The sequence below is a fragment of the Biomphalaria glabrata genome, chromosome 16 (assembly GCF_947242115.1).
Source record: "Biomphalaria glabrata chromosome 16, xgBioGlab47.1, whole genome shotgun sequence".
Classification (NCBI taxonomy): domain Eukaryota; kingdom Metazoa; phylum Mollusca; class Gastropoda; family Planorbidae; genus Biomphalaria; species Biomphalaria glabrata.
In genome coordinates, this window is record NC_074726.1 from 14,240,879 (window position 1) to 14,312,967 (window position 72,089).

At 36.4% G+C, this 72,089-nt stretch overlaps 2 protein-coding genes across 2 annotated transcripts; both read left to right on the top strand.

The window, feature by feature from the left end:
* The first annotated feature begins 31,258 nt into the window (after window positions 1-31,258).
* On the top strand, window positions 31,259-41,566 carry LOC129923438 (keratin-associated protein 10-8-like). Its single transcript, XM_056014345.1, has 4 exons — window positions 31,259-31,310; window positions 38,877-38,939; window positions 39,117-39,205; window positions 41,519-41,566. Exons 1-4 carry the CDS (start codon window positions 31,259-31,261, stop codon window positions 41,564-41,566), a joined length of 252 nt encoding a protein of 83 aa, XP_055870320.1.
* A 165-nt stretch (window positions 41,567-41,731) lies between these two features.
* Window positions 41,732-42,469, top strand: LOC129923439 (keratin-associated protein 4-3-like). The gene has a single exon (XM_056014346.1). It carries the CDS (start codon window positions 41,732-41,734, stop codon window positions 42,467-42,469), a length of 738 nt encoding a protein of 245 aa, XP_055870321.1.
* The last annotated feature ends 29,620 nt before the right edge of the window (window positions 42,470-72,089 follow it).

Genomic DNA, 72,089 nt, shown 5'->3' on the forward strand with positions numbered 1-72,089 from the left:
CCACCCAGACAGACAGACGGACAGACGGAGTGAGTTCAGTTAACCTTTGTAAAAATAAGCTTAATTTAAATTAGTTGTGCCTCATATCGACCGCTTGACCTCTGGGCATGTTGACTTCTTGGTTTCTGGACAGTTGACTGCATAACCTCTGGACATATTGACATCTTGAAATCGGTACAAGTTGACCGCTTGACATCTAGGTGGTTAAGTCCGGATGTTTAAATCTTACGGCTTAAAAATATTCTTTGAATGTGTGTGTGTGTTCGTCCTGTATAGCTGCTAGGTGGCAATTCAATGGACATCATTCAACAATCGTAAATAAGCAACATTGAGCCACGTGTTTCCCTATCTCTTCTATATAAATTACGATCTAATTTTAATCAACAATGGTAATCACGTGACATTTTTTTTTCGTTGTTTTAGTAATATTATCACGTGACCATTTGTTTGTGGTGAATGAAGTTCATTCAGAGGTCCCTTGTATATGCCCTGGCCAGAACGATACAGTATTAGACATATATGATTTGAACATAAACTCTCTTTAAAAATACTGTACCAAAGACTGCAATTGTACAACACGCATGCAACATTCGTTGCACTTATCTTAACATTAGCGCTCTTCAGACTATGGCTGTACATATAAATCAGTGTTTCCCAAACTGTGTTCCGCGGAGCCTTAGTGTTCCGCTAGGCCAGAATAGGTGTTCCTCGAACTACTGAAATAATTAACTAGAAGGCCACAACGTGAATTAACCTCTCAAAAAAAAAAACAGTGTTCCGCTAAATACTCATAATGTGCAAAGTGTTCCGCTAAATACTCAGAATGTGGAAAGTGTTCCGATACCGAAAAAAAAAAGGGAAAATGCTATAAAGGAACAGGAACACAACACTAGCGTTGTTTCCGTTTTTCTTTGATATTGCACAATACTTGTAATTCTACTAACACCATAAGCAACTACATATGGTGCTGGACTCTCTAAACGTCTTGAGTCAGTGCTGGACCAAGCAGGGTGTAAAGTCTGGGATGTGCTTGCAGCCCTGAGACTTTCTGTCGTCTGATGTTTATGCTAAGTTATGGAAACCTCCCTGAAACCCGTGATATCCCTTCTGCTCATCATCTGTATTAAGAAAATATTACCATGAGAATGTCTTAATTAAATAAGGAGAAAAAATATGTCTACAATTGTTAAAGTTATACTATTTGACTAGAACAACAAGCCGTCAATCAACCTAGCAACAATTAACGTCATAGCTTTCAGGCGACATAAAAGATGTTCAACTTTGGCAGAGAAACTATAAATAGCTTTCAGGCGACATAAGAGATGTTCATCTAAGGAGAAACTATAAATAGCTTTAGTCTTCAATGTACAGACTAAAGAGAGTGTTCATAAGTCGTGTGTGTGTGCGTGTGTGTGTGTGTGCGCTCTTTTTCAACGCTGCTCAATGAAATGTTCAAGCTCTTTCATTTGTTTTTCAATATTTGTTCATTTAGTTTGCAAGTTTCATGGAGCATCCTTGACATTGTTGAGGTTATCGTTTAGTTGGAAATTATTTCCTTTACAAAATAACACCCTGGCGTCTGCCGGTCCCATGCCCGCATGAAAAAGGAGGAAGGAGGGGGGTGGTAGGTGTGGGGCTAGCGACTCCACCCTGTAAAACCACAATTGCTACACAAACGGCAAACTTGAAACAGTCTAATAACAAAAGGTTGCTATTTTGAGACGAACATAGCCTGATTAATTTGTAAGTACTTGTCTAGTTCACAACTTTGAGACGAACATAGCCTGAGTACGTTGTAAATACTTGTCTACTTGACAACTTTGAGACGAACATAGCCTGAGTAAGTTGTATGTACTAGTCTAGTTCACAACTTTGAGACGAACATAGCCTGAGTAAGTTGTATGTACTAGTCTAGTTCACAACTTTGAGACGAACATAGCCTGAGTAAGTTGTAAATACTTGTCTACTTGACAACTTTGAGACGAACATAGCCTGAGTAAGTTGTATGTACTCCAGCCTGATTTATTTTTAAGTATTTTAGCCTGAGTTACTTTTAAGTACTCTAGCCTTAGTGACTTTTATGTACTCTAGCCTTTGTGACTTTTAAGTACTCTAGCCTTAGTTAGTTGTCTGTACTCAACAACTCTATGACAACTCTATGACACATATTTGTAGGCCTCCGTCCACTCCTATTAAGATAGCGAGACATCCATGACTCTACAAAGTGCGACACTCTAAAGAAACAGGTCGGGCACAAAGGAGCAAAACTTTCCCGTCTTAATGAGAACGAAAACTCACAAGAAGATGTGTGAACAATTTATTCCAACCAATTAGGCCAGGTATCGACCTCTGATAAGGAACAGCATTTGATTGTCAACAGAGAGGTTTGGGGTGGTGGAGAATGTTCTAAAGACATGAATGGTTCATTGATACGACACATTCAGCTAGTTAGTTCGCTATTGATTGATACTTTGGACTGGAATTTGTTTTTCTAATGAAGAATGCAATTAAATACATCACTGGTGCTGATAATGTAATTTGCTTATACTGTTGAAAATATTGGAGAGTTTGAGTAAGTTCTAAAGATAGACTTCTACAATGTATTGATGATATTTTCTGTACGCTGACACTACAATGTATTGATGATATTTTCTGTACCCTGACACTACAATGTATTGATGCTATTTTCTGTACCCTGACAATACAATGTATTGATGCTATTTTCGGTACCCTGACACTACAATGTATTGATGCTATTTTCGGTACCCTGACACTACAGTGTATTGATGCTATTGTCTGTACCCTGACACTACAATGTATTGATGATATTTTCTGTACCCTGACACTACAGTGTATTGAGGATATTTTCTGTACCCTGACACTACAGTGTATTGATGCTATTGTCTGTACCCTGACACTACAATGTATTGATGATATTTTCTGTACCCTGACACTACAGTGTATTGAGGATATTTTCTGTACCCTGACACTACAGTGCAGGGGCGTAACTAGGGATTTGGGGGCCCGGGGGGATTGACCTCTTTGGGGGCCCCTTGCATTTTGACATTCGACATATGACATGGAATAATGTACGCAAAAATATATAAGCCCCAAATCAAATTGGTTCCGTATATCAGTAAACTTAACAAAAAGTAATCAAGACTCTTTTAATGAATAATACCTTTGTTTATTAGTTAAATAATGCACAAGTGACAAATCTCAATTGATATCGCTTCACGTCGTGCATTCTGTGCAGCAAAGACATCTATAACATCAACTACATCGATACTTTCTAGTATTTGTGACTTGACTGACATTAAAGCCATGATAAGCCTTTCTTGTGTCATTGTGCTCCTGAGATAGTTTTTGATGAACTTGAGCTTTGAGAATGATCTCTCACATGACGTAATGAAAGTGGCCTGAGTTAGCGGTATTCGGAGGAGGTTGCAAAGTCTGAGCACACGTAATTACCATATGAAGCCTGTTTCCTCAATATGTCTATTGGTGATTGTATTACTGGTTTGTTGATGAAAAGTGCTCGTGCATCAATGATATCATTGAAAAAGCGATTTTCCATTTATTTCATCATACAAACAGGAAAAGTAGCACAGTTTGTCATAAGCGGGTCTTCATCTAACAGGTGTCTTGGTTCAAGAAGAAACCCAAAGGTATCCATTTTCTTTCCAGCCTTTGAAATCTGCCCTTCATCTCCATATGAAATCTGTCCAGCACTTCTGTCGCAACACGTTTGAATTGCAGTTCTATTGACAGTCCTACATTAGAACTCAACTTCCCATCAAGTCTTTTCTTTCTTCTGGTTGTTTTGATTATTATTATTATAGCTTTTATATAGCGTTACTTTCATGCTTATAGCATGCTCAGAGCGCTTTGGTCCAATCTCATTTGTGGACCAGTGGGGGGGGGGGGTATCTAGAAGTTGGTTTTCCGTGCTGCCTTTAGGCGCTCAGTAAAAGCAACTCTGCCGAGTCGAATGTGGAGCCTCGAGCCCTCTTCTAGGTAGCCAAGACAAGCCAAGTTCAAGCGCACTAAGCCTTTCGACCGCGCTTCCCACAGGGATTACAGGGAATACATAGTATTCACTACCTTCTTTTGCTTTTTTTGATGGATTGGGTTTTTGTCAGTTTCTCATCATTTTGCAGAAAGCATGAAAGGGTACTAATTTCTTTAGCAGCTTCCCGTATATGCAGTCCAGTTTCTTCTGAACAATATAAATTGGGAGCAAGAGCTTTGACCAGAATTCAAGATAGGCAAAAAAATCTTAATTTTCACTGCATGAAGAAGATTCTGTCCTAATATTATATGGTATTACGTCATTGTTGGTTGTTTATGTTTTGTGCGCAAGCAAAAGGATTCAGAGCATACAAAAGTGGGAAAGATCCATATATCTCGTTATGCTCGAGTATAGAAATACTCCGATAAGTGGACTGCCGTATTCACCATCACAACTGCTGACGAGTAGAAGACTCAGGGAATGATTCCAACTGATCCCAAACTATTGAAACCATAGGTAGCTGAAAATGCAGAGACATTACTCAACGAACGACAGATGAAAAGCAAAGTGAAATACAATGCAAAAGCAAGACTACCTAAAGATTATTCTGTCGGAGAGTTCGTCTAGGTCAAACATAGCAGAAAACAGTTGTCATAAAAAACATTCAGCACCCAGATCTTACATCATAAAGACAAACGGAAAAACATACAGAAGAAATCAACGCTTTTTGAATAAGAGTTTCGATGAAGACATCTCTGGGTACTATGATACCGATGGAGACAATGAACTGCAAACTGTTGGAACAAACGAAACAGACAGTTATAGACCAACGTCTAGAGAACTTGTTGTGCCAGTCAAGACAACCAGAAGTGAACGAATTGTTAAAGTTCCTAGCAGACAGGGCCGGCCTTACTCCACTGCAGCCCATGCGGTCGCAGTGGGCCCCGCGCTTTCATAGGCCCCGCGCTAATTCCAAGTGTACATTATTAAATTAAACCATTATAACGTATATAAAATAACAGGGTTTTCGTGACCTCCTGATTTTTCAGGGCCTCCAGGAAATCTCATGAAAAGGCAAAATATACGATAAAGTTCTGAACTTTTTTTGAATTTATTCAAATCTCCTGAAGAATAGACGAAATTGACATTTTGGGGTGCCTATAAATAAAAAGTGGCATTGCGAGCTTTCATTTGATAAAAATGTATTGCAAAGACGAAAGTAGGCCTATTTTCTAATTCAAAAAACTAATATTGACATTATGCTCATCCCTACCCAGACTAGGCCCCGCGCGATCCGTTTCGCATAGGGCCCCGCAAATGCTAGGGCCGGCCCTGCTAGTAGATATCACTCTTAAGAACTTTAAAAGGAAGGGTGTGATAATAACTTCAAAAAGAAGGATGTGCTAATATTATATGATATTACGTCATTGTTTGTTGTTTATGTTTTGTGCGAAAGCAAAAGGATTAGATGGAAATAAAAAGGGAGTTTCTATTGAATGGAGGAAAGATGAATAGAGGGGTAATAACTCGAGTGTGAAGTTTAATTCTGAAATTATAGACGCCAAACCCGAATAATGGACTATTCTTGCATTTTTAAGAATAACTTTTGGCTCTGTTATACTCGATTCTGTAAATTTTGCTTCAAGGTTAATTAGTGTAGCCATAAAATACTCGACATTTAGATCTATTATTTGTAAAGGCAACAAGATACCTGGAATTTGCTGTATATCATGCAGTTTTATTCGTGGCAACAAAGTTTAAAATGTAAATCTGACTTTTAAAAAAACTTTGATCTCTGTGGGAAAAAATATTTTTAAAATGTCAACAAAGTCAACGTACTGATAGACCTAGATCTAGGTTTAGTCTTTGTGATAAATTTTTATTCCATAAATCATAAACGTTGACACTATTTGTCAATCAAATATATTAATTTATGTATTTATAAATAAATTTCGGACATCCATTTGGGGGCCCCCCCTAGGTGGGGGCCCGGGGGGATTTTAAATTTCTCCCCCCCCTCCCCCCCCCCTTAGTTACGCCACTGACTACAGTGTATTGATGCTATTGTCTGTACCCTGACACTACAATGTATTGATGATATTTTCTGTACCCTGACTAAGAACGCTTCAAATATTCCTAACAAAACATGAATCGATAAAAACAACTTAGCCGATTTGTTAATTAAATTGTGGTAATTAATTCCTTTTGTTTGATTTGAAAAGGAAAAAAATATTAAAGTATTGAGATAAATGACTGTAAATGTGGAGTTCTTCTCAGTAGATAAGTTTTCTTTCTAAAAATAATGGCTCTTTTTCTATTTTGTTTTGTTACATCCATATATGTGTAATTATAAATGAGCTGTACTGGTAGCATGTACTTCTGACTTATTGTTATATCTGTTTCACATTCTTTAGATTATTTGTCTGAAATGAAAACTTAACACTTTTTTTTAATCTCGATTAAAATGATTCCCTGATTGGATCACTGTAGATCGGCAGGGTTTAGGAAACCGTGTTTATTTATAGTGTGGAATATCTTTGGAGACTTGAAGACCGGAGACGAATTAAAAGGGAAGTAATTTAAACTTTGGAGTGTTTCGTATGTCTGCTCATCTGCAGCTCGCAGTGTTGGCTAGTAACAATTCTAAATATATATTTCAAATAAACTTTTAAAAAGATAACTTAAGTGTCTACCACAAAATAATGTAACCAAAATAATATTTAAGAAAACAAGAACTCGCGCTCATGTTGCATAGCTCTACAAAGTTCCTCTATCCAGATATTCATTGTACAAAACACTATCTGCAAAATGCAACAGTAAACAGACCTCTCTTCTATATTGACTAGAAACAAGTTTGAGAGTCAAGAGCAGTATCTATCAAAATATAATGACAGTGAGATAAATTTAATTTTAATATAATCATACTTATCATATTTAAAATAATAGCAATTTAAGATTTTTACATTTTAAAAATTATAAAGTCAAACCATGGTTTTCACTATAGCAGCTGAGTATTTTTCATCCATATATATATACGATTATTACGTTTGATTGTCATAGAAAGAACAGACAGTGCAGCAGGTTAAATAGATAGATAGATAGATAGATATGTTTGTTTGTTTGTTTGTTTTACATGTTTCGGATGTTCCTTCAGAGTTGAAGATAATTACTTCCTAGTCTAAACCTCCCACAGAACGACGGGGGATGGAAACGGACAAGGTTTGAACCCGGGACCATCGATAAATTTGAACGACAGTCCAGCGCGCAAACCGCACGACCAGGCAGCCAGATAGATAGATAGATAGATAGATAGATAGATAGATAGATAGATAGATAGATAGATAGATAGATAGATACATACATACATACATACATACATATATACATACATACATACATACATAGATGGGTGGTAGATAGATAGATAGATAGATAGATAGATAGATAGATAGATAGATAGATAGATAGATAGATAGATAGATAGATAGATAGATAGATAGATAGATAGATAGATAGATAGATAGATAGATAGATAGATAGATAGATAAACATAGACAAGCAATTAAAACCAATAAAAGAATAAGTAGATCTCTAGGGAAAAAAACCTACCACCCAATCTTTCTCTGCTGACAGCCTCAAGAATACCAAACGTGTATAGTTGTATAGATGATATAATAGAGGGCCAGATTGCGTGTAGATAAATGCTGACTGATTGCGACAAGAGACCCATCTCTAAGCAAGTGATCATAAAATGGTAACAAGGAGCATCTGGTACCTACCATGTCTGGCCGCACACTTGACGACAGACTGGCCAACTTGGTCACGCCATGTCTGGTCATTTACTTCTGCCTGCTCAGCGTATATTAAATCACGTGACGGGGGATGATGTTCAAAGATGACAAAGAGTGAAAGTTGCCAGGCAAAACAAATTAGATTTGAACTCAAGACATCCATTGTAATGTCATTAACACTTCAAGAAGAACATCCATCATTCCAATAGACAATGAAATAAACAAACAAAATGTGATATAATGTTTTACATTTGTCTCGCTGTGGTTATATGTCCTGTCTTGTCCATAACGTGTCCTGTCTTGTAATGTCTTGTCCTTATCTTGCCCTGTTTTGTCCTGTCTAGTAATGTCTTGCCTTTAGCTTGTAATGTCTTGTCCTTAACTTGTCCCTTTTTATCTTTTATTGTAAAGTCTTGTCCTGTTTTGAAATGTCTTGTCCTGAACATGTCTTGTCCAGTCTTGTAATGTCTTGTCCTTAACTTGTCTTGTAATGTCGTGTCCTTAACTTGCCTTGTCTTGTAATGTCTTGTCCTTATTGTCCTTAACATGTCCTGTCTTGTCATGACTAGGTTATAAAACAAAATGTCTCGTTTATTTCGGTTGTTTATTTCGAAAAGAAATAGGTTGAATATGAGATGTTGTTAGTGTAGTGTAGAGTACAGCACCATTACTTACCATTCACAGTTGCGCTGGTTCAGACAACAATCCCGAATGGAGGAATGACCGCATGTCATGGGCAATCTCTTTTGATGAGCTTAAAGGAGGACAATGCTTAATGCCCCCCCCCCCAACCCTCGGAATCGCTCTAAAGATAAAATTAGGCGCCATTTGCTCTCATTGGAATATGGGAAAGTATCTGGCAGCCTCTAAAGGAGACAGCTGGAGACAAGCAAAAAGTCCTAGGACACACATTTGAGCTTTACATCATAGGCGCAAAAGACAAAGGGAAAACATAAGTGAACCCCCAACGGCTTTGTCTGTGTCAGTTTATCTAAATGTGTGAGTTGCAGCTGGGATTGCGTTTGTCCTTTTGGGGAAGTGGTACACTATTTTTCTACACTTAGAGAGAGAGGAGATGCTGAATTTATCTTTACTCATTATGTAACTATTTTATAGTGGACGTCTGATAAAAACAAATGGCAAGAATAAATTATACATTTACATTTTGATTTCCTGTTTGTATTTATCCTATCAAATGTTTCCTTATTTCTACTCTTACCAAGGTGTTCATCTATCTGTTCATGTTCATCTAGAAACTTACATTATCACTGGTTTCGCTTGTCTGATTCAGGCAACTCGTCATATGCTCTATTGGCATCACTTTGACGACATTGCCCTACCTGCTTTGTTGTGTTTCTTGCACCTGAAATTTATCCCTACTTTTATGACCTCTGTATCTTAAGCCTTTAATTATTTTTTTACAATGTTTTTTTAAGCCATTTCAAAATTTTTGGTCTGGGAGTTTGTATGCATTGCAAGTTTCTAGAACAACCTCTTAATAAAATCAAAATATCTAGCGACATTGACCTCGTTGTATCATTTCTAACATGCTTAAAACGAGTACAACTTTAGAATAAATAAATACAAGTTTAAACAAAGAGTCCCTAAAACAGCAGTTCCTAACCTATATAGCTACATTTCTTCCCTTAATCGCCCCCCCCCCCCAACAGTTAATTATTTTCGTTTAAAAGTAACATTTTACAAAATTATCATTGGAGGCCTAATTATCATTGGAGGTCTAATTATCATTGGAGGCCTAATTATCACAGGAGGCCTAATTATCAATGGAGGTCAAATTAGCATTAAAGGCCTAATTATCAATGGAGGCCTAATTATCATTGGAGGCCTAATTATCAATGAAGGCCTAATTATCATTGGAGGCCTAATTATCATTGGAGGCCTAATTATCATTGGAGGCCTAATTATCATTGGAGGCCTAATGTAAATATCTTATTTGCATTACCAAAACTTTATTTTTAATCACGGTACAATATGTCATTATATACTTCTAATTTCTAATAATATATTTCTCCTTATATCCAATTATAAATAAATGAAATACTTTCTTTATGACGTGCATCTATTTACAATTGTATTTCCTATTCACATTCCACACACGTGACAATTGGAATTTTCTGTATTTAAATTTGATAACTAACAAGACTGTTTTGAGAAAAAATATATTATTGCAAATAGAAGAGAAATTGGAACATGACTGCAACTGCTAATATCACCTAACTGCAACCGTTTGATCCAGAACTGTGTGATTAAAGAGAAATGTTTCACTGTTAAACTATTTCTGTCTCCTAAAAATCATTAACTTGGATTTCTGGCAAGTGCAAATGGGATGTTCAGTAAATTTGGAAAGTAGCAATGTTGTTCACAGGCATGGCGAATCTTTCACAGAAATTATCCTTTTATCTGTTTGCCAGGTTCAATGTAATTTCCCTCATTGAGAGCAGATACGGGTGGAAGCATGTAAATATTAATTTTATTACAAATGACAAACTGTTTTTTTTCCTGCCTAAACTAATGGGGCAGGCAGAGGAAACAGTGGTGCATGTCTTACAAAAGCTGCGTGGAGACATCTGAAGGGTCACATGAACTGAATGCGGAGCACTACGGGAGGCCCATGCTTTCCTCCCCTGCTAACATTTGGAGTTTATCCAATGGTCATATTATCCAATGCGATATGGATTTCTAAACAAGGTGTACATATTAAAAATTCTAATTTATGGATGCTATACTCAACCTTTTCTAAAATGTACATTGTTTGTTCACATATTACGTATTTATCATTTTGTTTTTTGGATATATCTTGTCTACATTATATGCATGTTGTGGTCTTAAAGTTTCACTAACATTATTAACTGTAATTTGCAACTCATAACTCCTACTCTTGCAGATCAAAGTCCATAAATAACGATACCTTATGCATAATTCGCATGAATTTAAACTTAGTAAAATCTATCTGATCAATTCTGATTCAGCTGTCTGAAGCATCTAGCCTCGAGTTTAACAGTTAGTGAATTCCAATGGGGAAAAAACAACTTATGTGACAAGTTTTACATGTTAGAATAGACAAAATAAAAATCCATATTTTCGATGGACATAAGCGACCCTTGACAAATTTCCATTCGACATCCAAAGAGAGGTATGTATGTATGTATAAATGTATGTATGTATGTATGTATGTATGTATGTATGTATGTATGTATGTATGTATGTATGTATGTATGTATGTATATATGTATGTATGTATGTATGTATGTATGTATCATGGGCGTAGCTTGTCTTTTTTCGGGAGGGTTTTGAGGAGTGGATTCCTCCCCCCGTTTTTTTTTGTTGGGGTATATTAGTGTGTGTGTGTATGTGGGTCATAATTAATCTTTATTACATTTTGACCCTTTTATTCTTTCGGAAGACGTTCATTCTAACCTACAATAGATTCTTCCTGGAGAGACTACAAAAAACTGTTAACACCACGTCCTTGCCTACAAGGTGGTCTGGGGAGCGCTGTGGCGAAGCCCCGCTGCCAGGCACTATTACCGGTTTTTAAAACCCAAAAAAAAAAGCAAATTCTGAGGTATCAACAGTGCATTATACTGCTATTAATTTTTTTTTTATCTCAAATACCTAACCTGCTTTTCTTAATTACTTAAGACGTAGATCCTCCCGTGCCGTTCGGCGCATTGGGCAGCAAGATGTCTCCACAAAAATCTGTCACTAGTTAAATGTCTAAAGCCTCTTTCCACCTGGTGTCCACTGCTCTGAAGTCCTCCATGATAGTGTGGCGCCAAGTTGTACGAGGATTTCCCTGTTTCCGCTTTCCTCGTAATGGCCGCCATGTTATTGCAACTCTTGGTATACGTACTTCATTTTGTCAGAGAACATGTCCCACAAACCTCATGCGACACTCTGTCACAACTCACTAAGCGGTCAACTCCCAGTTCGGCGTAGGATTTCCTTAACTGAGAACGGATCTCTTTAACTGACTCCTAAAACCCACCTTAGCCATCTTTGTTCAGTCACATTTAGTCTTTTTTCAATTTCCGCAGATGACTTTCCTGCTATTCTCTGCACTTTATTTATGGAGCCCAGCGACTGGTAGAAATGAGTAACCTATCTTGGCTACGCTCTTAAATTTGGTGACTGTAGTTAGCTTTAGACTTCATATCGAAAAGGGAAGTTTTATCGTCAAAACCATCTGTTGGGGGGGGGGGGGTTAAACCCCTTGGCTACGCTCATAGAATTCGGAAACCGTAGTTATCTTCACAATAATATTGAAGAGGGGGTTTTCAACCTCAAAACTATCTGAATGGGGATTTTAGACTCAAAACCATCTGGAGGGGGTTTAAACTTAAATCCCCTTGGCTACGCTCATAGAATTTTGAGTGTGTAATTTGCTTATTTTTATATATCTTGTAGATTTTTTCATTCGCTTAACCAATTTTTTTTTTTTTGGGGGGGGGGGGGAGGGGGAATAGGCATAGTAAAAAATGTTCATTTTTATTGTACTATACATCTGTTCAACATGTATGGAACCTAATTCCACACGGATCTCGAAAACGGCTCTGACTATATTCCGTTTGCTTTATAAGTTGTATGAAGATGATATTGCTTTAAAAAGCTTATATATATGTAACTTACAAAGCAGTCTGGACGTTAGCGCTATGTTTCCAGTCATGACAGAAACCTCAGTACATTTAGCGTCAGCCAAGTCAAGAGATTTTTATGAACACGAACACACACACACACACACGTGCACACATTGACAATGTTCAATTGCCACGGATAGATTTAAAAGCTGTGACAAGCCGTCGTTTGGTTTGTGTCAACACAGTCATCACTGATCGAACCAATAGCTACTCTGTCACGTGGTAACCTGAACACAAGACACAAGAGTTTTCCTTTAGCTTTCTATCCAAGTGTCTCTTTTTTTATTATTCTTCAGAACTAGAAACAACTTTATTTTGATTCATTGTTTGTAGTAGTTTCTAAACACAGGACTCAAGCCCGGGACCTTTAAGGGATGCCCCTACATGTTTTTTTTTATTTCAATGCCTCTTGTATTCTAGTTTAGGATCTTGAAGTTTGTTGGCCTGTGTATGCGAGTGTGGAGATGCAGAAGGGCCTCTGTGAAATATTTCTGCTCGCGGCCTCTTTCTCTTTCTCTCATTGTATTTGGGCAGCCAATACAAACTATCGTTTTCAATAGGAATGTTAATATTTTATTGACTAAAAACGATAAAAGCATATGAACAAAATTACTAGTTAGAATGATCTTATCTATATACAATTATTATGATAATCAGTGAATATAAAGTCTTCGAGCCATGCGACGGCTCGCTAGTAGTAACTCGTAGCTTCTTGTGTGAACCGCTTCTTGAGACATTTTACCAAGAGAAAGAATAGCCTTAGTGAGCCAGGTGGTGGAGTTAGATGTCTCCTAAACGATCTCTACGTCTCCAACAGGAACCTAGTGTCAAATCTGGAGTCAAACTGATCATAAATGTGACATTGTAATAACCTCTCATCAGTTCGAGTACTTCTAGAGAGCTGCGTCCTCTAATGTAGGAACACCAAAGTGAAGAACTGATACAGAGAAGTAGTTTCTGTTAAGTACGACAGGTTGCATTAATACATACATCGCATTTCCTCAATAATAAAATCAAGATATTTGAGTCTAATGATCCTCTCTAGTTTCAGTATACATTTTTGGCAGAAAATTTCGACAGCAATGTGTAACAGGCCAGATGTGGCCCTCGGACCTTAGTTCGGACATTTCTGACGTGGTGGCATCGGTCGCGTAATGACTGGCATTTCTTTCGGTGAAAACAATTAATTGGTCTTTAGTTCAATGTTTTCCTCATAAGCCGCTATTGAGGTTTTAAGAAATATGTCATCAATTTTCTATTGGAGCTGAAATTGACTTAGTAGATGTCTGTTTTTTTGTTGGCAGGAACAACTCCTCCGTAGCTCTGATCCGTTACTGTCTAGACTCACGGATATAGATATAGTTCCCCTTTTTCGATCTATTGGGAAGATGATGTAAAGGTCATCTGTTTCTGTGGCCCACGGTTAATAAAGGTGTCATGTGACCAGCACAACAACCAACCGCCTTTACTTTCCCCCAGCAAATGTCAGGTACCCATTCAAGATTCGATTTCGAGAATGAAAATCCCAGTCGTTACCAAGATTCGAACCCAGGACCCCTCGGTTTGGAAACCAAGCGCTTTACGACTAGGCCACCGATTGTTACTATGACCACGAGTGTAGTGTGTATCCAATAACCTGTTAATTGGATTTTTAAAAGCTGTAACTACTTAGAGTCTGTATACTTTCACTACGACACACACACAAAATATACTGATAACTTTCTGTCACACACATGATATACAGATAACTTTATAACACACACATTACATACTTACTAACTTTCAAACATATGTTATCCTTGGTAACATTTCTTTTTTACGAAAAATAACAATTATTCACTAAAAAAAATAATGCTGATGATAAAAACTTTAGAAGATCTAAATGTAGACTCAAAAAAAAAAATTAAATCAGGATTACAAATATTAATATTTATGGCCTCCTTAAGTCTCGAAGATTTTATGGATCATCTCATTGAAATGAGGTGAGTGCCTGGTTAGAAGCTGTGGTCGGAAGTCATACACTGTTTTGTTGCTTCAACACTTTAGCATGTGGAACTACTTTTGTAACTTTATCTTATTAACTAATTGTTCAAGACCAAGACAAATTCTGAACTACTATTGTAACCTTGTCTTATTAACTTATTGTTCAAGCTCTTTCATGAACTTCCGGTGATTGATGATCAATGTTCATATGATTTCCTTTTTTTTTTTTAGGCTTTAAGTAACATTGATTCAATGACTGTCAGTTTCCAAGGTTGTAATTAACTTTGTGATGTAACAATACACATTTTGACCTGTGGCAGTTTCTAATGTGAAATTAAATGTTTTAGAAAAGGTTAAACGTTATGAAATGTCTTTTATATTAGATCTAAAATAATATAATGGTCTTCAAATTCTACCAATTAGTTCTCAATGAGAAAATGTATTTCAGACGTGGTTAAAGAAAACTAACTGTATACACGTCACAACATTAATGTTGCATTAGGAACACCAGATGAAAACACAACATTATCTTGTCAATGACATTTTATCCCTGCGTCCAGAGCGCACATTGAGTGAGCAGAATTACAGGAAAAAAAATAATATTTTTTTTGGTTGTTTGTTTTGTGGCTTCATGTTTGCTCTGCATTTTTTAAAGTGTGTATGTGTGTGTCTCCGTGTATCTGTGTGTGTTTCTCTCTTTTATCTCTGTGTATAACGTTGTATGTAAATGTGTGTGTGTGTGTAAGATCCTTGTTGTGCAATGCAGATTTAATTTTTTTCCCCTCGAAGATTTTCCTCATTCAAAGATTGTATCCTTGCAGTAGTTTTGTCTGTTGAATCTTGAGATACGACGAGGCATTAAAATAATATTGGATTGTAAGCATAACGAATATTTTTAAATGTTATGTCACAATATTCAAATGCCATAATTTGTGACATTTTAAACATTTTGACATTTTAATTTAAACAGTCTTATTCAAACAAAATATTTAACAAGGTGAAACACAAACTCACAATCGGCCCCCGAAGTGGTCCACCTAGAGTTTTCATCAGGATTCGAACACGTGACTTCCAGTTCCAAGTGCTTTACCCCTCAGCCACAGCCTCTCCATATATTCATTTAGACTTATATTTTTTAAAAATAATAATTATTACTCTTATCCATACATTCAAAATTATTAACATGTTACATTGTAATAAAGAAAAACTAAAAAAAGATTTATTCTTCTAAAAAAATTAGATAAATTGGCAACACGAAAAAAAAAATTCTTGACCTACTTTAAGCTACAATTGTGTACAAATGACAACTAGACTTTCCCCTCGCAAATAAAAATTAATATTTCCATTGTCATTTGTCATACAAACTAGACATAGATAAAGCTAGATCTAGACCTAGTTTTAGATCTAAATCTAGATTCAAGATCTAAGTCTAAATCTAGAACTAGATCTAAGCCTAGATTGCCCTAAATCTAGAAATAGATCTAAGTCTCTAAGTCTAGATATATATATATAGATCTAAGTCTATAAGTCTATATCTAGATCTAGAACTAGATATAGAATCTTGATATAGAATCTACTATATCTAGACTAGAGCTCGTATTATAATTATCTAGATCTGGGCTCTATTTAGTATTATTTAGACTGCCACTGTTAAGTGTAGACCCCTATAATGAGGATATGTTCAAGATGCTCGCTATAAAAAATAATTAGTAGTTCTTTTTTTAAAACTTATAACTAAAACGAGGTTCGTATCAAAATTAAAAAAACAACAACATTTGAATCAGTATTCTATTCAATGAGTTAGTTAATAAATGGAAAATATATTTTATTATGAACCATTGACACTTTTACCATTGTGACCTTAGATGCAAATGTTTTGTACCAAAGCGCCAATCTATGAATGAAGCTTGATTTATTAATGAAGAAGTTCATGACCTTTTGGGAAAAAGTTACCTCCCCTGAAGTCTTTCATTGAAAGGTTGTGTAATTTTTTTGAAAAATCTGCCTGCATATATAATTGTAAAAATTAGATGGTTCACTTTCGGAAAAGAAAAAAAGTAGCGGTTGCATCAGAACTTTGAATAATATAAAATATGATGTCAGATTTTCATTTTATCTTCTAGTTTCTGAGAACTAAATGGGACGGACGGACGAACGGACAAAGGGACAGAAAGGCCACACAAAACTAATAGCGTCTTTTTCCCTTTCGGGGGCCGCTAAAAATGCTTTTTAAAAAACCTTATCTAAAGGAAAGAACTCCACACTTACAACTATATCTCTCGATAATGTGGACGTTGTTTCCCTTCTCTGTATCAAACAAAATAATTAATTACCAATAAATAATTAACTAATTGGTTAGTTTTTTAAAACTGATTTATATTTTGTTAGGTAAAATAAGTAATATTGAAAAGTTTCAACTTGATCCAATAATGGGTGTAAAAGAAATAATGTGTTCAAACTTTTCACTATAGAGACAGTGAGTTGATATAAGCTTTGTAAAAATGTTCAGCCAAATCCCCAAAACTGTAAATACTTAAATCTGCATTTTTGGTGTTTTCATTAAAATCTCGTTTCTTTGCTATTTCTAAAGCATTGGTTTGAGTAGTTTTTTTACCAAGTAAGATACGTCGAACATATTTCTCCATTCCTCTCTGTCTTTTGCCTTAGTTAGAGACTCTTTCAATGGCAGCCCGTTCATTTTCCTTCCAACGCTTTCTCTGTCTGCCTCTTCTTTTTCCTGGTACTGTTCCCTGAAGGAGGAAGGTCTTTGCAAGCCCCGAAGATCTTGTAATATGGCCATAGATTTTTAGCTTGCGTTTTTTTTCAAGATAGTTAGATGGTCATCAATCGTTGCAGTAACCCTGTCTCTAATCTCTTGGTTTGTGATGCGGTCTTTGAATGTGATGCCTAGGATCCTTCTGTAGCATCTCAATTCCATTGCTAGGATCCTCTTCTCTAGCTCTGAAGTCAGCGTCCAAGATTCACAAGGATATAAAAATGTGGCCATGACCAGGGAGCGCATCAGTCTGATTTTGGTGCCGAGGGCTAAGCCTTTGTCTTTACATATTATTTTCAGTTTTGAAAGGGCCAGTGGTTCAGGTTTCGTTCCCTCATCTGAGACAATGGCTCGGAGGTATGAAAAGCTGCTAACACTAGTCAGCCTTTCACCTCCAATACTGATGCCCCTTTTAAAGCCCTGTTGGCTATTGGTCATAATTTGGGTTATTTTTGGCATTTGTTTGATGACCATAAGCTGCGGAAGTCTTGTCAATACACATCACCAAGTCAGCTAGTTCTTCTTTCGTCCCTGCTAGGCCATTTTGTTGTAAGTATATTTCCCCCTGAACTATATATTTGACACAATAAGGTAAACCTTAGAGTTGATAGATAGTGAAAGTCTTACATTGTCTAAGAACCAAGTGAAGCTTATTGGTTAGCTGATGTTGGAGACTGTTTCTAACTTTCATAAAAATTGATTTACAGCTGACACCCTGTACCGTTTATTTGTTGGAATCTAGTTCTGAGTTTTAGGTTACAACCGTCAGAGCGTGAAATGTGTACAAGCAAAGAAACAAGAAGCAAGAGGTCAATTTAGCATGTGTGCGTGTGTGTGTGTGTTTTGTAAAAAAAAAAAATTTAGAAATTGTGTTTGTGATTGAATATGAAAATGAAATCTATTTAACTTCCTCTAATTAATAATTTAATTAAAATTTCTTATTAATTTAAAAAAATCAATGTAGAGAAGGGATGTGTAGAGAGCTGCAGGTGTACAGAAGTGGTGTATATAGAGTTTGAATATATGTATATATTTATGTCTTATGTTAATAATGAAGAATTAATTACCCTTGTTATTTTGGAACAAAATAATTAATTAGCAATAATTAATTGACTAATTCATTAATTTTTAAATTGATTCATGGTTTGTTAAGTACAATAAATAACGGTGAAAAGTTTCCACTAGATCCGGAAGTGGATGTGGGAGAAACAAAACGTCTCTACAATTATTCAAGGGGAAAACTCCTAACATATTTAGCCATATTGCTTAATGCTGAAGATGAATTAGCCTTGTTAATAGCTAACAAAATAATTAATTAGTGGTAATTAATTGACTTTTATAAATTCACGTTTTGTTAGGTACACTCAATAATAGTGCAAAGTTTCAACTTGATACGAGAAAGGTCCTGGAAGAAATAACGTGTTCAAATTTTGTATTAGACATATTGAGCTGATATTACCTTTGGAAACAGCGTCCTTGACCTTGCTTTACTTGATCTACTCATTCCCAAACTTCTCCCAATCGTCTGCTTTTCCTTTTCTTAGGTATTTATTGTCTAGATTCTCTTTACAGCGCCCACATTTCTTCATATTGCTTGCTCTTCTTTTTGTTTGTATGTCACTGAATTTTATTTTGTGGAGAAAGTTCTCAATTAATCTTGAAAATCAAAATGGAAACGACGTGCAGACGACTGTAATGAAAATTTAGGATGAAAATATCAAAGCGTGAGATTTTACACAAAGTAAATTTTGTGTGTGTCCTGGATGTTTTATTAATATGCATATTTAAAAAAAATATTTTGCATTTGCAATTTAAGTCTTTACTGAAAAAAAAAAAGTGCCCCTTTCAGACCTTGCGATCTATAAGACGGATGATGTAAAGGTCATTTGTTTCAGTAACCCACGGTTAACGAGGGTGTAATTGGGCCAACACAAGGTCCAACTGCCTTTACTTTTTCCCAACTAGTGTCATTAGAGCTGGGTGGACTCAGCACTCCCGAAATTAAAAATTCTAGTCTTTACCAGGATTCGAGCCGAGACCCCGGTTCAGAAGTCAAGCGCATTACCGTTTAGACCCCTCGGCTCCCTTCTTTATTTTGCATAGGTTGGTTCGTTCCGTTAATGCAACATTGTTGAGGTCGTTTAAATCTATAGACTAATTTTATTTTATTTTAATTAATAGTGAGATTCTAAGCGCTTTCTTTATCTGTATTTTCCAATACAGTCAAATAAAACACACAAATACTGTTTTTTTCCTTTTTATTCTAACACCTTTCCTCTCTCTTACTCTCTCTTTCTGCACATCTTTTTTTTCCCCGATCACTTTCACTCTGCATTTCTCTTTCTCCGTACCGTTTTCTCGCTTTCTCTCTCAACCACTCTTACTTTCTCTCTCTCTCTCTCTCTCTCTCTCTCTCTCTCTCTTTGTCTATCTTTCTGCTTCTTTCACTCTCTCTCAATTACTTTGCTTCTCTTTATCTCTCTCTCTCTCTCTCAGTCGCTCTGATTCTCTCTCTCTCTCATTGAGACTCTCACTCTCTCTCTCTCTCTCATTGAGACTCTCTCTCTCTCTCTCTCACTGTGACTCTCTCTCACATTCGCTCTGACTCTCTCTCTCTCTCTCACTGTGACTCTCTCTCTCAGTCGCTCTGATTTTCTCTCTCACTGTGACTCTCTCTCTCTCTCTCTCACTGTGATTCCCTCTCTCTCTCAGTCGCTCTGACTCTCTCTCTCTCTCTCACTGCGACTCTCTCGCGCTGGTTCCCTCTCTCCCTCTCTCCCTCTTTCTCTGCTTCTCTCAGTCTTATCTTTCATCTATCTTCCTTTTCCATTCATCAATAATTCCGCGAGGTACAAAATAAACGATCCGCGCCATTTTTAGCCTGAGCGGATTACCTTGACTTTGCCGGAGTTAACATAAGCACTCGATAAATTAGCTTAATATTGTGTGCTGGAAACAGTCTGAAGGTCTGAGCTGGCAAGTTGATGCCTTGACGCTCTATGCCGTCCTGTTGCTGCGAGACTTGGCTATTTCGTAAATAATTAATCATTTTGTGCTTGGAATAGACCCGAAAAATGATATATCGATTTGAATTCAAGTTTCTAAAAGGAAGAGCAATTATATAATTCAATGTTAATAGTCGGATAAGATTATAGTATGTCTTTTGCGTTTTACGTCTCGAGACTTGACCTTTTTCCTTTGCAACTTCACACGTGACTAAAGAGGCCAATCATGATACACAGATGCAGTCACAGGCTGGGCAATTTTACCGCCCAGGCTTTCCTCCAGCAACGGAAAGGTCGCTCCATCTCTGATTATAGTATGTAGGAAATAAGCAGAGAAATTGAGCATGCTTCCGTCTCTATGGGGGAATTAACAAACAATATCCTACATACTTGCCTCAGCTATTTCTCGGCTAAGGAGTTCTGTATTGAAATAGTTGAAAGGTTGTACCAAAACTAAAAGAGAAGAAGGTTTGCATAAGTAATGCCTGCACAAACATATGTTCATGTGATGTGATGCTCACGCTTTGCTGTGTTAAAGTAGTTGTTATTAAAGGCAATGCCTTTTTACAAAGTATTAATACTCTGTCTGTCTATCAAAACAAGAACAGAGCGGTACAAAAACTCGTTCGTACCTCACTCGGTGAGACTATATCAACGCCACTCGTTGATCAGGAAACATTGAAACGACCAAGATGCTTGTGTGTAGTCGCTGAATGAACTCTTTATGTTGTGTCTGTTCTATTTATGTGTATGTTTCTGTTGTGCTGTCTTTATATGAGAAAAGAGTTCTTGTAATCACAACAAATTTCCATAAGGATCAATAAAGAAGTCTTAGTCTTAGTCTGGTACAAAGATGGTCCATGTTATTTCTCCGACTTCCCATCCTCGGGTCAAGTGGAAACTTTGCCCAATTATTTCTTGTCGATGATGACACGTGATTCAACAAAACAAATTAACCAATTTTCAATAATTATCTGGTTATTACTTACTTTGTTTTATACCGATAAAGGGGAAATAATACTTCATTATTCACATATATGACTAAACATGTAGGGTTTGGTCCATTTCGATAATTTTATACATTATTTCTCCAACAGCCAGTGGCGTCAATAGGGTTGGTGCCACCCGATGCGGTTATCTCAGGGTGCCAGCCCCCCCCCCCCCTTTCCCATCAACTTTCTCCAGTCATTGTCTAATAACACTATCTTTGGTTCGTTCTTTTGTTGAACCAATGCAGTTCATTGATTGTTACACACATGTAAAAGGAGTTTCTATCCTATTATAAAATCCAATTGTTTATGACATGTATTACAAAAACTATTGCATATTTTACAATGCAAGTCTATTAAAATTAGACACAGATTTAACATCGTATGTATATGTTTCCTTTGACTTTTAGACGGAAACGGTATAACATTATGCTGTGTGACTACCATCTAGACCAGAAAATGTACGTTTGCTGCCCTTTAGTCAGAAATCGGTCTGGGGGAGCGCTTAAAGCTTACACATCAGAGACCCGGGTTTTCAGCATTTCTAAGTTTTAGAAACTCAATTCTTCTTAAGTCTTGCTTGTACTATTTCTCCTAGTAAAACGGTTGCAGGTCACAAAAGGTGGGACCGGCCGTATCTGAAGTGTAAGAGGCAACGGACTTCATCCATTGGCGCACCGCTAAACGTCAGATCTTTTTCTTTGCAGAAATAGTGTTTTGTAGGTAATTTTTAAATGTTTTGCATAGTAAGAAGAGTGGGACAAGTTAAGATAATCTTCGCGGGTAAGAAGCCTCGATGCATTTTTAGTATTTGTGACAACAAGTTCGTTAACTTTACTTACTTAGATAGTCCCACGCCTTTTTGTGTACTGTCACCATAAATATCTGCAACTGGCGATGTCTGAAGCCTTTTCTCAGTACTTCCCACCAGGTGTCCACTGTTCTGAGGTCCTCCATGAAAGTGTGGTAACAAGTTATACAAGGACGTCCCTGTTTGCGCTCTCCTTGTATTGGCCTCCATGTCATTGCAACTCTTGATATGCGTAATTATTTCTTTCGGACCACATGTCCCACAAACCTCATGCAACGCTCGGTCACAACCACATTAATTGGTCAACTTTACGATGTTAAAAACTTGATAGATTTTTGACCATTCTGACCATTCCAGATGGTACGTTAGTCGGGGAGAAATGGGTCCGTTCTGACATACAATTGAGGTAGACTATACAATCTTTTTGGTGAAGAGGCATTAAAATGTTTTCTTAAAAAGAATCTTTTGAATCAATCTTAAAATGTTTTCTTAAAAAGAATCTTTTGAATCAATCTTAAAATGTTTTCTTAAAAAGAATCTTTTGAATCAATCTTAAAATGTTTTCTTAAAAAGAATCTTTTGAATCAATCTTAAAATGTTTTCTTAAAAAGAATCTTTTGAATCAATCTTAAAATGTTTTCTTAAAAAGAATCTTTTGAATCAATCTTAAAATGTTTTCTTAAAAAGAATCCTTTGAATCAATCTTAAAATTTTTCTTAAAAGGAATCTTTTGAATCAATCTTAAAATGTTTTCTCAAAAATAATCTTTTGAATCAATCTTAAAATGTTTTCTTAAAAAGAATCTTTTCAATTAATTTTTAAAATGTTTTCTTAAAAAGAATCTTTTGAATCAATCTTAAAATGTTTTCTTAAAAAGAATCTTTTGAATCAATCTTAAAATGTTTTCTTAAAAAGAATCTTTTGAATCAATCTTAAAATGTTTTCTTAAAAAGAATCTTTTGAATCAATCTTAAAATGTTTTCTTAAAAAGAATCTTTTGAATCAATCTTAAAATGTTTTCTTAAAAAGAATCCTTTGAATCAATCTTAAAATTTTTCTTAAAAGGAATCTTTTGAATCAATCTTAAAATGTTTTCTCAAAAATAATCTTTTGAATCAATCTTAAAATGTTTTCTTAAAAAGAATCTTTTCAATTAATTTTTAAAATGTTTTCTTAAAAAGAATCTTTTGAATCAAACTTAAAATGTTTTCTTAAAAAGAATCTTTTGAATCACTTAAAATGTTTTCTTAAAAGGAATCTTTTGAATCAATCTTAAAATGTTTTTTTAAAAATAATCTTTTGAATTAATCTTAAAATGTTTTCTTAAAAAGAGTCTTTTGAATCAATCTTAAAATGTTTTCTTAAAAAGAATCTTTTGAATCACTTAAAATGTTTTCTTAAAAAGAATCTTTGAATCAATCTTGTTACTAAGGTAGAAAAGTTATAGTTAGAACAAGAAACGACGTCCCTTAAATTAATAAACTAAATTTTTTTTTAAATTTGGTCATAATGTTGTTTTTATCTGACTAATACTAAAATATTAATATTAACTACAATGCAAATACAACCGATTTTTATTTTTTTTGGTTTTAAAAGAAAGACAACCTTTACATACACCTTGCAAGCATGTAACGTTTTGGACTTCTGTACCAACAACAACAAAAATTAAGAATGCCCTAAAAAGATATATAGCTCTAGATTACAACAGCAGAGATACATAGTCATGTTTGACTATAAATCTAGAGATTTGATTTTATCGGATGTGTTCGCTTTTCCAAGATAAAATTTTCCCACTTTGGTGACACCCCCAAACGGTTGTTACCCGGTGAGGACCGCACCCTAGCCACCCCTAGTGAAGCCACTGTCCACAACTATTATCTGATCCTGTTGAAACTCTAAACAATTCTTTATTGTATCTAACAAAACATGATTAATAAAAAAAATATCAACCAATTAGTCAATTAATTAAATGGTTATTAATTATTTTGTTTGATATCGATTAAGGGAAATAACGTCTACATTATTGAGAGATTCTTGACAATATGTCTAGTGTAGATCTGACTGGAAGTAACGCTGAACTCAACTAATTCAGTAACACCGGCGAAAGGCCGAAACAATCAAATATGTAGTCGACGCTGATATGTTGTTCTATAAAGATATTTAATACTCAAGAAGGGAATCGTCCGATGTCAATTATGTCGTACTCAAGTCTACTACTCTACAAGAAGCGTCTTCCTTTTAGCGTCACTTAGAGCGTTCCTCTTTTTTAAAGATCTGTCACGTCACTTGTCGCTAATTAAAACTTTCCCCTTATTCCCGAAACAAATAACTAATTCCTAATCATGTCATAACAATAGTCAAAACTAAGGAGTTTGCCCCCTCGGATAAGATTTTTTTAAAAGAATGTTTATATTTTGCTTGTTATTTATTATCACCGAATAAAATGAACAATGCATATTTGTAAAATGCAAACTTTTAAACATAACATCTATTTACCAACTTTATATTGTTAGAATAAATATTTCATCTGCAGTAGTATTATATAATCTCATTGATATTAATATTTATGTAACAGAAAGTTTCTTTGAAATGGGATAGATCTTGAGTTTTTTAATTTTTTGTTTATTTCTGTAGTTGTATTTTTAGCGGCTCCCGAAAGGGGAAAAGAGGCTATTAATTTTGTGTGGAATGTCTGTCCGTCTGTCCGTCCGTCCCGTTTAGATCTCGTAAACTAGAAAAGATAGTGAAAATCTGCCACTATAATATTTTAGACCATTTAAAGTTCTGATGCAACGACTACTTTTTTTCTTTTCTGAAAGCGAAAAATCTTATTTTAATTTTTTAAAATACTTATGCAAGCAATTTTTCAATAAAAATACACCACTTTTACAATTATTCACTATTAATAGTAACAAATACTGGTGGCTCCTTAGTAGGAAGGACCGTAATGCACCATATTTTTAACACATTTGTGAAAACGGTTTAGATTTGTGTCAAAAAGATATTTTTTTTACATTTGTATTGCTAAGTTAAGTAAGTTCTGGTATACTAACTACTAAATTTACAAAAAATTTAAAACAACAATTAATAAGTAGTTTTCATATTATCTCGTTAACTGCAGTAGCACGCTAAACTAAAGGAATTTTTTGTTTTCTTTTTTTTTCTTACGGAAATTTTTTTTTTGTTTTTTTTTTTTTAGAAATAAGACATTTTTTACAAAACAATAAGAGCAATTATATATTCAGTTAGGCCAGGTTCACATCTAACTTCACGTTCACTTTCACCTATCCTTTGGTCTGTGGACCGCTGGGGCACCATAGAAGATCCGTCAACCTTCTTTCTCCATTCTTCTCTGTCATTTGTATATGATAGAATTTCCTTCTGATGTTCTTTCTGAAAATATTGAAACCCGCCTTTTGACCTGCCTTGTAACCTTGTTATTTGGTTTATTTTTGTTTCCATTGATACAATGACTAGAAATAATTCTCTATTTAACTCTTAACGCCTAAGTACTGATGTGCCTTTTATGTTTGCACTTCGCGTCTAGATTTCGATTTATCACAAACACGCTCACATGCGTATGTATATATGTATGTGTGTGTGTGCGCGCGCAAGCGTACGTGCGTGCATGTGTGTGTGTGTGTGCGTGCGAGATGTAAAAATATTTTAAACAAAAATTTTTTTTTTTTCAGTTGTAAGATGATTAGATGTACATTCCTCTGCAAGGCTGGATGGTTTTTGTTTTGAAATAAATATACATAATATATAGAGAACTGGTGACATAATACATTTGTGGGCGGCCCCTGCCGGTCAGTTTCACTTACACATTAAATTTAACCAAAAAAAACAACAAAAAAAAAAAAACATTTACCTCTAAGTCTGTTTGGGTGACTACGAACTACATAGAAAATATGTACTCCTGTGTTATGCATTATGTATATTATTGTATATACTACCCGGATATGACCAGCCTCAGTTTGTGTATCACTGATCTAGTGAATGTGATGTAGATCTATTCCAAACGTGGCGAGATGTCACCTTAACACGTTTTAATTTTCACGTGAAAGTGAAAGAAGACTTTGGAAATGGAGTTTAACCCGTTTAACCGCCATTTTACAGATAATATAAAATCATTTGAAAATGGATTTACTCACTTTGCTACATAGTTTTGTCCTTCAATAAAAATAAATTTAAGTATTTTTTAAGGGTCTTTACATTGTGGGAGAGACATTGAACATACACTACGCTCTCCGCCGTGATAGAAGGAACATTCATGCTAAATTTGATCAAGATTGTCCTAACGCTTTTGATTTCTATTTGTATCATACAGACATACTCCATACATGGTGCTTTTATTTAGATAAGAAAATCACTCTTTATGAAAACAGCCATTAGCCATGGCACATACAAAACATATTCATACCATTACTATGTAAAAAAAAAAGGCAGAGCATTTTGCTTTATAACAAAATAAAATAAAATAAATACATACATGTTCCTATCGACAAAGCCTATCATTCAATCGGATTTTGAAAGCGCTTGTGGATTTTTGTGATCATAACAGAAAACATAAAACCGATTTTTGACTTTTCCTTAAAGGTACTGGTAAATAGAAATCGAAGTTTAAAAAAAAAGTAGATTTCTGATATTTTGTTTTTAGTTGTTGATGTGTTTGAAGTATTTTTAGTGTTTGGATTGATTAGATTGATTGGAGTGTTGGGATTAATTGTAGTGGTTGGAGTGATAAGGGTGCTTATTGTTGTTAAAGTGGTTATCGTTTTTGTAATTTTTGTAGTGGTTGGATTAATTGAAATAGTTGTAATGATTGGAGTGGTGGCGGGGTTGGAGTGGTTATAGTTATTAAAGGGGTTGGATTGATTGAAGTGCTTGTAATAGGTTAGAGTATTGCACTGGTTGGACTGGTTATATTGATTATAGTGGTCCTTGGGTTGACTATGTCCAATCAAATCTACGCTTCTACATGTGCTTTACTATTACATGACTAGCCTCATCTTCATGTAGTCACTCTAATATAACCATATATATATCCATTCTATTTTCAGTCACTCTAATATAACAATATATATCCATTCTGTTTTCAGTCCTATACCCATTGGAACAAACATCTCAGTGCGCTTGTGGTGTAGACCAATCTTACAACCAGAAAATAAATGGATTTACTTCAAAACCTTGTATCAAATTTTTGACATGTCACAACTTACATGCGTGATTGATTAATACATTTAATTTAATTCTGGAATCATTTCTGTTTTAATTTATTTCCTTGGAATACTCAAATTTTGTTTAGAAAAAAGGGATAATGTTTTAAATTCAACACTTTTTGACAAACTTAGATTTGGAGTTGTAGTTTTTTCTCGCGACATCGAAGGAATCGAGTGGACTTACAAAACTGTAATTAAAGGATCGAATTTCAATCTCTTTGTATTATGTTATATTATTTCTGTGTAATGCAAAATAGGATTAGAAACACATTCTACGAGCAGTGCTAAGAAATAAACATTAGAAAGAGATTTGTGTGTTATGTTCTGTGTTGGAATTTAAAGTTTCTATTGATGTGTGTTTTAAATAGAAAGTCGTGGTAGTTAGTGATCAGTTAAAACACTGAAACTGAAAGAGTCATTTGTCGACCTTTCGGAGTAAAGCATTAAGATACCGCGACCAGTCGTCCCTCGTGTTGTGACCAAAGGCTATCAGAGACAGCTGCGAGGTCTGCACCGTCTCCTTCTGCAATGTGATCTGATCACTCCGTCACATCTGGCAACCTCGGCCTCGCCTCCCGCTTTCTGCCCCTCGTCTCCGCCCTTGTCCAGCTCGTTTCCACCGGCCTCCACCATTCGAAACTCCACCATTAATAACAAGAAGAAACACCGCATCACCTGGAGCAGCGACCTCGGTGCTGACCCAGGTTCCGTTCTCGTCGACCCCCAGCTGAACAACAACAACACCACCATAACAACGACACCCTCACCGCCGCCGCCGCCCGCGCTGAGTTCCCCGGAAGAGGCCGGGGGAACTTCCCAGCATCCACCAGGAACCTTGGCCTCGGGAACGAAGAAGAAGGCGCTCGGGTCGGCTGCGTCGACGTCATCGCCCGCCAGGGGCGGTCTGAGCATGTCCTGCCCTAGTGGTCAGGCCTGCTCTATGGGAGATCGGCGCGGCCTGACTGTCAACAAGAGGGCGCCAGAAAAGTACGAGGAGGCCAGCGGGCGCCTGGAAGAGGACATCACTATCATCGAGGACCCAGTGCTCATAGTCCCAGTACAAGAGCCCGAACCTCGACCAACCACCAAAATTTCGCTGCCAACAGTCAAATCCAAAGTAGGCGTTGCTGGGGCAACCAAAAGGTAGGATACTTTCCTTTTCTAAATCAGTGGTTCCCAAAATAGAACCCATCAAGAGAACCCTAAATAAACAATGTTAATACATACATATTTTCTAATTAATCCCTTTCTATAACGTTAAAGCTTTTGTTTAGTATTAAAAGATTAACATCCAAATTTTCTTTCCATAAAGATTTAGGTTCTAAGTCATGGGTGAAATACTTTTTTTCACTCTTATTCACTGACCTGTACAAATCCTTGTGGTGTATCGTCGACATACACAAGGAATTGGAAACTTTTTTTAAGGAAATAAAATCCTCATTTCACACTCATTTCATTTCCAACTCGTTTTGACATTTTCATCTCCCCCACCCTTTCATAAAACTGTTTAGGAACCACTGCTTTTTATTTGTTGTATTTTATATGAAAACATTGTGCAAAGTAGTTTATTTTTGGTGATCACTGCACACACCTCTAAATACAAACACTGGTAAAGACAAATACAACTACATGTTAACATAAACACATCTAAATACAAACACCGAAAAAACAAATATCTTAATACAAACACAGGTAAACAGATTAAAAAAAAACATTGGGTAAACACAAACACATAAAAAACACAGGTAAACACAAACAGATTTCAATACAAACACAAGTCAATACAAATACATCTAACTACAAACACAGGTAAACCCAAACACATTAAATACAAACGCAGGTTAACACAACTGAATTTGATTATTTCCTACAGAGTTAAACACAAACCTATCTCTATACAAAGAAATTTTAGCGCGTACCACAGCCTAAGACACTTTAACACCTGTACATAAGAGTAGGCTATGTGTCTCTATCATTTCTTCATGATTCAATTTCTACCTATAGCACTCTGGTCTTGGCTATTTCCGAGTTTGTAAAACCATAATACATTTTTAGGTGACGTTTAAAACTGAAGATCATCATTTATACATGACCTTTGACCCTTGAATATTCTAAAATATCAACAATGGCCAATAATTACTTCACACATGTTATAATCATAAACATTGAACCAACTATGTCAATGTTTCCTCCTTACGTAAATGTACAAACAACTTTTCATGACGTGAAAGTTTCTTAGTTTTTCAATTAAGAACATAATTTTAAATTTACAGGAGTAATTATTTGATACTCTTAAGTATCCATACTATCGTCTTATTTATCACAGATAGTTATTACTATTACTTTATTTTGAGATGAACCTGTAGGATCAGTCTGGACTTTATAACTTTCTAACAGTCTCCAAAGTGTTTCGTAGGTTTGAAGTCGAGATCCCACCAGCACTCCCCTTTCCTTATGTTGTGCCGATAAATTTGGAAAAAAAAAAATAAACTATTGTTCGTCTCTTGGGGTAGGCGACTCTTTTTTATACGAAATTTAGCGTTTGTTAACTGTAACTACATATGAAGTTGGTCAAGAGCTAAACTATGAACATATTTTATGCCGCTGGTGCTAGATTACTTTTTACAAATCTGTCTGCCTGTCTGTCTGCCTGTCAGTCTGCCTGTCAGTATGCCTGTCTGTCTGCCTGTCTGTCTGTCTGCCTGTCTGGTAAAAATTTTGAACACATTTTTTCTCCCCCATCCACTTTCGGATCAATTTGAAACTTTGTAAAATTATTCATTTTCGAAGACGATACAGCAATCCAATGAATATTACTGACGTCATACATATCAATACTATTATATGACTTTGACCAATAAACAAGTCACTATTTCAGTGCAAGGAAATGTACTACAACTCTATTATGCATTCTATATCTATACATTCGGAATGCATTTGTTATAGATACGGGTCTATTTTAAGGATGATGAAAAACTATTCCCAAGGACATATTAAACAAAACTATCGTACATTTCAAAAAGTACCTCAGTTTTTTGTCAACTGTTTTCTCTGTTGAAATGTCTCTGGACCTAAAATACTTAGAAAGAGATGAACAAAACTGAACTTTCTGAATGTGAGATCACCAAGACATGGAGTTGTATGGACTCAAAGAGATCGAGCCTTCATTTCCGGTTTGAACTTGGTCTGCTTCATTTGAAACCCATCGTCTGATCAAAGTCACCTCTCAGAACTGTAAATTAACATTAATTGCACACATTAGGGGGTCAATATGACACGGACTCACGACTGAGATACTGGAGCAGGACACAAGAAGAATGACACACGAACGATCAATATGCGTGAGCAGAAAGTACTGCTATGAGACTTGATACAATAAAATACAAGCTACAACCTAGGAATCACAGACACATTATTTAGGTCCTCTGCCGGTGCTGGTGTAGGGCATGGGTTAAAGACGAGTTCTTTAAAAGTTAACAGCGTGAAAAAAACAAAGATATGTAAGTTTCCCTTCACATTTAAGTTAGTTACTTCCCCTTTCAGACCTTGCGATCTATAGGGCAAATGATATAAAGATCATACGTTTCTGTGGCACACACTTCAAGAGGTAGTCACGTGGTTAGCACAACATTCAACCGCTTTTTAATATTTCCCAATTAATGTCAGGTACCCATTAGACAAGAGCTGACTCAAAATCACCCAAAGATCCGGAAATAAAAATACCAGCTTTAAACAGGATTCGAACCCAGGATCCCCGGTCGGAAGGCCAAATGCTTTAACACTCAGCCACCGTTAGTTAGTTAAATGCCACCCTTCAATTATCTGGTATATTGAGCCTCAAAGTTTGTCAGATATGTCTCCTTAATGTCCTTTGAATCATGGCAAGTGAGTTGTGCTTGATGTTAACGCCAAAGAGGAAAAGATTGTGTCTCCAAGTATAAGTGTCTTTAAGAGTCGTTAATGTAGGAGTATGCAAAGCAGTGCATTAAATGACCTTGATTCACGTTAGAAATGAAGCTCATGTTCAAATCCTGCTTCCAGCAGCATACTTGGTTCAACCAAGGTACACCCTGACAATAGTCCGTAGCCCATACCCCACGGTGCTAACTACAATTTACATCACGGTGCTAAGTGCAATTTACATCACGGTGCTAAGTACAATTTACATCACGGTGCTAAGTACAACTTGCTTTATTGCCATCTTCTCAAATATTTAGGATTTGAAAACAAAATATTTCTTCTCCTTAGAGCCTACACGGTTTAAACACTGACATGTTTATTCATCCGAAACTAAAAGAATGTTGTAAGTTCCAGTCGATGGAGAATCTCAGCTAAAAAAAACAACACTAAATAACAATGGCAACGTGACACACACACTGAAACATATTTTAGGCTTCACAAACTTGAAGTTAATTGTTGACCATCTTTTTATTCTTCAGACCTGCGATTTTTGTTTTTTTGTTGTTGTTCATCTGAAGAGGAGAGAGGGGGGGGGGCAATGACGTCAACTTTCCAGGCTCAAGAAAATCCAGCCAATTATTGATTTCGTTCTCAAGTTTGATCCCATTGTCAGAAAAAATAAAAGAAAGTAGTTGAAATAATGTCACAGAAATGAGTTTGTCTTTCTAGAGGTGGATGCTTGTGTCCTGAAACCAGAGCGCGAGATTAGAGTCCTGCTGACGTTCTTCTACCGGAACAAGTTTTCAGTTACAACACATTTTGATTCTTCTTTTATTTAGGACACGTTGCAAGTTGTTAAGCAATCCAACACTGGGATAGAAGAGGGATAGAATGAACGGGATGCGAAGCTGAGAGGCTAATACCGCTGGGTTACTTATCAGGAGGGCTTAAGTTCGAATCCCTACTCTTGATAAGTAGTTTGAGTGCTTTAGCAGTACGGAAACCTTCTCCTGGGTACTCCCTTCCCCCTCTGGTCAACAAAAGAGATTGGACCATAGCAAACTGAGAATGCCATAAGCATAAAAATTGTACCATTTGAAAAAAAAAAACAACTTTAAAAAAAGTTATAATGGAAAGAACCGCACAATTAATACCATATCTCTTAATATTGCAAGATTAATTGTTTTATATAAATATAATCAACAAATTACATCTAATTTATTAAATAATTGGTAATTTTTTTATTGATTCATATGTTGTCATCGACAATAAGATACATACATACATACATACATACATACATACATACGTTCATACATACATACATACATACATACACACATACATATATAAATACATACATCCATAGATCGATAATTTGATTGATTGATGGATTGATATATATGCCTTTTTTTGGATCACAGTAAGACTTTCGTAATATTAATACAATTATCATTCTTCATAACTCGGCAGAGGGCATGCATGTTTTAATGTTCAGATATAACGGGGCCCTCTTCCAAAACGTAACCAAACAAAAAGAACCAACAGACTGGAAGCCATATTCAAGGAAAAGACACAAGTGTGCAGAACTAATGAAAGATGTACTCATTGATTGATAGCGTTTAGCACGGAGCTTTGACTTGAGTGTTTTTTCTTGATGAGGTCAGCACCTGGGCTTGACCACGCTGAACTGACCATAGTCTGCTGTCATGATTTGTTGCGGGTCGCGTTGGTCCAAACATTTTAGTTTGATTATTGCTCATCAATTAAGTGGAGTTCTTCATAAACATAAATGAGTGTAGTATGGCCTCCTTCAGTGGCGAAGCGACTATGGATCATAGAGGTGAATGCCTGGTCAGCTGTGGTTGGATTGATGTCGACTACAAATCAGTTCCCCCCTTTCCACACTGCCAATGTATCCCCAAAAGTAGCTTCATGTGCCAATACAGTTTGTCATCAGCGGCGTCGCAGACTACGCTACGATATAGCACAGAGTGCTGCAAACTGTCAAAGGTCTTCGGCTTCTGAATTTTCATCAGGGTTAACTTTTGAAGTCTTTCCCATGATTGGATACAGCTGTAAGGCAGCAGAGGTTGCTTCTCCTAGGTGGGTAGCCATCAAATAGCTAACGAGGCCCTCCAAGGCTCACTGGTATTGGCGCCAGTTACTCACCTTCGCCCCTTCTACTGTTAGTGAAAACAGTTCCGCCTGACTCAATATCTGAGCCACACGTTTTTCCAGGAGTTGTCAGAAGCTATTTGAGACATATGCCATTAGGAAGCATTTTATAGGTAGTGGAGTGCTAATATTATTACCACTTCCGGTAATGACAACCTTGCGAAACCTAAATGGGTGTACACGTCTTTAAAATATATCTTAATCCAAATTGTCCCATCTTATTGGCAACTGTCCTAGTAAATATGTCCTATAACTCACTACACTGTGGCCAGTGATGTTAGCTCCTCACAGCGACTCCCATCTCCAAAGTAGACATAGATTTGATTCAAAGAACACACACACAGATTTAAATTTAATCTCAAACCTTTTTTTTTTATTCAGCACAAAACAAACTCTTATTTGTTGTTCACTAATATAAACAGGTTTTTAATAACAGTCAAGTGAGATACAATCTACATACTGAAACAGAATATCTGAACAAATGTTTAATCATCTCTCGACTCACTGAAATGTAGCCTACTGGCTATCGTCATGTAGTCGCTACACGTGTCTCGTGTTTCATTAGACATCACTTCTTGCTCAAAAATTGAAAACCACAAATAGTATACTGTCTTTTAACAGTTTATTGCCTCTATTACAAATATATATGTTTCCACTTTTTAATGAGTTTTGAATTTTAGGATGGAATTTTTGTTATTTCTTTGTCTCTCCAATTTCTATTTTACGTTCATTTCCAGTTTTCTCCATTTGTATTTTACTCTATTTCTATTTTACTCTATTTCTATTTTACTCTATTTCTATTTTACTCTATTTCTATTTCATTTTAATTTTACTCTATTTCTATTTCACTTTTATTTTACTCTATTTCTATTTCATTTTAATTTTACTCTATTTCTATTTCATTTTTATTTTACTCTATTTCTATTTTACTTACATTTCTACTCCCCCCCCCCCCCCCATCTCAATTTACTTTCAAAAATCGATCTAGACATGTTTGTATTTCATGTACTGACTGTGTTCTACGTACTTATTGTTTATCACACTGTTGGATATATTAAACAAACTTAGTTCCTGGAAATACCATATCCCGAAAGTTGAGTCATTCTGTTAGGCACACCTAGTCAAATGATACTATGTAGACCCATGCAAATTTGTTTTTTCAATTTAGTTTTTTGATTCTTATTCACTTCTATAGATGCTCAATATCGCAATCTGGATTCATTCGATACCAGACTCACACACACACAATTGTATTTGTCTCTGTCTGTCCGTGTTACATCAGTCTCTCTCTCTCTCACACACACACACAAACCATTCCGAAGTTATACGTCCATTATGTCTTACTCTTCCTTCTTTCTCTCCGCCTCTTATCACTGCCCCCCCCCCTCGCTCACTATTTCTCTCTTTCTCTGTCTCCAGAAATCCTATTATCTCTTTCATTACTAATCTAATCATTCAACAGCCCTTTCGTTCCTCGGGCACCCTCGACGCCATTTCTTTTGCGTCCAACTCTCCCCCTCTCCTCAGTCCTGCTGCTTCCCTAACCAACGAGTCCCTTAAAACTAGTCCTGTAGTATTGAGAGCTAGTCGTTCAATGTACCTCCCAGGGAGCACGCTGTCAAGAGCAGCACCAGAACAAATATTCGTCCTGGCAATGGCAAGGAATGGAAGGTCTGCCTCTTTATGAGTGGAGCGCTTTGGCTCCGCGCATCGTCATAGCACCCATCTCGTTGCTAGTCAATAGTTAGATCTTGGAGTCTCTACAAATTTCAATCTGTGGTCAAGTTAATGCCATTTAGACAGCGTATACGTTAGTAAATCTTCAAGAAACTCATAACTGCAATTAAAGTGGTCGGGGGGCAGCTCGCCAAATTGCTACTGAAGCTATTTTTATTCTAGCTTGGCCTGAAAGTTCCTCTAGCAATCTATACGGATTTGTGTGTGTGTGTGTGTGTGTGTGTGTGTACGTATAGAAAATAAAGACATTAGCGTGTCGATACAGCATGTTTTGTCGGGTAATTGTTTTGAAAGTATCTACGTCACTAGAATCCCATGGAAATGTCTGTTCAAAACGTAAAAGATTTACATTTTTGTCTACAAAAAATGTCGATGGCACCCACCCCACCATTTGCAACCGATTTACCACTGTGTCTATGTCTTGAAAATTTTAATTAGTAGATTTAGTACACCTGTGTCGTCTGCTATACTAGCCGTCAGTTAACCATTGGACACGTCTGCTCTGTGTCCTGATACATCAAGAAACGTCTTACCACGCAAGGATAACGTCCCGGCGTAGAGTCTGAGAGGTAGAAAGAGGAGGGGAAATATAATTGGCTATCGTAATGCTGCTATTAGTCCTTTCCGGTGACATTTCATGGCTGCCATTTAGCACTTTGTGCTAACAAAAGACGGATCCCAGCACAAGTGCTAACTTTCCCATACACAAGATGATGGCGGGACTAGGAAACATGTCTGTGGTGAAAAAAAAAATCTGTTTTATCTATCTATCTATCTATCTATCTATCTATCTATCTATCTATCTATCTATCTATCTATCTATCTATCTATCTATCTATTTATCTATCTATCTACTATCTATCTATCTATCTATCTATTTATCTATCTATCTATCTATCTATCTATTTATCTATCTATCTATCTATCTATCTATCTATCTATCTATCTATCTATCTATCTATCTATCTGTCTATCAATCTGTCTATCAATCTATCTATCTATCTATCTATCTAATCTATCTATCAATCTATCTATCAATCTATCTATCTATCTATCTATCTATCTAATCTATCTATCTATCTAATCTATTTATGTATGTATGTATGTATGTATGTATGTATGTATGTATGTATGTATGTATGTATGTATGTATGTATGTATGTATCTATCTATCTATCTATCTATCTATCTATCTATCTATCTATCTATCTGTCTATCAATCTGTCTATCAATCTATCTATCTATCTATCTATCTATCTATCTATCTAATCTATCTATCAATCTATCTATCAATCTATCTATCAATCTATCTATCTATCTATCTATCTATCTATCTATCTATCTATCTAATCTATCTATCTATCTAATCTATTTATGTATGTATGTATGTATGTATGTATGTATGTATGTATGTATGTATGTATGTATGTATCTATCTATCTATCTATCTATCTATCTATCTATCTATCTATCTATCTATAATATGTAACTAACCAACATAAATATCCATTCTAATACCAAGAAAACCTCGGCTTTATCTATATATTTATTTATATCTGTTTAGAACAATTTTTTATCTGTATTTTGTTCTTCCAACTCTCTCTGTCTATCTATCTATCTATAGCCATGTCGTTATATACATATATACATATCTATAGCAAGGTAATATATCTAGCCTATCTATATGGATTCCAAAATATAATAAATATCTTTCAGCCTTTTTCTTTATCTATGTGTCCGTCGCTCTTTCCTTTTATCAATCTCTCTCTTTCTCTCATTTTTTTGCCTCATTCTATTTCGTCCTCTGTCTATCTCTCTTTCTTTCACTCTCTGTCTCTCTATTTCCATAAAGATGTAACTGACCTATACAGGTCACTGAAATCATATTTATTTTGGTGTATTGATTTCTAGAGGGCGTTGGTAATAGCACGCTTGTCCTCAAAGTTGCTCTTAAAAAGTAGATCACTCCGAGAAAATAAATAGTTCTATCGTAGATAGATTAAATAGATAGATAGGTAGATAGATAGATAGATTGATTTATAGATAGATAGATAGATAGATAGATAGATAGATAGTGTCATAACAAAGTCACAAAGATATAACAACAAAGTCACAAAGACAAAGTCATAGAGACTACCCAGTTTCAAGTGTTTTCGAGTCTAGATAAATGATACTTCTCTATATTAGTCTGTGATTCCACCAAAGAAAAAGAAAAAGAAAACAATACACTTAATGTAGAAAGCTGGTAAGAAAAAAACCCAGAAAACCCAGAGGACTCAGGTCATGGTACATTACTACCAATAGCCATATTTTCTCAACTCCCTAGAGATATTTTATTTTTATAGCTTAGAAAGAAATGAGCTTCTTGAGTCATTTAAGACAAAAGAGAGAAAACAGAGAGCCAATGGGATGAGGATAATTGATCAGTTCTGGGTAAATTTAATAAGTGAATTGTAAACATATCTTAATGTTACAGTGAATAGACATAAGAACATATTAATGAAGCTTTTGATTAGTTAATGGCATAATTAATGGCTTAGTTAATTAGGAGATTAGTTGATTGTGCTGGTCTAGTTGGAATGTAATATGTTCACAAATCACTTGTTGCATGAGTGCTAAATATTTTAGAGGTATAAATTTAAGGGAGGCAACTCAACAAGGAGATTTATAGGACACCACAAACATAGATCATAACTTTCAGTCTTAAATAAAGCTATTCATGATCCCTTCATATAGATTCAAACAGTAATCGTCTTATATAAAGCAAATATTCGTCTCTGGTCTAGTTCCTAACAGTGCAAAACCTAGAGCGCACCCTTTGCACTAACTTTAATGACGCGTAAACTTTACAACAGTTTCAAGTCTAACTTTGTGTCACTTATTTTTGTGTGTGTTATTTCATTAATCTATCAATTGGAAATATTTCATTGACCTTATCATTTATATTTACATTTGTGAAACATAAGATGTTAAGTATACATTAAAGAAAGAAATACTAAAACTAAAGAAATACTTTTTTTTTTTTTGCATTGCGAATTACAAAATTAATTATCAGAACATTCGTCAGTTTCTCTGCTGCTGCTGTTTGGCTAAAACAAAGTCATTGAAATGTTTGCAAATACAATTTTTAGAGAGTTGACAATGGCTGTGTGGTCGTCTGACATTAGCCTTGAATGAACCACACGAAGGCCTGCTGTGGATTGAGCTTTAGAAAAAGTATAAATAATCAATTCAATATTTCTACACATTGAGTGAGCACGATGAAGAGTTATTGATATTATCAAGTGCCCTAGTTGATTGTGTGACTCAGAAGGTACAGTTTATTTCCCAAACAGTCTCTTCTGACCCATTCTTTTCTGCCCCATTGTCTTCTGCCTCATTCTCTTCTGCCCCATTCTCTTCTGCCCCATTCTCTTCTGTCCCATTCTCTTCTGTCCCATTCTTCTCTGCCCCAGTCTATTCTTTCCCGGTCATTGTGTCATAGTCTATTGTGACCAAGTAGCATATGTGTAACTTGCTATGCTCCAGTCCCGATGTCCTCCAGTCTGTTGTTATCCAGTCTGTTATTTTACAGTCTGTTGTTATCCAGTCTGTTATTATCCAGTCTGTTATTATCCAGTCTGTTGTTATCCAGTCTGTTATTATCCAGTCTGTTGTTATCCAGTCTGTTGTTATCCAGTCAGTTATTATCCAGTCTGTTGTTATCCAGTCTGTTGACCTCCAATCTGTTGTTATCCAATCTGTTGTTATCCAATCTGTTGTTATCCAGTCTGTTATTATCCAGTCTGTTCTTATCCAGTCTGTTATTGTCCAGTCTGTTGTTATCCAGTATGTTGTCCTCCAGTCTGTTGTTATCCAGTCTGTTGTCCTCCAGTCTGTTGTTATCCAATCTGTTGTTATCCAATCTGTTGTTATCCAGTCTGTTCTTATCCAGTCTGTTATTATCCAGTCTGTTGTTATCCAGTCTGTTGTCCTCCAGTCTGTTGTTATCCAGTCTGTTGTCCTCCAGTCTGTTGTTATCCAGTCTGTTGTTATCCAATCTGTTGTTATCCAGTCTGTTGTTATCCAGTCTGTTATTATCCAGTCTGTTGTTATCCAGTCTGTTGTCCTCCAGTCTGTTGTTATCCAGTCTGTTGTCCTCCAGTCTGTTGTTATCCAGTCTGTTGTTATCCAATCTGTTGTTATCCAGTCTGTTGTTATCCAGTCTGTTGTTATCCAGTCTGTTGTTATCCAATCTGTTGTTATCCAGTCTGTTGTTACCCAATCTGTTGTTATCCAATCTGTTGTTATCCAGTCTGTTGTTATCCAGTCAGTTGTTATCCAGTCTGTTGTTATCACGTCTGTTGTGTGCTAATTAAAATAATTCCTCTTCCGCCTAATTTGAAGATTCACAACTAAATGAGTTAATAAGACAATAAACCAGGGCAGAGAACTTTTATTCTATCCATTAGTTTTGTGAATTTGGAAGAAAAGAAATCGATTTGGTTTTGTTAATCAATAGGATAGAAGAGTTTAGTGGCTCGATTTAGCTGGGTTTTTTTTTCTCTAACATTTGTAATTGAAAAAAAAATATTTATAAATGATGTTAGCACTTGGACATTGTTGAATCTCACAAATAAAAGTGTCAGAGGGACTGCTGAGGGGCGTATCAAATAAAAGTGTCAAGATAATGAGAGAGATTATTTGTAATTTTATATGTTAAAGTTAAACTATGAGTTACGTAATACATTAGACTCAGCTAAAGGCTGTAGATCAAACCTTGCAAATGTGTGTACACAGACATGAACATACTCACAAAGATCAACTGAAAATAGTGCTATTACCTCTTCCCAGCTTTTGACCACGGGTTTAGGTCTTCTAAAAAAGTTCTGTAAAACCAATACAGTAACACCTATACAGAAACGGCAAACTTAAACGTATAGTATGTTTATTAAACTAGTATGAAGCTGAAATCAAAAAGGCTCAAGTATAAAATGACCTATTTTTAAAATGTCAAACGTATAAAGGGATTAAAATATGACATAGCCAAAATATAAAATAACAATATAAAAAAAGACCAAAGTATAAAATGACCAAAATACAAAATGACCAAAGTATAAAATACCAAAGTATAAAATGACCAAAGTATAAAATAGCAAAGTATAAAATGACCAAAGTATAAAATACCAAAGTATAAAATGACTAAAGTATAAAATACCAAAGTATAAAATGACTAAAGTATAAAATACCAAAGTATAAAATGACCAAAGTATAAAATACCAAAGTATTAAATGACCAAAGTGTAAAATACCAAAGTATAAAATGACCAAAGTATAAAATGGCCAGTATAAAATCCCATAGCATAAAATGACTAAAGTACAAAATGACCAAAATATAAAATGGACACAGCATGCAATGGCTTAAGTATAAAATGAAAAAAAAGTATAAAATGATTAAGAACGAATTCCTAAGTATAAACTCACTAAGAACCTATTATTTTTAGTGTAAAATGACTAAGAACTAATTCTGAAAGTGTAAAAATGACTACGAACAATTGCTCCAACAATAAAATAACCAAGAACCTAACATTTAATATTCAATAAAAGATGTAACACTAACTACAAGAATACTAAATCCGACATCTTCTATTTCAAACTGGTCGTTAAGACAAAAACAAAACACGGCAGAAAATTCTTTCCAATTGAAATGTCTGTAGTCTGATATTCCATTTCTCTTATCATGCGGAAGACGTCGGAAACGTTCTAAAGCCCGAGGGGAGAAATGGAAAAGGTTGTCTATGGTGCATCAGCCAATATGATGAGACGTCTTGACCATCTCACAAGTCTTGCGTTGAGACTTCAGTATTGAGAGCTTTGTCAGAAGATAAAAATGGGGTCCAATAGACATTCTTATACTCAGAAATAGGTCTATGTGTAGTCACTCAATATACTTCTCTGTCGTGTGTCCTCACTCAATGAAAAACTCTTGTCATGTGTCTGTGTGTCGTCACTCAATTAACTTCTCTGTCGTGTGTCTGTGTGTCGTCACTCAATTAACTTCTCTATCGTGTGTCTGTGTGTCATTACTCAATTAACTTCTCTGTCGTGTGTCTGTGTGTCGTCACTCAATGAACTTCTCTGTTGTTTGTCTGTGTGTCGTCACTCAATTAACTTCTCTGTCATGTGTCTGTGTGTTGTCACTCAATGAACAACTCTTGTCATGTGTCTGTGTGTCGTCACTCAATGAAAAACTCTTGTCATGTGTCTGTGTGTCGTCACTCAATTAACTTCTCTGTCGTGTGTCTGTGTGTAGTTTTTCTAAGAACTAATTTTGGCATGTGTCTGTTCATTTTATGCAATGTTGTAGCTGTTTTTAATAGAAAAAAAGTGTCCTTGTAATTACAAAAATATTTTCAATAATGATCAATAAACGTGACTTTATTTTAGTTTTTCTTGAGATGTCTTTTGTGAATACCAGCTTCTAGAAGTTTCTCTAGTCCTGACCTTGACATTTCTTAATACTTGAATCTAGCAGGTTATAACTGAAAGGACAACAGTCAAACAGACCCAAGATCATAACCATTCAGATTATAACCAGACAATAGACCAAGCCGAGTCTTAGAACAGAGTGAATTAGATCTAAACTCTTCATTTGTCATCACGTAAATATATCAGTAGAAAACCTGGCTGTATGAAAGATATCAGTAGAACACCAGGCTGTATAAAAGATATCAGTAGAACACCTGGCTGTATGAAAGATATCAGTAGAACACCATGCTGTATGAAAGATATAAGTAGTACACCTAGCTGTATGAAAGATATCAGTAGAACACCTGGCTGTATGAAAGATATCAGTAGAACACCAGGCTGTATAAAAGATATCAGCAGAACACCGGGCTGTATGAAAGATATCAGTAGAACACCTAGCTGTATGAAAGATATCAGCAGAACACAGGGCTGTATGAAAGATATAAGTAGAACACCTAGCTGTATGAAAGATATCAGTAGAACACCTGGCTGTATGAAAGATATCAGCAGAAAACCGGGCTGTATGAAAGATATAAGTAGAACACCTAGCTGTATGAAAGATATCAGTAGAACACCTGGCTGTATGAAAGATATCAGCAGAACACCGGGCTGTATGAAAGATATAAGTAGAACACCTAGCTGTATGAAAGATATCAGTAGAACACCTGGCTGTATGAAAGATATCAGTAGAAAACCAGGCTGTATGAAAGATATCAGTAGAACACCTAGCTGTATGAAAGATATCAGTAGAACACCTAGCTGTATGAAAGATATCAGTAGAACACCTAGCTGTATAAAAGATATTAGTAGAACACCGGGCTGTATGAAAGATATCAGTAGAACACCTGGCTGTATGAAAGATATCAGTAGAACACATGGCTGTATAAAAAAATATCAGTAGAACCCCTAGCTGTATAAAAGATATCAGTAGAACACCGGGCTGTATGAAAGATATTAGTAGAACACCGGGCTGTATGAAAGATATCATTAGAACACCTAGCTGTATAAAAGATATCAGTAGAACAACTGGCTGTATGAAAGATATTAGTAGAACACCTGGCTGTATGAAAGATATCAGTAGAACACCGGGCTGTATGAAAGATATTAGTAGAACAACTGGCTGTATGAAAAATATCAGTAGAACACCTGGCTGTATGAAAGATATCAGTAGAACACCTGGCTGTATGAAAGATATCAGTAGAATACCAGGCTGTATGAAAGATATCAGTAGAAAAACTGGCTGTATGAAAGATATCAGTAGAACACATGGCTGTATAAAAAATATCAGTAGAACCCCTAGCTGTATAAAAGATATCAGTAGAACACCGGGCTGTATGAAAGATATTAGTAGAACACCGGGCTGTATGAAAGATATCATTAGAACACCTAGCTGTATAAAAGATATCAGTAGAACAACTGGCTGTATGAAAGATATCAGTAGAACAACTGGCTGTATGAAAGATATTAGTAGAACACCGGGCTGTATGAAAGATATCAGTAGAACACCGGGCTAAATAAAAGATATCAGTAGAACACCTGGCTGTATGAAAGATATCAGTAGAACACCTTGCTGTATAAAATATATCAGTAGAACACTGGGCTGTATGAAAGATATCAGCAGAACACCTGGCTGTATGAAAGATATCAGTAGAACACCTGGCTGTATGAAAGATATCAGTAGAAAAACTGGCTGTATGAAAGATATCAGTAGAACACATGGCTGTATAAAAAATATCAGTAGAATTCCTGGCTGTATGAAAGATATTAGTAGAACACCGGGCTGTATGAAAGATATCAGTAGAACACCGGGCTAAATAAAAGATATCAGTAGAACACCTGGCTGTATGAAAGATATCAGTAGAACACCTGGCTGTATGAAAGATATTAGTAGAACACCGGGCTGTATGAAAGATATCAGTAGAACACCGAGCTAAATAAAAGATATCAGTAGAACACCTGGCTGTATGAAAGATATCAGTAGAACACCAGGCTGTATGAAAGATATAAGCAGAACACCTGGCTGTATGAAAGATATCAGTATAACACCAGGTTGTATAAAAGATATCAGTAGAATACCAGACTGTATGAAAGATATCAGTAGAACACCTAGCTGTATGAAAGATATTAGTAGAACACCTGGCTGTATGAAAGATATCAGTAGAACACCAGGCTGTATAAAAGATATCAGCAGAACACCTGGCTGTATGAAAGGTATCAGTAGAACACCAGGCTGTAAAAAGATATCAGTAGAACACCAGGCTGTATGAAAGATATCAGTAGAACACCAGGCTGTATGAAAGGTATCAGTAGAACACCAGGCTGTATAAAAGATATCAGTAGAATACCAGGCTGTATGAAAGATATCAGTAGAACACCTGGCTGTATAAAAGATATCAGTAGAACACCAGGCTGTATGAAAGATATCAGTAGAACACCAGGCTGTATGAAAGATATCAGTAGAACACCAGGCTGTATGAAAGGTATCAGTAGAACACCAGGCTGTATAAAAGATATCAGTAGAATACCAGGCTGTATGAAAGATATCAGTAGAACACCTGGCTGTATAAAAGATATCAGTAGAACATCTGGCTGTATGAAAGATATCAGTAGAACAGCTGGCTGTATGAAAGATATCAGCAGAAAACCTGGCTGTATGAAAGATATCAGTAGAACACCGGGCTGTATGAAAGATATCAGTAGAACACCTGGCTGTATAAAAGATATCAGTAGAACACCTGGCTGTATGAAAGATATTAGTAGAACACCTGGCTGTATGAAAGATATCAGCAGAAAACCTGGCTGTATGAAAGATATCAGTAGAACACCGGGCTGTATGAAAGATATCAGTAGAACTCCTGGCTGTATGAAAGATATCAGTAGAACAGCTGGCTGTTTGAAAGATATCAGTAGAACACAAGGCTGTATGAAAGATATCAGTAGAACACATGGCTGTATAAAAAATATCAGTAGAACCCCTGGCTGTATGAAAGATATTAGTAGAACACCGGGCTGTATGAAAGATATCAGTAGAACACCGGGCTAAATAAAAGATATCAGTAGAACACCTGGCTGTATGAAAGATATCAGTAGAACACCTGGCTGTATGAAAGATATTAGTAGAACACCGGGCTGTATGAAAGATATCAGTAGAACACCGAGCTAAATAAAAGATATCAGTAGAACACCTGGCTGTATGAAAGATATCAGTAGAACACCAGGCTGTATGAAAGATATAAGCAGAACACCTGGCTGTATGAAAGATATCAGTATAACACCAGGTTGTATAAAAGATATCAGTAGAATACCAGACTGTATGAAAGATATCAGTAGAACACCTAGCTGTATGAAAGATATTAGTAGAACACCTGGCTGTATGAAAGATATCAGTAGAACACCAGGCTGTATAAAAGATATCAGCAGAACACCTGGCTGTATGAAAGGTATCAGTAGAACACCAGGCTGTAAAAAGATATCAGTAGAACACCAGGCTGTATGAAAGATATCAGTAGAACACCAGGCTGTATGAAAGGTATCAGTAGAACACCAGGCTGTATAAAAGATATCAGTAGAATACCAGGCTGTATGAAAGATATCAGTAGAACACCTGGCTGTATAAAAGATATCAGTAGAACACCAGGCTGTATGAAAGATATCAGTAGAACACCAGGCTGTATGAAAGATATCAGTAGAACACCAGGCTGTATGAAAGGTATCAGTAGAACACCAGGCTGTATAAAAGATATCAGTAGAATACCAGGCTGTATGAAAGATATCAGTAGAACACCTGGCTGTATAAAAGATATCAGTAGAACATCTGGCTGTATGAAAGATATCAGTAGAACAGCTGGCTGTATGAAAGATATCAGCAGAAAACCTGGCTGTATGAAAGATATCAGTAGAACACCGGGCTGTATGAAAGATATCAGTAGAACACCTGGCTGTATAAAAGATATCAGTAGAACACCTGGCTGTATGAAAGATATTAGTAGAACACCTGGCTGTATGAAAGATATCAGCAGAAAACCTGGCTGTATGAAAGATATCAGTAGAACACCGGGCTGTATGAAAGATATCAGTAGAACTCCTGGCTGTATGAAAGATATCAGTAGAACAGCTGGCTGTTTGAAAGATATCAGTAGAACACAAGGCTGTATGAAAGATATCAGTAGGACATCTGGCTGTATGAAAGATATCAGTAGAACACCAGGCTGTATAAAAGATATCAGTAGAACACCTGGCTGTATGAAAGATATCAGTAGAACACCTGGCTGTATGAAAGATATCAGTAGAACACCTGGATGTATGAAAGATATAAGTAGAACACCGGGCTGTATGAAAGATATCAGTAGAACACCAGGCTGTATGAAAGATATCAGTAGAACACCTGGCTGTATGAAAGATATCAGTAGAACACCGAGCTAAATAAAAGATATCAGTAGAACACCTGGCTGTATAAAAGATATCAGTAGGACACCTGGCTGTATGAAAGATATAAGTATAACACCTGGCTGTATGAAAGATATCAGTAGAACACCGGGCTGTATGAAAGATATCAGTAGAACACCAGGCTGTATGAAAGATATCAGTAGAACACATGGCTGTATAAAAAATATCAGTAGAACCCCTAGCTGTATAAAAGATATCAGTAGAACAGCTGGCTGTATGAAAGATATTAGTAGAACACCGGGCTGTATGAAAGATATCAGTATAACACCAGGTTGTATAGAAGATATCAGTAGAATACCAGACTGTATGAAAGATATTAGTAGAACACCTAGCTATATGAAAGATATTAGTAGAACACAGGGCTGTATGAAAGATATCAGTAGAACACCTTGCTGTATAAAAGATATCAGTAGAACACCTTGCTGTATAAAAGATATCAGTAGAACACCTGGCTGTATGAAAGATATCAGTAGAACAGCTGGCTGTATGAAAGATATCAGTAGAACACCTGGCTGTATGAAAGATATCAGTAGAAAACCTGGCTGTATAAAAGATATCAGTAGAACACCAGGCTGTATGATAGATATCAGCAGAACACCTTGCTGTATGAAAGATATCAGTAAAACTCCTGGCTGTATGAAAGATATCAGTATAACACCTGGCTGTATGAAAGATATCAGTAGAACACCAGGCTGTATAAAAGATATCAGCAGAACACCTGGCTGTATGAAAGGTATCAGTAGAACACCAGGCTGTAAAAAAAATATCAGTAGAATACCAGGCTGTATGAAAGATATCAGTAGAACACCTGGCTGTATGAAATATATCAGTAGAACACCAGGCTGTATAAAAGATATCAGCAGAACACCTGGCTGTATGAAAGGTATCAGTAGAACACCAGGTTGTAAAAAAAAATATCAGTAGAATACCAGGCTGTATGAAAGATATCAGTAGAATACCTGGATGTATCCCACAGTTATTACACGTCATTAAATAGACATATTCTATTTAATAAGGAAAAAATAGGCTGTAAAGAAATCAACGGGCGTAACCGGTGGTTCATGCTAGTATCAATATAGATTTAAACATGTATACGTCATAAACGTGAAAAGATTTATCAGAGAAGTTGTTTTAAAACCTAAACTTGAAAACAAATGTTAGTGTATAATCTAATTCCTCCAACTCCAATTAGTAGATTTACATTTCTAAAAACTCAGTCTTCTCTCCCTTTTTTCTCTTCTGAGTTTTTTTCCTCGCTCTCTTTTCTCTCTCTCTTCTCTCTCTCTCTCTCTCTCTCTTCTATTTTTTTTTTGTCTTTTCAGGTATTTCTTTATTCACTTTTTCTTTTGTTTCTTTATCATTTCATTTGCTTTTGTATTCATCCTTTACTGTCTCTCTCTCTCTTATTCTCTTAAATCTCTCCAATTAAATTTAACGTTGTTACTTTTTTTTCTCCTCTATATCTACATTTCTTATCGCTTTTATTTCGGTAACACATGAATTTATATTTTATATTCTCTAGCACTTACCCCTCTCTCCATTTTTCTCCCCTGTTCTCTCTCACTCTCTCTCTCTCACTCACTCTCTCTCTCTCTCAGTCTCAGCTTTTCTATCTGATCTTTTCTGTCTGCTTCACTTTTGTTTTTAATCAAACTCGTTTCACCGGGAGGAGGTGGGGGGCGCCATTGAGTTAGGGCGCTAGGAGGAATCAATAACCTATAAGAAAACGTATGCATTGGCAAGGCTAATGGATGGCTCCATTTGAGGCTTTGAATGGATGGCTCCGTTTGAGGCTTTGGATAGGATAGAACTTTGCCCTTAAACTCCCACGTCTATTGAATCATTCGTACAGCCACAACACAACAGTTAGTAGTAGACAATAAGACATGTATGACCAGCCACAACACAACAGTTAGTAGTAGACAATAAGACATGTATGACCAGCCACAACACAACAGTTAGTAGTAGACAATAAGTTGTCCATCTCTGTATTTTTTGTCTAAATGTCTACACATGTCAGCTTCCACATGTCCAGCTGTTCTGTTTGCTCTAGCACTGCTTCTAGTTAGCAGCTAACTCGGACACATCTCAATGTACTCTATGGAAAACGATACGGAGATAGTACAAAGTGACTCCAACTCTGAAGCCATAATTAGCTCAACTAATGAATAGCAGTGTAAATAGATTTAGCTTCTAAAAATATTTTACTGTCCATTTCAATTTTGACACAGTGCGTCGCTCTTCTACAGTATGTGACTTCCGGTTGTCCCCTACGCTCGATGGTATTGAACCAGTAGGAACCCTACCCTACCGCCTCCTCTCTGTACTCCACCAAACCTTTCACTTTTGTCAAGGAAACCGGCAAGATGACCAACTGACCTTTTCTTTGCTTCACACAACTAATCAAATGTATAGTCGTCTAGAGTCCACCCCTCTTTCCCAATGCCATGACTTTTTCAGCCCCCCCTCCTCCCGACCCTCTTGCACCTCCCCCTCCCCTTCCACTATTTCCCCTCTAGAGGAGGTAAAGCGAATCCAGAGAGGGGACGAATTTCAGTCAATTGTCTTCATACCGTGCCAAGCGTTTGAGTGTGTGTGTGGGGGGGGGGGATGACGTTCCTTGGACCGTTTTTACTTTCAATCAATGTTAAGATACTTTTTTTCTAAAACGCTTTCTTTCCCCTCTAGGCCACTGACACCGCCAGTAGTTCACAATGTTAGCTCTCGCTAAAGAGCTCAGTTTTTGTGGGGTTTTGGGGGCCAGAGAATATAGTCGAGTAATATTTGGGACTTGCAAGTTATTTGTATTTTATTGGAGATGGTCTTCCCTTCCTTTTTAAAAGTCTGTAATAACTAGATGTAGACTTATATCTTTGTCACGTTTGGCCGACATTAACTGTCATCTTTACTGCTACAGAAGTGCGCTATAAGGATAACTTTGATAGAGCAATAGTTCACCTTGTAAATGTATTTTAATAGAGCAATAGTTCACCTTGTAAATGTATTTTAATAGAGCAATAGTTCAGCTTGTAAATGTATTTTAAAAATGTGTATATTTTAATATTTTTTCTATATTATTTGTAAGTAACTCTTCTTGCTAATATTGTAAACACAAGGGCCCTGATTTATTCATTAATTAGTTCTATTTATCCAACTTGCTGTGTATAAGAAAGTACGAAAATTGAACCTGTTAATATTTACCGTATGCCTAGGACAACTAAGCATATTTCATAATCGAAGCCGCAGTAGTTCAAGTCACAGAAAACGATTTTGTTTTTCAAAATTTCAATTCCACGTGTTCTTTTAATTCCCCATTTTGAAACGGACTAGGTTACACTTCCGTTTACTTTGGGTGCTTGATTTCTAAGGCTTGAACTAAGACTCTGTTAGCTCAATCGGTAGAATATCAGACTTTACATCTGTGGCGTCTGTGGTTCAAGTCTATAATCATGCAATATTTTTTATTTTTATTTATACATATTGTTACGAATCTGACTATCCAGGCTCTCTGCACCTTACACCACCAACTTAAAGAACTTGACAACTCAGGGCTCCAAAGTAACGTAACACTTTAATAGTTGAATAAATAACAGCCAATACTGTACAATTGGCAACACGTACACTGTACAAATATCTCTCCGATAACACCGTTCCGCCGTATCAACTCTTGCACTGGCCTCTCCGTCTCGTTCCGGGCTTGCACTGGGTTCAACAGTTCAGGACTGACTTCACACACTAGGCTCGTTGTGTCGGACTCCATCGCAGACCAAGATCAAGACGCCAGTCGTCTCAACTGTACTTGACAGTACTTCGCACTGAACCGTCGAAATGCTCCGTACTGAACCACACCGCTGAACTGTGCTGTAGTCGACCGGACTGTAGTGAACCGGGCTCTGAACCTTCTCTCGTGAACCTCCTTTCTGGACCGTCTTGACTGCGACACCTCCGCTCTTATATAGGGTCCCTACTGGCTTTCTCGAACCGGACAGAACGCCGCTCGACATTTCTAGGTGGTCAGATGACTACAACTCTCGTGACGCCCATGAGCTCTGTTCACGATGGCGATCCTTCCCGAACCGTCCTGTTGACACTCGACTCGGCTGACCGTAGTATCTCGTCACGGTTGACCGCTCGTCTAGCGCTGGCCTGGGGCGATTTGAGTCGGCTGACCACACACACACCACTACCCCTCTCTGTGCCACCACCAAGTTTATAACAATATATTTTTTTAAAGTATATTTCGCAAAATTTACTTCTAATTAATTAATTAATTCGATCTACATGAAATTGAAAATGGAATTTAAAAGCTCGAGCCAAAGTAATCATCATCTAGCATAGAGTGAGTTTATGGTAATTGTGTAGACTGCTAACAAGAATAACAGTCTCTTGTAGTGTGAAACACTGTTGAAGTTTGTATCAAATCAATTACTTCTTGTAAAATCTCGCTGTTAGAGCCCTTTATGTTTCTGTTTAGGGAATATCAAATAGTGGGAGCTAGAGACCTTTAACTTCCCATTAAGGAAATGGCATAACATATTTGAGCCAAAGCCCTTTATCTCATCGAGTAATTCCCAAGTGTCTGCATAAGGCTCAGTACAAGGATGGCATTCTTCTGCCAAACGTAATCACTTTCAATGCTGCCTGGGTCTAAACTTTCCATTGTCTCTCTCTAATAATTATTGAAGACAGGGTTATATCAGGACGAATTCATATCATTTTTTTTCAAATGGATTAATGAATATACGTCTTGACTCTAAACACAAATGTGTTATTTGTCTGGGAAAAAATATAGAAGCTCAATTTCTGTAACTTTATTTATTTTTCCTACACTAATTGTGAATTTTCATTACATTATATAAAAAAAATATTTTTTAAATATAATTTTTAAAAAAATTACATGTGCTGTTTATGATTTGTAATGAGTCATCAATAAGTTGACCAACTTGGGCAGAGCAGCTCACAGGAGATGTAACGTAGTCGTGCTTAAGAAAGTCTGACCAATTATTTAAATGTCACGATGAGTCGGTGGAAAGCTTTAAAATGGAGAGTGGGTGAGCTAATGAATGTAAGGCAATAATTGATGAAGTTTGCTAAGCAAGTGTGCTTACTTTGAATGTACAAAGTCGAGACGCCCAGTGAGTGTTGATTTATATGACTGGATTTTCTAATATCTGTTTTGGTATTCAATGTGATCAATATTTGTTTTGTTTATTCCAACTGTAAAGAATTATCGCTTATTGAGAGCATGCTGGTTTCCTTTTTCAAGAATCACATCACCAAAAACAAAGATAGATTCTGTATTTCTTAGGACTCCACTTGCTATAAGGTAGCACCAAAGTTTCTGGTTATAAAATTGTATCTATTCTACGTGAAAAACACAAACATCTGTTCCCTCCATTTCATTTTAATTCTTTCTCTCATTCACCCTATAGATCTCCCTCTGTCTCTGTCTCTCTCTCTCTCTTTTTTTCCCTAACCCTAACCCTCTCTTTCTCTCAGAATCCTACAGATGTCACAAGAAAGGGAGGGAAAAAAAATTAATTCGATCGCGTCAATATTTGATCATGTCCCCTTGATTGCGTAAGACACTATATGATTGTAGTAGATTCTAATTTTATTGTGACCCCTACGTTGTGTAATACTTTAGTACTAGCTTCGTATTATATTTGTTCACTCTAAGACATCTTTATAGTTCTATGAATGCTTAGTAATTAAGCAACATTCTATTCTGGATTTGGTACAAATTACTGGACGATCTTTCGTTCTTAGACTATAAAAAGTTCGTTTTAATATCGCTTTTTTTTAAAAAAACAAAATCAGCTGATTAAAAATTGATTTTTTTGTATTACACCTGATGGTAATAATTCCGCTCTTACCATTAAATTCGTTATAGCACAAGATCTGATCTCAGACCTTCCGAAGTATGGGGCAGATAATAAAGATAATCAGTCTCTCTATGACCGACAATTAACGATGGTGTCAGCAGAACGATCAACTGCGTTTGTAAATTAGAGTTTGGTGAACTCAGGGGCGTCAATTAGAGTTTGGTGAACTCAGGGGCGTCAATTAGAGTTTGGTGAACTCAGGGGCGTCAATTAGAGTTTGGTGAACTCAGGGGCGTCAATTAGAGTTTGGTGAACTCAGGGGCGTCAATTAGAGTTTGCTGAACTCAGGGGCGTCCCAAAAAAATCCCGAATTTCAAAATATCTGTCTTCACTGGGGTTTGAGCTAGAGATCCCTCGGCTGTTGACCACTCAACCATCGCTTCCCCTACGTTGCACAGCTAATTCTGTTCTTTAACTAGGAGCTTGCTTGGTACTGTTAGTTGGATATCACCGCTTACACTGAGACCAGATGCTACACTATCTCCCTTTACACTTCCACCAGACGCAGACTGTCTGCTCTTACACTTCCATCTCCTGGTAGCACTCTGTGCTCATGTCGATACAAACTGATCACGAGCTGGAGTGCCGAGCGTTTTTGTTCATTCCGCGCTCTTGGACAAATATTGACTGCGCCGGTAGAATAAGACACAAAATTTGTTAGACCGAATGCCTTCATGGATTTTTTGTTCTCTCCCCCCCCCCCCCTTCTCTGGTCGTCATTATCTCCCATGACGTGTCTCAGGGCGTTCAGAACTCAACGGGCGAACAGATACTCGTTGGTTGAAAATTGTAGAGAAACAAAAAAAAAATGTCTACATAGAAAAGATAAACTAAAGGAAGCTCTGCCAAGTAGGATGGCGAGAGACTTTTCATGTCAAATATTGTGACAAGTTTCTGAAATAGATGGGAAAATATGACTGTAACAGTAGTGAGGATAGACATACAGTTGTGTGTATAATGTCTGACCTTAGTGACCTGTCTGGAGGACCTTTCAAGACAGACTAAATAACGTTGTTAATGTGTTTGAACGTCTGACCTATGTGTACTTTAATTAGTGATTGTTAAAAACATGTAAACCTGTAAACCTAGGATCTATTGCTGTGTGTCGTTAGGCTCATCCACGCTGTGCCTAGTGCAGATTATTCTCAACGGAGGTAACACTCAGATAAACAAATCCAATAACACAGGAGAAAGGCCAATAATGCAGAAAATAATCGACGCTGATGAACAGGGTCGAAAAAGAAGTGGAATAGTCGAATGTCGCTAAGTTAAATATCTACTTAGAAACTAAAGAGGTCCTCTCTCTAAGCTGCCAAGAGTATTCTGTGTTTACTAGTCACATCACTGTCTCTAAGCCAAAACATTTCCCTTTTGATGAAACAAATAACTATTCGCTCCGAAATCGAAATGGTATCCTAACAGTGGTTAGAGGACCTAGAATCTAATGCTGTAGGAACCCTACCCTAGCGACTCCTCTCTGTACTCCAAAAACCTTTCACTTTTGTCAAGGAAACCGGCAAGATGACCAACTGATTTTTTCTATTGCTGTGTGGTTAGATGATCTAGGATCTATAGCTGTATAGTTAGAGGGCCTAGGATCTATAGCTGTATGGTTATAGGGCCTAGGATCTATTGCTGTGTAGTTAGAGGACCTAGGATCTATAGCTGTATGGTTAGATGGCCTAGGATCTATAGTATGGTTAGAGGACCTAGGATCTATAAATGTATGGTTAGAGGACCTAGGATCTATTGCTGTGTGGTTAGAAGGTGAAAGCAAGAAGCAACAAGAAAACATAATTTTATACTTACGGCATTTTTTCATCTAGTTCTATCATATTTCAGAAGTAGTCCTGTTCACCATATTTTCTTGTTTATTGAGGATGAAGAACTTTTGGGAAATTGCCAACAAAGACAGAGTTTAAGTTGAATTATAAAGAGCTATTAATTGGTCCCAATTTATATTAACTATTTTTAATCTGTATGTCTGTATGTGTGTTGTATGTTGTGTTTGTTGTATGTGTGTCGTATGCTGTGTACGATCCACACTGGCGAATCAAGAAATTCTGAGTGCGGGCGTAAGCCTAAGTCAGCCCTACCCTATGTATAAACACACACTTAAACACACATATAATGTAGAAATTAAATTACTTTGATCCAACTATTTTAAAACAGCTGCAAGCTCCTCCAGCGGGGTTCAGGGCGGAGCCCCGACGTCAATCATTTTCTTAAATTCTTAGCTGCACAAACGCTTACTGCTGACATTTGCAGCGCACTAAAAAAACATCTATCCCCACCCCTTTTCCAGCTCCCAGTCAGTAAGATGCATCTCCCTTCCACAACAGGTTGAGATTAAGGGGTTATGGTTATGTATTTAAAAATTAATTGTTTTTAAAATGTTCAAATTTAAGTACACTTTTGCTCAATACGTTTGTATGAGACTCTGTTTCGTCACTGAACTATAATCTAGTAAAGCTCCAGGTTAAAAGTATGAGAACTAACAATGTAATAGGCTTATAACTTTTACTTTCGAATATTTAAGTAGATGAAGTGTAAAATGTAAAATGAGTTCAAGACACAAATATTAAATAGACAAAAGAAAAATCTGAGATTGAAAAAGGTTGGGAAAAAGTTTCCAGGATAAAATATTTGAATTCAGATTTACTTCAACGATTCACGTGAATTCTAAATTCCCAGAAACAAAATCGTATTTTCAATAATCACAAATTCATACCAGAGAATTACAATTTTAGAGCCTGCGAAAATATACTGAAAAGTGTTGCCATATTTTGACTGTTTCAAAAGCCAAGATTTCAGCGGAAAGGAAAGGGGTGTGTGTGGTTGAGAGGAAGGCATTTATCGGGTACGGATTTTCTATCCGATTTATAATCACTAAATGATTGCTTTTGAAACTAGAGAGGGGTGGATGACACAATCTAAAAATATAATATATAGCATATATAAAATTGTTATAGAATGAGTGTGTCTGTCTGTTTCAATGTTGATGGCTGGAAGAGGTTAGCGATTGGTTGTGAATGATGCAACATAGGTGGCATTGTTGTCATTTGGTCTTAGGACAGACGACTCCTGATCATGGGACTGGAAGGTTGAGTTGTGAAAGATTGCTCAGATTGTTTCGGGTTTTGTTAATTGAGCTATCGTACGCCTACAGCGGTTTAGTTGTCTACCATCAGTTTGGTGCTACAAGTCAACGACCGTCTATAACAAGCATATAAATAACATTTTTTAATACAAATTGTGTAACTTTCAACTAACATACGCCCTCCCCACCCCTAAAAGTTAAGTGTTTATAGGGGGTGGGGGGCCATTGAATCTATTGAACTCCCCCCCCCACACACACTGTTCCATTGGTTACCGACCACCTTCTTTTAGTTTATTTTTTACAAATACTTTAGAGTAGAATTTGTACGACATACCATATCAAATAAATGAAACTTTCAAACTGTCAATAAAAGGCAAATGTGATAAAAATATTTCATTCATTTTGTGCTCAAACTGTGTGGTCCACCAAACGACGCTATTTATTTGCTGAGTGTTTTCTTTTCAAGATATGTGTGTGTTGTGTGTTTGTTTCTGTGTGTGTGTTGTGTGTTTGTCTCTGTGTGTGTGTCATTTGTCACTGTGTTGAGGACAGAAATTTAGGAAAATATTTCTTTTTTTTTGTTTGTCCGTCGGCGTTGTTATAATTGATCCAACATGAATTTTTGTGTCAATTGGTTTTCCTTTTTAGCTACTAATTAGGGCCTGGGGCTAAAGCATTGGTCAAAAAAATGTTTTTCTACATTAACATTGTTCTTTTGGTTAAAAAAAACAACAACATGTGACCCTCTTTGCTCCTGTTGACCTCCAACGATCATTGTTGAAGTATTTTATACTCTGTTGATGTTATTGTTATGCATTCAGCTATACGGTTGACAAGAGGTCAAAGTTTACGTCTGCTGTTGTTTAAGAGTTTGAATTGTTATTCCTAATTGCAGCGTACATTCAGATACTTTTTAATATGTTTTTAATTAAAGCAACATTTTAGATTTTAGAAAGGCAGGCCATTTCTAGCATGGGCTCCTCTTAGATCTTAAATGTATTTGGCTGTTGTTCTGGATGTTGTAGATTGTCTCGTATGTTCCTATTTCGTCTGCACGACGTGGCAAAGAAAACAAGCTGACGTCAGTGATGACGTAACTCCAAACAAACGAGGACTCGCTGGTGACAACCATTCGCAACATTTGTTGTTAGTTGTATTTGATTCTTGGCCTGATCAAAAACAACAGGAAAAAATCATTATAAGATAATGTATTAAAACAAAAACATAAAAGAATGTCAAAGAAGTAAGAAAGACAACTTGGAAGTAACAATGGCCGCCCGCTGTTCACACAGATTAGCTCCCTTGTCCCAGAAGCAGGGATCAGCCCTAACTCTCGGTACAAGAATAAAAACGCATTTAAAAAAATCAATGCGACAGAAAATAGAAGATGGAAGAAGAAGGTAATGACCAAGGAGATGGTGTCCAGAAGCAGAGGGAAGGGGGATGACAAGGGTTCTGGACCGGCAGACCAGAAAGAAGATGTCCAGCTAGCCGCTACATTTGTTTTCCGTGTTTTATTGGACACTTACACGGGTCAAGCTCGGGCACGCAGGAAAAGACTGAGATATTTATAGTCTTAAGTTTAATGAATTTAAAAAAATAGCTTTAAGCAAGGGTTAGTAAAAATGTTCAACGTCGATGACCATTTAACAATAATTTAATGAAATTGATTAATTGGCAGTATGTCTCTGATTGGAACCTTCTAGGTGGACAAAGGGTGGCACCTGAACACGGATCTCGAAAACGGCTCTAACGATTATACTAGAAATTTAAAGTTGATGTATATCGTCGGGAACATTACTAGCTCGTTGGGCACTCTTGGAAAACTCTGGTTTGACCATTATAATGTTTTAAAGTATATAAAAAGAAATAAATTTAAATTTGGCTTGAAAACAAGAATATATTGATCTTGAACGGACTCTAAATCTTCGGGTATCTCAGCATGCATTCAAGAGTTTCATAAATTAATGTTCAGGAACATTTGGAGTATCGTCTTTTAAAACCAGATCTTGAGTGCTGTCATTGAAATATTAAGGGGTCTAGTAGATCTATACATTCACTTAAGTGCTGTCATTGAAATATTAAGGGGTCTAGTAGATCTATACATTCACTTAAGTGCTGCCATTGAAATATGAAGGGGTCTAGTAGATCTATACATTCACTTAAGTGCTGCCATTGAAATATTAAGGGGTCTAGTAGATCTATACATTCACTTAAGTGCTGTCATTGAAATTTTAAGGGGTCTAGTAGATGTATACATTCACTTAAGTGCTGTCATTGAAATATTAAGGGGTCTAGTAGATCTATACATTCACTTAAGTGCTGCCATTGAAATATTAAGGGGTCTAGTAGATCTATACATTCACTTAAGTGCTGCCATTGAAATATTAAGGGGTCTAGTAGATCTATACATTCACTTAAGTGCTGTCATTGAAATATTAAGGGGTCTAGTAGATCTATACATTCACTTAAGTGCTGTCGTTGAAATATTATGGGGTCTACTAGATCTATACATTCACTTAAGTGCTGTCATTGAAATATTATGGGGTCTAGTAGATCTATACGTTCGCTTAAGCAGGATTCAACATCAGGGGGGGGGGGGTTATTTCTAAATCTATAATTCAACAGTTATGGAGAAAAACTATTGCTCTATACGTTGTGTAAGTATTTGTCAATGTTTTTCTAGTTCAGCTAAAACCTATAGACAAACTTGACAATGAATTGAAATAAGTTTTGAGCTAACTGATTTCTGGACCAATGTGAAACAGGTCCAATATTTTGGTCCTTCTGTATTCTTATTGTTTTGTCTCTGTTTAATTTCATTTGACAATTTTTATTTCCTTACGTTTGTTTTTCTTTATTCCCGTTTTATTTTATTTTAATTTTATTTCCGTTTTTTTTTTTTTAAAGAAATATTAATTTAGTTTTGGCTCTTTCGGCTTGATCAATCTGTGGACAGTTGGAGACGAATAACTTAATTCTCCTGTCAGCCTGACGTCACTCCCCGGTATAGTCTTATTAAATAATTAGCTCTCTTTCTCTCCCTCTCTTTTTTTCTCTCTTTCTCTCCCTCTCTCTCTCTTTTTTTCTCTCTTTCTCTCTCTCTCTTTTTTCTCTCTTTCTCTCTCTCTCTCTCTCGTTCTCTTAAGAAAACTATTAAATTTACCCCTTTTTCTACTTCTATTTATAAGTTGGTTAGTTTATGCCGGCATAAGCTTTTACAAATATGTAGTATCATGAGACAAAACAAAAGGAAGGTTAAGAAATAGAATTTATTTCATAAAAATTGTTTGTAAATACCTCTCACTATCAACATTGTATAGCTGACTTAAACATATCACTAGCTCCAAACTTAAAAACTGGCTTATTTCATGAGTCGGGATTTCTAAGCCTACCCACATTTTTTGATATGTTAAAACCAAAAGAAACTGATAATAACATTTAATGTTCTTATTCCAGCAATAATATTGTACCCAAATTTGATAGCTAACCCTCACTAGCAGATCACAGAGGGTTAGGAGTTTACAGACAGGCTTCACCATCAGGTCACAGACAGGCTTCACCATCAGGTCACAGACAGGCTTCACCATCAGGTCACAGACAGGCTTCACCATCAGGTCACAGACAGGCTTCACCATCAGGTCACAGACAGGCTTCACCATCAGGTCACAGACAGGCTTCACCATCAGGTCACAGTCAGGCTTCACCATCAGGTCACAGTCAGGCTTCACCATCAGGTCACCTTCAATAAAGTCCAGTAGGGAATAGGCGCCAAAGGAGCCATTATCCCGTTGATTGTTATTACCCAACAACCAGTCCTGGACATAGGGCTCTTCACCCCTGTCCTGTCTGAGGGTTCCCAGAGGCGTCAGTCATTGTGACTGGGCATGAGGGGCAGTACCACGTACACGCGCATCGCGCCTCGTTCCTAAGACCCACTCGTTACAAGTGGACCGCCACTAGACGTTTCCACGGAGGAGCCACGCTGTGTCGACGGGTAGCTGAAATCCTCCACCATCAGGTCACTAATAGGCCTAAGTCTGAGGTTCACAGATAGGCCCACCAGCGGAGAAACTAACATGCTGAGCCCCGCACCCAGGATGATGGAAGTAGTCGTCATCAATGACAAAAGAGGAAGAGCCCTTGTCCGCAAACCGTCAAGTTTTCAACCAATGGAATCCCGCCATTGTCCATCCAACAAGAAATGAAACTGTACGTTGTTTAGCTGGGAGGAGGGAGGAGGGGGGTGTTTAAACTTTGGACGTTGTCCAGTCAATATTATAGTAATTATACCCCACGAACTTCAGGATCACCAAAGCGCTAAAAAATGTTCTTTTAGTCTCAGAATCTAATTTTTATTGTATTTTAATATTCAAATTTCCCTGCCCTTATCGGACTCTATATTCAAGAGCTGTTTATTGCAATCATCTATCTCTCTGTTCCTATTTCAGGCACCAAAATCCATTAGATATTTCTCTACGTTTCTCTCAACAGGTGCTCTATTATTGACATTTTTTTTCTTTCGCTGAGTTGATCGTCTCTTCTATCGACCTAGTATATTGATTCTTTCGAGAGACTCTAATTATTAATAGAAAAATCTCTAAAACCAGGCGGAGAGAGAACTCCAAAACGTGATCTTTTCGGCCCTCGAATCCAGTCATCGGGGTCTGTCCATGAGGGCTGCGTGGAGAACGTTTGGGCGCTTGGTTAATCGGGGCAGATGTCAGGGAGTTTGGGGCTAAAAATAACCTCGCTGGTCGTGATTTAGAAATCTGGCCTTCGAAGGTTAATGTCCCATTATATTGCGCAATGTTCATATGAGATAGGGAGTTTGTAGTTGGCGACACTTTGACTTTTGAAGGATTCATTCTGTCTATCTATCTATCTATTTATCTATCTATCTATCTATCTATCTATCTATCTATCTATCTATCTATCTATCTATCTATCTATCTATCTATCTATCTATCTATTTATAATATGTAACAAGCCAACATAAATATATCCATTCTAATACCAAAGAAACCTCGGTTTTATCTATATTTTTTTTTTATATCTGTTAAGAATTTTTTTAATCTGTATTTTGTTCTTATAACTCTGTCTGTCTGTCTGGTAAAAAAATTGTACACACTTATTTCTCTTTACCTGAATAATAAAAAATCAATGAAACAAAATTCATAAAATTAGTTAATTAACTATTGGTAATTATTTATTTCGTTTGGTATCGAACAAGGGAAAGAAATTGTACTTGACTGATGTGGTGGTATAAAGAAAATAATTAATGACCAAAAGTTAAATTAACTAATTGGTTTATTAGCGGCCCCCGAAAGGGGAAAAGACGCTATTAGTTTTGTGCGAAATGTCTGTCCGTCTGTCCGTCCGTCCCATTTAGATCTCGTAAACTAGAAGAGATATTAAAAATCCGACTTCACAATATTTTAGACCATTCAAAGTTCTGGTGCAACGGCTACTTTTTTTTTCCTGAAAGCGAAAATTCTAATTTTTAAAATCAATTATGCAAGCAGTTTTTTTATAAGAAAAAGCTAATTAGTATGCATTATATGTTACACCTAATTTAAGACGAATAGTAATCTTATAAATATCATTTTCGTGAACATTTTTTCTATATAGCGGAAATTTTTTTTTTTTTTTTTTAGAGGATTCGAATATGAGATTGAACCTTTTCAAAACAATTAACTTATTTAGTTCGAACCGAGGGTCCCGGGTTCGAATCCTGGTGAGGACTGGGATTTTCAACTTCTGAGTCTACCCAGCTCTAATGGGTACCTGACATTAGTTGGGGAAAAGCAAAGGCGGTTGGTCGTTGTGCTGGCACCCTCGTTAACCGTAGGCCACAAAAACAGATGAACTTTACATCATCTGCCCTATAGACCACAAACTGGTTAGGCCAGGTTCACATCTAACTTTACATTCACTTTCACGTATCCTTTGATCTGCGGGACGGTTGGGGCACTACACAAGATCTGTTAACCTTCTTTCTCCATTCTTATCTCTCATTTGTCTTTGATATAATTTCATTCGGATGTTCTTTCTGAAAATATTGAAGTCTACCTGGGTGGACCACTGGTCGTGCGGTTTGCGCGCTGGACTGTCGTTTGGATTTATCCCATCCCCCGTCGTCCAGCGGGAGGTTTGGATTAGGAAGTAAACTATCTTCAACTCTGAAGGATTATCCGAATTATGTAAAACATTTTACTTCGGGGGCCGATTTTGAGTTTGTGTTTCCACACAAACTGTCTTTTGTAACCTTGTATATTTATGTATTGATTTTAGTCTTGTCAGAATAAAAGAAATAGTTGTGCAAACTGTCAGCTCAATCCGAGACTAGACAGACAGAGTGACTTGACATGAGCTTTGTAAAAAAAAAAATATTGCCGGTAATACTTATTTATTGGACTACATTTTGGATATGTAGCACTCTAGATAGATATTGTTCTTGACTTTTGGTTGTAGATACCAATGTAAATGATACCCACATCATGTACATGTTTATGAGCTTAGTGCAACTATGTCAATCAAGCGAGAACAAAATGAAAAGGCGAAAAAATAAAATAAAAACTCAATGAAATTTTTTTTTCTTGGGCAAAATTTTTAATTTAATTAAAAAAAAAAAAGATTTGCACTTATAGTTCACATCCAGTGAGTCCAAACTTTCAGGTTACTTCGCTATGCTGGATACGTTTTTAGTATAATCTTGGAACCTTTGAGATTGTTGACATTAATCCAGTTACTGGTCGGTCACTAACATTTGTGAGTATCTAGGGACGTAACTAAGACAGACGCCATGAGACAGACGCTAAATGGACAGGAAATGACGTGTTCCACATCTTCTAAAGTAACGGAAAGTTTTTGACCTCGATCTGATAATCAAGTACGACGCCCTCATTAAAGTCTGAGTCTGCTGTAGACATCGCTCCCTCCCCCTTTCAAGACATCGGTTGAACTTTTACGTTCGGAAATTTGTTTTAAAATCTATAGTTCAGATATCTGTAGGTTTGATCAGACTTCTAGTGTGATTTTGATCAATTAGGCTGGTAGGTATCGAGTTGAATGAATATGAAAAGTACATTGTACATTATGCGACGTCTGTGGCTAATGGTGGTATACATTCATTGCACTACATCTACTTATATACATGTATAAAAGTTATATAATACTGGTTACATCGTAGGAATGGATATACCTATATATATATATATTGAAGAGAGCACCAGGTTGCATGCGGCTTCAGAACGAGACTTCTGAAGGTCATTTACAACGAACGCGGGATACACATTTGGGACCAAAAGAAATTCCGCTGCCGAAGACAGACGCTGACGGCGAAAAGAAAATCTTAATCGAACACTGGAGGACAATGGTTATTCTTGCCTTTGTTGTGGCATAATATGTAGGTCACAGCTGGGGTTGCGTAGCCACAGGAATTACTGCATTCCTGATTAATTTTCGGACTCGAAGACAAGCCTTATTATAAATTGAAATGGATACATGAATACATAAGCTTGTTAATATATTTTTTTCTCCTTATTTGATTTCTTTTCTACTTCATATATTTCTATAATACCTCTATTCAAGTCATAACTTCAAGAAGGGCGTAGAAACCTGGGCGATGATCTCAAAGACGGCTCTATCGATTTTTCTAGAAATTTAACAACTGATGTAAGCCTGATGTAGCCTAGCCTATATCGTTGAGAAAAGAATGACTAGCTCTTTCGTCACAAGGGGAAAACTCTAGCTTTGACTGTTATCATTTTTCAAGTAAAAAAATGAAATAATTTTTAATTTGTTTAGAGATATAGATCTAGGATTCTAGGTCTAGAGTCTAGATCCAACATTGGTTTTGAAAGGACTATCAGTTTCGGGAATTTCCTAATGCAAGGCTTTATTGAAATAGGCGTTATTTCATTCTAAGAGTATTTTTCCCTTGAAAAGAAACTCTGTGACATAAACTGCTCAATTACTTGTTTAAGTTGCTCGTGGATGAGCACCTAAAAGGAGGACAACCACTTGTCCCATATCTCCCCTCCCCGTGTCCATAAAAGAGATTGACACAGAGTGAACTGGACACACCAAAGCTTGAGAGACACACTATACAAAAGTAGAAGTGGGTCAAAGTTCAAGTTATTTGTGCCTGCTGTCAAGTCCAGGAAACTGCATTCGCACTTGAAAGTAATAATTTAATTGATCGAGGTTTTTTTTTTTAAATTGTTTTTCTATAGCGCATTTTTCATTTTATAAGCTCAGTGCGATTATTTTTTTGTTTACCCCGTGGAGGAGGGGGTATCTGGGAGTAGATATCCTTTATGCCTTGATGCGTTCAGTTAAGAGCCTGGATATGAACACGAGCCCCCTTTATTTAATATAAAATGACTAGCAGAATTGATGCATATTTAAGATAGAAAAGACTAACTTGATTCATACATATCTCTTCAAGAAATGGACTAACAAATTCGATACATATTTCTTAGGGAATAAATAAATAAATGCAACATACAAAATAGTTCAGAAAGAAAGAAGTTTTCATTACTTGTGAGTTTCCTTCAGCTTCCTTCCGGAATGTGTGTGAGCGTCGTCTAGAAATGTAAACAAGTTGTTTCAAGCTTTACTAATCCGAATAACCTTGAGTTGTGGAGTGTGTTTGTGTGTGTGTGTGTGTGTGTGTGTTTCTATGGTGACGGTGGGAAGAGTTTAGCGATTGTTTGTGAATGATACAACATTGTCGTCACTTGGTCTTAGTTAGGGGAGACGACTCCAGAACGTAAGACTGAAAGGTTGTGTTATTGTTGGGAGTTAGATCTTGTTAAAAAATATTATTACTAAAGTTTACTATAGTTGTTTTTTTTTTTTCATTTCAACTTGATTTTTTGTATATATTAGAAATAAAGTTCAGTATAATCTTGTTCACAAAAGGAAGTTATTCAAGTTATTTGAAGTTTTATTAGTTAAGATATATTACGCTTACAAATGTTTAGTTGTCTACTAGCACTATCTATACAGTTAGCCATAGTCAATAACAACAACTAAACATACTCTTTAAGCCTTGAAACCTTTCAGAGCGTGACATGTATTGATAATGTTTCTTATGACACATTTCTATTTTAAAAACTTTGTTTGTGCAAGCTGAATGCCTTATTGTAATTGTTGTTTTCGAAAAGTGTTTGAGCCTCATTCCTGAACATCTTCTTCAGATCAACCACATCAACGTAACACACACACACTCACACACACACACACAGACACTTACACTCCCACACAGCCTGGACATGGGCAGCGACGTGTTACTCTCACGCTAAACTAGTCAAGTAAATCAGCTTTGATTAATATATATTTCCTCCCAGTGGTTCTCACAATGTCCAGAGACACACAAATCACGTATTTGTAAAAGAACACAGGTCCCCCCTCCCCCCCCCCCCTTTTCGCTAGGTGATTCCTTTGTCCCCACCCCCCTCCCAACTTTGTTTTTTATTTCTCGTCTAACTTAACCTAATAAAACCGGAAGTGAAGAATTGGTGCCTTTCAATTACGTCTGAGAGACTTGCGCATGCGTAGAAGAATTGACTACTCATGCGCGCGCATTGCTTTCCTCGAGTTGAATTATTGGTTCGAGCTGCCTCGAGTTTAGTCTCTGGACTTTTTTCCTTTTCTCTCGGAACCAAAAAGTGACTGAATCTCTTTCTTTTTTTTTTTTAACTCAGACGGATCTATTCACTGATCATTTGCATATGTAAATTGCTTAGACTAATGCAAAACTTGCTAAATACCTTTTAAAAAATGTATTCTTTTATTTTGTACTATTGCCGTAATTTTCCGTTTTTTTTTTTTTAAAGTGATACATCACTCATAGATCATCTTATTTTTAAATCAAAAAATACAATTAAAACAAACAACAACAACCTATAATTAAAGAAGAATTAAAGTCATTAAATTAGTTCCGGAGTGCGAACTAAAACTACATAAACAGATAACAGAATAAACATATATACATGTGGTACTCTTGTGCTACAATGGAAACATGTATTAAATTACAAGAGGCACATTTTTAACTTAATTTAAAAATAGTTTATATGTATGTGCATACAAAGTAGAGACACTCATTTAAAAAAAAATTGCATTTTAAAATGACCGCAATAAGTCATTGCACTTATTTTCACAATTCTTCTTATCAGGTTGTGAATTCTTCATTAAAGAAAAAACAATTAAGTCGTAAACACACGCCTGGGTTGACACGGTAGTCGAAAACGGCTCTAACGATTATCCTAGAAATTTGACAGTTGTTTGGGAAAAGAATTACTTACTAACTGGCCGCACTAGGGAAGCTCTGATTTGACCATTTTAGTTTTGGAAATATTATTTTCTAAAATCAAATTTGCTCCAGACAATCTTTACCTTAAACAGACATTATAGAGTTAAATAAATAGAAGCACGAGGAGCACACCTTCTTAAATAAATAAATCTTGCTATACCATAGATCTAGATCTAAAGGGCCTATCAACAAAATAAATCTTGCTATACCATAGATCTAGATCTAAAGGGCCTGTCAACAAAATAAATCTTGCTATACCATAGATCTAGATCTAAAGGGCCTATCAACAAAATAAATCTTGCTATACCATAGATCTAGATCTAAAGGGCCTGTCAACAAAATAAATCTTGCTATACCATAGATCTAGATCTAAAGGGCCTGTCAACAAAATAAATCTTGCTATACCATAGATCTAGATCTAAAGGGCCTATCAACAAAATAAATCTTGCTATACCATAGATCTAGATCTAAAGGGCCTGTCAACAAAATAAATCTTGCTATACCATAGATCTAGATCCAAAATTTTAGTCCAGACTACTGTCTTTTAATGTTGTCATGGCTGCCATCTGTATCACCAAACTAGAATTGATATACTCTTTTTAGATGCGTTTGACCAAGGTTTTTGTATTTTATTTTTTTGGGAGGGGTAAAAAAGTGGGCTAAATAATGTTCCATTTATTTATTTATCTATCATTAATCATTTTATTTTAAAGATATTCAAAGTATTAGAAATTTCTATTTTAGAATCAAAAGAGGTTGTGCAAACTTCTTATGAGTGTGTGTACATGTGTGTGTGTGTGTGTGTGTGTGTGAAAGAGAGAGAGAGAGGGGGGGGGGGGAGGAAGCTCGAAGGCCCTTAAAAGAAATCCTCTCATTATTTGATTTAGATTCTCCTATTTCCCAGTCTCCCACACTGACCTTCCATTCGTGGTGGACACCAGTAGACGCACGCCTCATTTCTATCTCCTCTCTCTATCTCATCATTATCTTATCTTTATCTATCATCAGGAACAGCTACCAGGGGATCTGGTTGTAGCCACATAATCAGCTGATTATCACATCAACTCGGAAATCCGATTTCTTGGAGTTTGTTACCTCTGACGTTAAACTAAAGAGAGAACACTGGAGATGTTTTAGAGATCAATGGGGATATTCTATCTATCTATCTATCTATCTATTTTTTATCTATCTATCTATCTATCATGGGCGTAGCCAGGGGGGGGGGGGTTTGGGGTTCAAACCCCCCCCCCGAAATGAAATCCCCCCCTTGGGGGGGGGGGGATCGGCATTTAGTGACTGATTTTTTGCTTTGATTTTGTTTATTTTAGGTGAGATTTTAATACTAAACCATCACTTGCCCCAGCACAACCAAAGGGGTTTTGAGTTTAAAACCCCCTACCGGGGGTTTTGAGTTTAAAACCCCCTACCAGGGGGGGGGTTCGAGTTTAAAACACCTACCAGAGGGGTTCGAGTTTAAAAACCCCTACTAGGGGTTTTGAGTTTTAAACCCCCTACCTGGGGTTTTGCAGTTAACTCCCCCTCTTCTATAAAACAAAACAAAAATGCTAACGAAAATGCCCTAATTCCAAGAGCACAGTTGAGGGAGATTTTGATTTTAAAACCCCGTCTAAAATTTACGATAAACCCCCACTTTAATATAAAAAAAAAGCTAATTATGTTATGAGCGTAGCTAAATGGGTTTTGACTCAGTTTTGAGTTTAAACCCCACTTCAGCGGGGTTTGAAGGTAAAAACTGCCTCTTTAATAATAAAAACAAAGCAAATTATACACTCAAAATGTTATGAGTGTAGTCAAAGGGGTTTTGAGTTTAAACTCCCCTCCAGTGGAGTTTGAAGCTAAAAGAATAACTCTTCAATATAAGTAAAAGAAAATTACTCACTCCAAAATCTATGAGCGTAGTCAAAGGGGTTTTGAGTTTAAGTTTGAGGATAAAAAATACATCTTCAGTGTAAGAAAAAAAGCAAATTACGCACTCAAAATGCTATGAGCGTTGCCAAAAGGGGTTTTGAGTTTAAACCCCCATTCAGAGGGGTTTGATGCTAAAAATACATCTTCAATATAAAAAAAAAACAAATTACACACTAAAATTATTTGAGCGTAGCTAATCCAATCGGGGGTTTTGAGCTTAAACCCTTCTTCTACAGATGGCTTTTTTTTTAAAGTTTAAAACCCCTCCAGATGGTTTTGAGTTTAAGATCCCCCTACAGTGCATTTTGAGGTGGAAAACCCCCAACAGAAGATTTTGACGATAAAACTTCTCTTTTCGATATAAAATCTAAAGCAAACTACAGTCACTTAATTCCAAGAGCGTATTCAAGAGAGTTACACATTTTTACCAGTGGCAGGGCTCCATTAATAAACTGCAGTGAATAGTCATCTACCGAAATCGAAAAACACTAAATGTAGCTCAACTAAGATGGCTAAGACAGATTTTAGCAGTCAGTTATAGAGATCAGGTCTAAATCAAGGCCGAACTGGGAGTCGACCCCTTAGTAAGATTGTGAGAGAGCGACGCATGAGGTTTGCGGGACATGTTCTCCGACAAAATAAATTACGCAGAAGAAGAGTTGCAATGATATCCTAGTACAACTTGATGCCACTCATTCATGGAGGTCCTCATGGTAGGTGGAAAGAGGCTTCAGACATTACCAGTAACAGATTTTTATGGAAACAGCTTGACGTCAAATGCTCCGAACGGAGCAGGAGGGTCTAAGTCAGTAAGCATAGCACATAAGGTTTTTGAAATGCAGTGTAGATACCCCAGAATATGCATTTTGTTGGCTTTCAATACCAGAAATAGTGCTTGGCGGCGGGGCTTCGCCCAGCGCTGGGGGAGCTCCTAGCGCTCCCCCAGACCCCTTTGCTAGTAATGTCGGGGAATCTACAATTTTTCCACTAACTCGTGGAAGTACCTATTCTAGAGCACAATAAATGTCTTCCGAAAGAATGAAGGGTCAGAATGTAATAAAGATTATGTGCACACAAACACACACATAAATACATTTTTTTTTCGCGGGGGGGGGGGGGAGAAAAAAATTCACCCCCCTAAACCCCCCCCGAAAAAAAATCCTGGCTACGCCCATGCTATCTATCTATCTATCTATCTATCTATCTATCTATCTATCTATCTATTTATCTATCTATCTATCTATCTATCTATCTATCTATCTATCTATCTATCTATCTATCCACATGTCTGTCTGTCTGTCTGTCTGTATCTATCTATCTATCTATCTATCTATCTATCTATCTATCTATCTATCTATCTATCTATCTATCTATCTATCTATCTATCTATCTATCTATCTATCTATCTATCTATCCACATGTCTATCTATCTATCCACCTGTCTATCTATCTACCTATCTATCCATTTTTTTTGTTATTGTTTCTTAACAGTTTTTAACCAGTGCTGTCCATCTGGCTATTTATCTGACAATATCTCTTTCTACATATGTTGTTCATCCATCCATTAGTCTGTTGATCCCTATTTCCATGCGTCTATTTACCTCAGTGTGTGTTCCGTGAGGCCTGAATAGGTGTTCCATGAACTTCTGAAATAATTAACAAGAAGGCCAATTTTAAGAAATAATCAAGGTGTTTAGCTAAAATCTCGAAATGTGCATATATATACAAAATATACATTACATGTTCCGTTACGGAAAACAGTTTGAGAACCACTGATGTACCCACATAGAACAGACTTGAAGCAACACAAAGAAAGAGAATACAATGTACGAAGTAAACGTAGGTATGTATTGTCAAATTTTTTTTGATTCGTTTATTTTCAAAGAATAATACAAACTTTGCATTTTTAAACTTTTATGTCGACAAGATTTCAAGGAAATCTTCTTGAAAAATGTAATAGTCTAAGGGAGATAGCTGTGTTTATTTTTTGGCCTTAAATTATAACATGCATTATAGAACTTTTTTTTTTTTTTCCTTTCTAAAATGTAATAAATAAAGCAATAAGAAATTGATAAATACACATGCGAACAAATAATAAAAAAAATTATAAAGGTATGAATAACTTGTACAAGTTTGTATCACTTAAGGTTGAGAAGATTTTTAAAGAGCTGAATAGATTACATTTTACATTTTACATTTTGTTTGACATAATTTACTTTAACTCTTTATTTCTTGATTTTCATTTGAACTCGTTCATTACCATTTGTAGACTGCAATAGCAGTAAATCCATTTATTTGTGACGCTTAATATCCATAGATATATCTCACTCCCTTTGCAACTTCTCATGTGATGTAATATGCCACTCCTTGATACACAGCTACGGTCACATGTTCGGCATCTGTAAACACCAAGCGCAGTTTCACTTTCACCCTTCTTTCTACTTCTGATGTTTACGCCATCTGCAATCCAGGAGCCTTCCTCTGTGCTTGTTCTCCATGTGGATCCTGTGCCTCTTTTTCCTAAATATTAGTGTCGCGTTTGCATTGATCAGTACACCTTAAAAGTGGGCGACCAGCGACTCTACTGCCTTCTATTACATCACAATGCCGAATGTTTTGTGGGAGTCGACAGTGTGGCATACTGTGAACATGACCAAGCCAGCCAAGGCGTCTGCTGCTGATAACAGGGCGCATGTCCTGGCATCCCGCTCTTCGCAACACTTCCTCTATGGTTATTTTATCTTGCCACCTTAGTTTTAGAATCGCATTGAAGGTAGAAGATATTTAGCTTTTTTTTTTCTGCCATGAGTAGGTTGACCATGTTTTACTACCATATAGCAGTGGGTCAGGTAGACGTTTTTGATATTGATAGATATTGTCCCATACTCTTTTTTGCAGCTGTGGCATGGTGCCAATTGCCACCAATATCGTGTTGTTGATGTCTTTATCCAGTATTACATCGCTGAAGAAAACAAAAAAAAAGATATACAATTTTCAGTGTTTGGCCATTATTGGACACTTCAGGGCAGTATTTGTGTCCCGAACTACTATTTTAGTCTTTCTTTGACTAAACTTTAATCTAACTTCTGGCATGCAGCAGATGTTTTGTCAACCATAGTTTGAACCTGAGTAGAATAACCAGCAACAATAGATGTATCATCAGCGTAGAATGGTTCCCTGATTAAGACCTTCATAGCTTTGCTGTCAATCGGGATACATTAAAGTGTTGTACAGAGGATCTTGCTTGGTGAAATACAAATATAAGCGTAATGCATTAGGCAGGAGAAGAATATCTCAAACAAAATAGGTGCGAACATACATCCCTGCTTGACACCACTGCTAACCTCAAAAGATGCTGATTGGGCTCCATTAAATTTCACTGTACATTTTGTTTCCTTATGTATATCCTTAATAACTTTTTGTCTAGATCTCATATAATGCAGCTCTTACGGATATCAAGGCTATATAATACAGACGTTACTTCAAAAAAAGAAGATGATTAGGTCTTACGAGTCATGCATTTAGTCATGCATATTAATAACCAATGACCTAAACTTCGCCAAGTTACTGTTTTTCCTGGCTAGCTCATGCAACCCATTCCATGCTCAAATAGCACTAGGGAAGAAGGAGCATTTGTACAAATTAGTCCCAGCATATGAATACAAGAACCTTTATGAGTATTTTATTAGATTTTGTTTTAGTAGATTATGGTTTAGTGTTATTTTTACTTTAGAGTCTTCTATCCTGAAGGCTTTCTAAAATTAGTGATTTTACTAAAGGTGTTACTCTAGTCAAATGTGAATGTTCGTTTGTTACAGTTAAGTTACAACTAAGGTTGAAGGATTGCAGAGTAACTGAAGATTTTAGTTTTAGTTCTTTGAATATATACCAACATCTCAAGATGAGATGAACGTTAAAAACTTTTCTTTTTAAATTTTTAGATTTAATTTGCAAAAAAAAAAATATTTTTAAAAAATGTAATAAATTGTTGTAATTTAATTTTGTAAATAAAAAATTTAAAAATGTATCATTTTAGAATTAAACAATAACAATTCGGATAATTTTAAATGTAGAATAAGAAAATTTATCATTTTAGATTTATTCCACTACCCCTTCCCCCCCCCCCCCAAATAAAAGATCAGTTGCCTCATGCATGTATATGTTCTCTAGTACTAAGGAGAGCTCCCATGCAACATGTCACTACGATGTTGACTTTAGAACATGTACAAATCATTTGATTGCTCATTTCGTTATCTGACAGTTTCATACACACGGTGGTGTATTTAAATATCTGACAGTTTCATACACAAGGTGGTGTATTTAAATATCTGACAGTTTCATACACACGGTGGTGTATTTAAATATCTGACAGTTTCATACACACGGTGGTGTATTTAAATATCTGACAGTTTCATACACACGGTGGTGTATTTAAATATCTGACAGTTTCATACACACGGTGGTGTATTTAAATATCTGACAGTTTCATACACACGGTGGTGTATTTAAATATCTGACAGTTTCATACACACGGTGGTGTATTTAAATATCTGACAGTTTCATACACACGGTGGTGTATTTAAATATCTGACAGTTTCATACACACGGTGGTGTAGCGTTTTGGTGTATCGGGTGTAAAAATAAATAAAATAGGATGTACACGATCAGCAAAGTTTTTATTTTTACAACTTATATATTGTGATGTTGCTTGTTCAGGCTGTCTTGAGGTCAACTATGGATGACTGTTGAATTTCAACCAATTACTCTGCAAGCGTTTGGGTGTAATTGTTCGGGTGTATTCCGTGTAGTTGAACAACAAGCCAGACAAAACAATAAACAT

Excerpts from the sequence above, each read along its gene's own strand:
- LOC129923438 (XM_056014345.1), top strand. The coding sequence starts at position 31,259 with ATGAAGCTCATGTTCAAATCCTGCTTCCAGCAGCATACTTGGTTCAAC. Across the intron at positions 38,940-39,116 it reads AGTCTGTTGTCCTCCAGTCT|TCTGTTGTTATCCAGTCTGT; the intron begins GTTGTTATCCAA and ends GTTGTTATCCAG. Across the intron at positions 39,206-41,518 it reads ATCCAGTCTGTTGTCCTCCA|CTTCTAGAAGTTTCTCTAGT; the intron begins GTCTGTTGTTAT and ends TGTGAATACCAG.
- LOC129923439 (XM_056014346.1), top strand. The coding sequence starts at position 41,732 with ATGAAAGATATCAGTAGAACACCAGGCTGTATAAAAGATATCAGTAGA.